The sequence below is a fragment of the Callospermophilus lateralis genome, chromosome 6, assembly GCF_048772815.1.
Source record: "Callospermophilus lateralis isolate mCalLat2 chromosome 6, mCalLat2.hap1, whole genome shotgun sequence".
Classification (NCBI taxonomy): Eukaryota; Metazoa; Chordata; class Mammalia; order Rodentia; family Sciuridae; genus Callospermophilus; species Callospermophilus lateralis.
The window spans coordinates 273,035-343,359 of NC_135310.1; the positions used below are offsets into that span (position 1 = coordinate 273,035).

A 70,325-nucleotide genomic window follows, 5' to 3' on the forward strand; every position below is an offset into this window, starting at 1 on the left:
ATTATTGGATTGGCATCAGGGACAAGGACAGAGCTTTTGGTTACAAAAGGAGACAGGAAGCCTAGGACTTCACTTCATTTTGGGTGAAGTCCTCTGATTCCCCCAGCTTCAAACAACTTTGTCTTTGCATTATTATTCATTAGCTGGTTGCAAGGTTCAGCTATGTGTCTCTTCTGCATTCCAACTTTATTGGGGATCCCAGAGAATTTTCAAGAAAGGTCCACCCAGGTCCCCCTCTTGACTTCAGACTTTCAAATCTCCACTGTCATGACAACTCTAGGTTACTTTGGTTTATGCTGAGCAGTTCTAATTTTGGGGGGGACAGGGGGATACTGGATATTGAACTCAGGGGCACTGGACCACTTAGCCACATCCCCAATCCAATTTTGTACTTTTTTTAATATTTATTTTTTAGTTTTGGGTGGACACAATATCTTTGTTTATGTGGTGCTGAGGATCGAACCCAGTGCCTCCCGCATGCTAGGTGACTCTACCTCTGAGCCACAACCACAGCCCCCCAGTTTTGTACTTTATTTAGAGACAGGGTCTCACTGAGTTAGCGCCTTGCTGTTGCTGAGGCTGGCTTTGAACTCATGATCCTCCTGCCTCAGCCTCTGGAGCAGCTGGGATTACAGGGTTGTGCCACCACACCCAGCTAGTGACCAGTTCTAATTTGACCCATGCTGACTGGTTCCGAACCATAAATACTTACAGATTTTCTGGTTTGGAGGAATTATCCTTATATCCCTGAGTTTCAGGATTTGGTTTGTGATATGATCACAAAATTCTCCCCCTTCATGGTAACTTGAATTTCTCTTATCAGTGTTATTCAGAGCCTGCATTGCTGCTGCAGATAACAGGTAGTTTATTGAGGAATGTGACATATCCTGTCCACTTAGGCCAGGTGGGGGTTGCAGGTGATTTGCTTCTTGGAAAAGAAGGCACATGGGGGTTAGCACATTGGGCCCAGTTTATGGAATTATACCCTGAACCTCATGTTCCCACCACTCACATTTGTCTGTCCCTATATCCATGAGAGGAAACCAAAGCTTTATTGACAGAGAATATCTGCCAGGCTGCCCTTCTGCAAGGTGCAGTAGCCTGCTGAAAAAACTTCTTATATAGTCATGTAAGATGAAGTAGCTATAAAATAACCCATCTGGTCCTCTGATTGTAACTTGGTGTCTTTGTTGTGGTTTCAGTAGTTAGAAACTCAATGAGGCTGATTAATGAGGTCATGCCTGGGTGGCTTCTGTCTCCCAAAAATACTGTCTGAATCCCGTAAGAATTCAAGGGGAACTCAGGCAGCAGGATACGCCCTATTCCCAGCAGGAATAATCTTAAACCCAGATCCTCCCTGGTCCTTGAGCAAGGTCACCTTACATGCAATGTCACTGCAAAATGTCTAATGCAAGTCCTATTTCCATGAGTCCTTCCACTAAGCAACATGGGGTACGCTGGCAAGGAAATTATCATACCTACTTGGCTAATAGCTCCCAGCATCTCCCCCCTTCTGAATAATTAAACAACAAGTAATGTGGCTTAAGGACCGTGCCTGGTAGGTTGTCCAATTCAACATATGGTTCTTACCCGTCATCGGAAAACTGACCTTTAGGCATCAGCCTCCTGTCTTAGGTTGATACCACTGCAATTGGATCATACCTGTCACTGACTACCGGTCCAGCATACAGCCATACTTGTGGATAGGTCTAAGCACCAGTGGGGGGGTGAGGTTCTTTGCCTCACCTCTGTTGGCCCCCAAATTTGGCCTTGGTGCCAGTGGGGGAGTGAGGTTAATGTGGCTTAAGGACCATCACTAGCAGAAGGGAGGAGGATACAGAAATGCCACGACACCAAGCCAAATGACGGCTCCTTTGGAAAAATTACATCACTGGTGACACCATCAGCAAAGATATGCCAGCACTACCACAATTAACATGGGGTGCGCTGGCAAGGAAATTGTCATACCTACTTGGCTAATGGCTCCCAGCAAATGAACACCCCCAGAGCAGACAGAGAGCTGCTAATTAATGCCCCCTGGGCTGTTACCTGCCTGGATCACTCCATTTGGCCCTTCCCCCTGCTTCTCACCTTTTGGCCACCACACAGGTATCTCCTAAGCAAGAAGGAGAGAGATAAGAGGGAAGAAGACAGGAGAACAAAGAAAACCTAAGATGTATAAAAGGGGTAAGGTGCTCCCAGTTCTTGGGATACCAGGACAACAGCTATGGCCTGTTTCTCTCTCCTGGGAGAAGTCTGTGTCACTGTTTTTTAAATAAAATTTGCTTTCTACCCTTGCCTCTGCATGCTTCTCTTATGTTCAAATTTAAACATTTGAGGAAGCAGAACTTGGTGACTGGTGGTATCAGGAATACGAGATTAAGAGAATAATTCTATAAAATGAGCCCACTATACCAACCCCCACAGGCTTTCTTTGCCAAAAAGCAATTTGCCTGCATCCCTGACTGGCCTAAGTGGCAGGCTATGTCACATTTTTCAGCAAACAACCTGTTATCTACAAGGAAATACAGGACAGGAAACATTAAGAGGACTCCAAGTTACTTTGAATGGAGAGACCATTTGAATGGAGAGACCCTTTTAATTTGTGAGAGTGTATGGTTAAGAATCCAATTAGAATAATTCAGCATGGGCCAAGGTGACCTACAGTTGTCATGGCAATGGAGACAAGTACGAGGTCACCCTGTTATCAATCAAAAGTGGATCTGGGTGGAACTGTCTAGGAATTTCCCTGGGATCTTCAATAAAACTATGGACTGCAGGAGAGGCAGCTGTTCCTCTCCTCTCTGAAAGGACCCACTTTTTCCCTTGAGAGTGTCCCCTTTTCTATCCCTTCAATAAACTCATTTCCATTACTCTGAGCGACACATCTGAAATCTTTCTGACTTGATGGCAAGAATCAAGAGTTTGAATAGGGGGTGGGAGGGAAAGGGAGGGGGCTGTTAGACCAGGACGCAAGAAAAGACCACTGACTCCTGTTAGGTCAGTGGTGGTGACTTAGAACAAAGCAGCCTGCACCAGAAAAGAACATCAATCAGATGCAGGCGGAAATGCCTGTCAATCAGCAGGACCCCCTCACCAATCCTGGAGTTCAGCCAACTCCCCTGACCAACTCCAAGAGGGCAAGAGACCCTAGGAACACCTTTTCCTGTCCTGAGCCCTTCCCTTCCTGCTGTAAGCCCCATAAAAGTCCAGTCCAGTCCAGCTTCCACAGGGTTTCTCCTCAGACCCTTCTCCTGTCCTCTCTGTGGGTCTGATCGTGTTCCGGGGAGTGATATCTCAATAAAGCCTGTTCAGCGCCCTTTTAAATCTGCCTCCTTTGGTCGCTGCCCGCCCTGCTTGATCTGACAACTCCAATTAAAATCGAGTTGCCTCTGTTTCTCAGATCCCAGTTCTGAAAGACTATGAACCTGATGCTTTAAAAACATTGTGCTGCTGAAGTGCATCATGTAAGAATTAAGAGCAACATAAATTTTAAACAAAATCACCTAATTTGGATTGTCCATGCCTTCCTCCGCTGAAAATATTTATTATATACGGTATTCCAGGGCTTTTCAGGGAACTGGCTAGATCCTTCTGCGAGTGGATGAGTTTCCACGTGGTTACCTAACCTACTTCCTCCACGAAGGGATTAGCCGCTGAGTGCCCGGGCTTATTAATACTACTCCTTGAAGGCCTCGCCCCACCACCGGGCATGGCTGTAGGGCCCACTGGGTGACCAAAAAGTCCTGCTGCATCACAGCTGAACTCATGAAAAAGCACCCCTCTGTACTCAGGTACACTTTGGTACCCCAACGTGACTAGCGCCTTCCGGAGGGAGGTCGACCTTCGCTTCCGGTCCTGCCGCACTTCCGCCTTGCGAGCGGTGCCAGACTTCCGGCTTCCGGTCTGGGCGAGTTCCGCTTCCGGCCCAGCGGCCCTCACTCGCCCCAATGGCGGCAGCCCCGGCTCAGCGGGTGGAGCTGGGCTTCGCGGAGCCGGCGCCGGCGTGGCGACTGCGCAGCGAGCAGTTCCCCAGCAAGGTGGGCGGGCGCCCGGCGTGGCTGGGCGAGGCCGCGCTGCCCGGGCCTGCGGCGCTGGGCTGCGCGCGCTGCGGCCGGCCGCTCGCCTTCCTGCTGCAGGTGTACGCGCCGCTGCCGGGCCGCGCCGACGCCTTCCACCGCTGCCTCTTCCTCTTCTGCTGCCGCGAGCCGCCTTGTTGCGCCGGCCTACGAGGTGCGGCGGGGCCCACGCGCGAGTGGCGATCGCGGTCCGTGCTGGCTTCACTCAGCTCCGCTGACTGTACCCGACGAAATGCCGTCTCGAGTTTTAAATGCTCGTTCGTTTTCATTTTTGATTTCTCTCTAGGAAATAATCTCCCTAAGAGCAGAAACTTAATTCTCCAGCTATAAATGAATGCCTTTGTATAAATAAGTAAATCATTTTACAAGGCATATGGCATAGAGACTCGTTGTTTGGATTGCTGTTTGTGTCGCTGGACGTTTTTATACCTTTTCTCTTTATTCTTAGTTTTTAGGAATCAGCTACCCAGGAAAAATGAGTTTTACTCCTATGAGCCACCATCTGAGAACCCTTCCCCAGAAACAGAATCTGTGTGTCTCCAACTTAAGTCGGGCGCTCATCTCTGCAGGGTTTGTGGCTGTTTAGGCCCTAAAACGTGTTCCAGATGCCACCAAGCACACTATTGCAGTAAGGAGCATCAGACGCTAGACTGGAGGTTGGGGCACAGGCAGGCTTGTACCCAAGGTAAGTCCTTTTTTTTCTTTTTTAATCTCAGCTGTTTCTTAGTTTCATCCAACACTAATATTTTATTTCCAGGTTAAATTGGAAAACAGAGTACAGTTCAGAAACTTCATTGCTGGTAATAGGAATGTTTTCATAAGGGTGACAGTAAAGTCTTCATCAGTGTTGTGTGACCAGCCTTGCTCTAATCACAATCTGTGATCCTAATCTAAAATACCAGCACTACATATATCAAAATTTAGTAGGGAAAACTGTTACTATGCAAAACATAATATAGTCACACATTATTTCAGTTAACAACAGGCAACCTGCAACAGTGATCCCTTAAGTCTACAGGAGCTTAAAACTTTGCTTAGTGGTCAACACAAGACTCCTGTGTTTGGAGTGATGCTGGTGTAAATATGCCTACTGTGCTTCCAGCTTGCAGTGATTATGTACAGTACAGACTGCTTGACAACCAGTAACTTGTTTATGAGTTTACTTCTTATTGTCTTACAGCACACTCCTATTTAAAAAAGCAACTTACCATATAAAACAGTATGCTGAGTTAGGCCAGCAGTAGCCTCATGTTCTTATGTTGTCATGACTTTTGACTGCGTGATGAGGCTGTCAGCCGACTGACCTGCCCACCCAGGTTTGTGAGCACATCCTGTCCTGGCTTAACAATGAAATCACTCAAGGACATGAGGCGGTACTTTAGAAATGGAAAATTTATAGATTGTCTTCAAAACCACCAAATGGTTACTTATGATTTTGTTAATATTATTTGTCTTAGATCATTTGGACCATACAGTTCCAGACCACAACTTCCTTTTTCCTGAATTCGAAATTGTCATAGAAACAGAGGAGGAGATTGTGCCTGAAGTTGTGGAAAAGGAAGAAGACTTTGAGATCACAGGAAGCATGGGTAAGGAGTCGGCATCGGCACTCATGATAAAATATGGTAGAAAGGGCTTAGTACGTCAAGAAAAGTGGTCCTGAGAGGAATGAACTCTATTTGGAGACCATAAGCTGTCCAGTGAAAATACCCTTCCTGTACCTCCCTGGCGTGTGTCAGGTACATTCTGCTTCCTAAAAATCCTGGGAAGTGAGTCAGGTACCACAACAAAACCCTGGAATCCTAACTGCTTGGAAGGCTGAGGCAGGAAGACTGCAAGTTCAAGGATAGGCTCAGCAACTTAATGAAACCCTGTCTCAAAAAATAAAAAGGGCTGGGGATGTAGCTCAGTGGTAGAGCACCCCTGGGTTTAATCCCCGATACTACAAAAAAAAAAAAAAAAAAAAAAACCAAGATGCTGGGTGCTGGAAATTTGGAGGGTTATCTTGGGTCCCAGATCTGTCCACCAGATGGAGATAGTAAGAGTACGTGGTGGTGTTTGGTTTCTCTTTCATCTTGCCAGCTTTACATGCATGCTCGTATCAGCTTCTCTGGAGTTCATTCTCTGGGTAGTGTCTGTGCTGATGAGTACCCAGCACTTACTCAGCTGAGGGGCCATCTGTACACATTCTCAATGACCTCCTGAAGCTGTCCCACATTGCTAGTGAGGAAGTTGAGGTTCTGAGTATAACATACTCTGGTCAAAATAACTGATAGGTGTTATCATTCAAGCTGGAGCCTAGTTATTGCCAACTCTAAAACCTGAACTCTTATCCACTTCAACAGGATTACAGAAACTAAGAATGTCAGCTTTCTGGTTTACAGTTCAGTCAGCTCATACAGTCCAGAACACTTATTGAGAGTCCTGCTTTGTGCTTTGCTTCTGCTGTTGAATCCAGTGGGAAGCAGCAACCTCCAGTTTTGGGTTGTCTTGTGGAGGAGCCCAGATACTGCTTAGGGAGGTCAGGTTCCCTGTGACAACCAAAGCAAGTTTAGTTGCTGTGATGATGGTATAGAAAAATGCGGGGGTGGGGGTGCGTGTATTTGTATGTGTAAGTAGTCACTAATCAAAAATAAATGAATTAGTCTCATAACCACTCTAAAACTATTCTAAATTACTTAGAAACATAGTGGGGTTTTTGTTGTTGTTGTTTTGGTACCGTTGAGCCGAGAGCCTCACGTGTGCTAGTCAAGTGCTTTATCACTGTGTTACATTCCTGGGAAACAGTGACTCAGCAGTACCTCCCTGATAGGGTCTGCCTCAATAGAGAAAAGACAGTTTTGGTGTTACTGTTACTTTGAGATGTTGTGTATTAGGGAATAAAGCAGATGAGTCACCATGTTGGTCTGTTGGGCATGGAAGAAATTTTCCATGTAAAAAAATGTAAGATTAAATGAACACCCTGTAGGTCTGAGTTTATACTGAAAGCAGGGTTGTGAATTTCTGATTTATCTAATCTGCTACAAAGGCTTAGAAATAAAAACAATCAACTCAGTAGCAGTGGGAAGTCTTTTTTTTTTTTTTTAAATATGTTTTTAGTTGTTGGTGAACCTTTATTTATTTATACGTGGTGCTGAGAATCAAACCCAGTGCCTCATACATGCTAGGCAAACACTCTACCACTGAGCTATGACCCCAGCCCAGCAATAGGCATTCTTGATGCATTTCTCTTTAAAACAAACACTAGTTTCTTTGGACAAGTGGTTGGTTCCAGAATAGGGGAAAAAAGCACAAGATGCTAGGTTCGAACAGTGTTGGAACAGTCTTCCAGAGATCAAGGAAGCAAAGACTAATAGGGCCATGTCAGAACTCAAGAACTAATGTGAAAAGGCTCCAAGTGGCACAGAATAATCTGAACATCCATAAGAATACTAACCAGTATTAAAACACTTTGCATGGCTCTAGGATGATACTTTAAAAAATAATCATCTGAGTTGAAATTTGTAAATAAAGGAAAATTTGTGTCTTTCAAGGGGGTGTGTAGCTGAAATATTCATAGTGAGATGTCTGGGGTTCACTTCAGGATAACTGAGTTGGGGCCTTGAAATTTTAGTTGGCACTGATTCACTATAGTATTTCTAATTTTACACATGTTCAACATTTTCCATAACAAAATGCAAAAAAAAAGAAAAAAAAAAAGTGTCCCATGGGGGGGATGTCGTCCTGAACCTAGGTTTGGAGTTCCTTAGTGGAAGAGGTTGGCAGGAAGTCAGAGGGAACATCAAAATGTCATATAAGGTCACACTGGATGTAGGCTGCTCTGGTTCCTCCTTCCATCTTAGCTGTGCCAGTGAGTACCACTAATGAGTGCTCTTGTGATTTTACTAGTGGTGAAGTGTTACTTCAGCCTATGTAACTCAGTATTGATCAGAGTGTTTTGATACATTACAGACAAAAGGTTGCCTTGGCAGCCACCAGTCTCAGGGTGGCTGGAATCCCAAGAATGAATGTGCAACAGAAAATGGGTGTTGGGTGACTGAGTGTGTGTGCAAGGGGACTTGAGAGTAGCCATAAGGAGGGTGCATGTTGGTTAGGTGTCCTGTGTGTTGGGCAGGGTGCTTGGCTTGGGTCTGTAATTTGGGAGCGGGCATAGTAATGATGTACTACTACATGAAGCACCTAGAAATGAGCACCAGTTTTAATATGTGAGTTAACAGGGAAAGCTGTTGGTTAGAACTGGGTTCCCTTCACATGTGTGAGTTGTTGCCATGTGGGATGGCAGGAAGTTTCTGTAAAGTCACTGTGTTACTTTTCCAGATGAAGCTCTTGAGGAAGAACTGGATTCCATGGCAAAGCATGAATCCAGGGAAGATAACATTTTCCAGAAGTTCAAAGCTCAGATAGCCCTTGAACCAGAGCAGGTAAAAGAGAATTTATACCTCTTCACTTTATTTTTCCGTTTTGTTTGGTGAGTGTGGTCCCTGAGAAGTGACTCCTAAGCTAGTCTCTTCCTTCAAAGTCCACAGACATCTTGCTACTGTGATATTTGCCCAGATGGGACACATAGAAAGGTGCTTTTGCACTTATTCTCCACTTCACATTCCTGAACTCCTAAAGGTATACTGTTTATCACACAGGATTCATTTTCTAAAGAAAGCATCAGCCATGAGATGCAGTATTGCCTAAGATACATGACATTTAGGCACCACTGGCTGTGCACGCACGCGCGCACACACACACACACACACACAGCCAGTTCTCCAACAGATAAACACACTTTCCTCTATAACTTCCTTCACCACAAATACATACCTAAGATAACTCAGCTATATTCCTAAAAACCAGTCACGGAATCAATTTATAGGAAGGATTCGACCTTGACCTATGTTCCAAACGCCAAGAAGATGGTTTTTAGCAATGATTCTGCTTTTAATAAGACAGCCACTTGATTGTTTTGGGAAGCTGATTTCAAATGAATTTATTATAGGCACCGTGTTTCACTAGGTATTTGTCCTTTTGGAAATGCTTCAAGTTCCTTACATGTGTTTGAAGGTAAGTACCAACTCAGGCAGCATTTTGTATAGGAAGGGGAGTCACAAGCTTTAGTCCCTTCACAATGTACTTCCTAGATGAGGATTCTGATGGGCTAGGAAGAGAAGGCACCATGTAGGAAAGTAGCTGAAGTAGTGGCTTTGAGCCAGGTGAGGCAGCATTACGTGCACACCGTGAACTGCCTTTCAGGTCAGAGCCACATCACACGCTGTGGAGCCTGTGCAGCCCCCTAGATGATAAATCAGAAATTTCTACCACTGAAGACCATGGGTGAGGTGTTCCTGTTTGAATGTGGTCCTTGCTGATTTTAGATTCTCAGATACGGCAGGGGTACTGAGCCCATCTGGATTTCTGGTGAAAACATCCCTCAAGAGGAGGATATTCCCAACTGTCCCTGTGGTGCCAAGAGAATATTTGAATTCCAGGTATGGCCTTAAGTTAGGACTATTTTAGTGTATAATCACCCTGCTTTGTTTTTGAACATTTAGAAACTTTACCAAAATACGTGCCCATGGGACAGCAGTAATACAGAAAGTGCCCTGTGGTGATGGGAGCAGATGGTGTTCTGTGCCACGAGGCATCTTACTCACCCCCATGTCACTCTCCTCAGGTCATGCCACAGCTCCTGAACCACCTCAAGGCAGACAGACTGGGCAAGAGTGTTGACTGGGGCATCCTGGCTGTCTTCACCTGCGCCGAGAACTGTAGCTTGGGCACTGGCTACACAGAGGAATTTGTATGGAAGCAGGATGTAACAGAGACATCTTAAAGACATCTTCAAGCCCTAAAAAAGGTTACTAACATCTTACAGCCTTGCAATTCCATCTCTGATTTTATCCCTAAGAAAGTAACTGTACCAGAGATGGAGGAACAAAGATGTGGCTTGGGGCCTTGTTCAGTGTTAAATATTTCTAAAACAATGTCCAGTAATGGAATTATGTGAATTTGGGTACATCCAAGTGAAAGGTTATTAATGATACACACTTAACACGGATACCAAATGAGCGGGAGGTCTAAATTAACACCAAGAGACCATTATATCATGGTATGTGTTTCTGTAAAAATATTTATACATGTATATGTACAAAAATATAAATTTGAATATAAATATAAAGCTGCACACCGACTAAGAACTGGTTTACCTATGAACAGCGGGACTAAGTGAAATAGTCTTTTTACTGTGTACTATTCTTGTATAATAAAATGGGTTTTGTGCCTTTTTAAGTCAAACCATCTCACTCCGAGCACTTTTCCACCTGTAATTTGCAAAGGCAAAGAGAGAGGTAAAATTCTAATGGACTATTGTTTGAGGACAGAACACATTGAGATACCCAGGAACTAAAGCAGCAACAGAGCCTGAGAGGAAAGTGGCACCATCCAGGACTGACCTTTGTCAGCTAGGGGCCCTGCCTACAGAGAAGACAGACTCCATAGTCTGCCTTCATCAAGGAACTGGACAGAGTGAGTGCCTGCCAGGGAGCAGCCTGAAGGTGAGCAAAGGTTGGCTTCAAGTGGGCCACGTTCTTTCTGGTCCATCTGTAGACAAGTAGCCAAGGCTGGTTTCATGCTCACATTCCTTTTAGCCCAGAGTGGCTTCAGAGGGACAGGGTGGTGGTGGCTTTGAAGCTGGGTGCTCAATAGGCAACAGCCACCACATGCTGCTAGAGGTTATTGTCATCAGCTAGTGGCAAAAATTGGTCACAGCACTTGGTGGGAAAGGCAATGGTTTGGGTCTTTGTGTCCCAAAAGAAATAATTACTTAGAATGTGTTAGGGTCTAAATGGTAAGAGCTGCTATTTAGGGACATTAAAAATTAATAATACCACATAAAAATTTTGAATATGTTAAGCGGGCTGGGGATGTGGCTCAAGCGGTAGCGCGCTCGCCTGGCATGCGTGCGGCCCGAGTTCGATCCTCAGCACCACATACAAAAAAAAAAAAAAAAAAAGATGTTGTGTCCGCCGAGAACTAAAAAATAAATATTAAAATTCTCTTTTAAAAAAAAATTGAATATGTTAAGCAACTTCATTGCCACTCACAACGTCGAGCATTTGAAAACACCATAAAATAAGCACATCACCACATTGCCATGCTCCTACAGGTGTCAATCACTGCCATCTAACATACTGCTCATGTTCAAGTGCCCTGCCTGGCTCGCACACTGCCTACTCACTCTAGAGAGCAACGTGCTCCACTCTGCCTTTTTATCTCAGATATCTTAGTGCTGGTGTAACAATCCTTTGACAGTTTCAGAGATGTTTTGGGGAGTCACACAGGCTGTGTGTGTAAATGTGGGTGAAGTAAATGAGCAATTGCAAGATACTGGACATAACAGCATAGACTCATCAGGCTGAGGCAGGAGGAACACAAGTTCAAAGCCAGTCTCGGCAACATCAAGGTGCTAAGCAACTCTCTATGTACAAGATAGAGCTGGGGATGTGGCTCAGTGATTGAGTGCCCAAATTTAATCCAACTCCCCCAAATTCTAGCTAATAAATGAGAGATTAAAATCCCATCATTTTGCAACCCACTAATGAATTATAGCCCTAGGAATTACACAGGTGTATCTGTAGTAAATATATGCTAAACTAGAGCATGAGTCTACAGCTGGCAAAACCCAGACAAGCTCTACAAGCCTCAAAATACACTAGAAGAGGTAGAACGTAAAAACAGCTACTTTAAATGGACATCTAGCCAGTGTTAGTGTCTAGGAGTTTCTGTGGACTCTGGATAGACAAGTGTGAGGAGTGCCTCTGAGCCACTTTGCACCTTATGCTGAGCATTCATACAAGATTTTAAATCTCAAAGAGTCCTCGGCCTCTGAGATAAGCACTGAAAAAATAAAATTATTATTTAAAGACCACTGCATGTCTAGAACCTGTGGTGCAACCAACTACAGAATCAACAACACTACTAAGTTTAGTAATATGACTACTACTTTTTAAACTTTTCATGAAAAAATTTCACTAAGAACTCAACAGAAACCATAATGTATTTAGGAATTGAGGAATTGTGAAATGTTGAAGCCACCTATGAAAAAATCATGGAACTTTTGCTCAAGAAAGAACAGAGAGGATCTACTTATAGGGAGAGGCATTGCTTTCTTGGACAGATAATCTTTCCAAATGTGCCATGTGACAGAAATACAAGCAAAGGGTATTCTATACACTGCTGCCTTTGGGCTGTAACCTGGTATGACCTATCAACACCAAGAATGTATAAATGACCTTCAACATGGCAGTTCTCATCTGAGAGTTTTGTCCAAAACAGGGGCACTCCCTGAAGCCCTGTGTATAGCAGTGAGCTCTGGACACAACAGGATTGTCCATGGTGCAACTAATGCAGGTCGGAGATGTGTTCGATAGACTGTAAAGGCACAAAACCAAACACATACCTTAATATATTTCTCCAAAAGTGGTATCATAGCACCCTCAAAGGACAGACTTGCAGAGGGCAAGGCTTGGAATATAGCCAGTAATCTGGTGGTTACCCCGGAGAAACAGGCAGAGGGGCAAGGAAGGACAGACGTCTCTGATTACATTCCTTGAGCTGTGTGTGATGTATTTTTTACTATACAAACTCTGGTTTACAAAAGGAAAAAAAAAAAAATACGGAATGAAACCCAAGAACTTATGTCCATCTGAAAAGAACAAATAAAAGCCTTCACTAGCTGGACGTGGTGTCACCCCACTGGCTCAGGAGGCTGCAGCAGGAATATCACAAGTTCAAGGTCAGCCTTAGCAACCTAGCAAGACCCTATCTCAAAATGAAAACTAAAAAGCCCCCAATAGAAACGACGCACCAAGCACCAGCCCCAGGCCTGGAGGATGAGGCCTCCTGCCCTCAGCAGCTTTGTGAGCTGAGGCGGGTCCTGCAGGAGGCAGCCCATCTCTAGAGAAGGAACAGGCCTGAAGAACTGTGGGTTTCGGGCCCTGTGCACAGGAATGCACTGCCAAGTGCGGACAGAGGCAGATGCCAAAGCTGTCTCAGACACTGTGTCTAAAGTAGGTGTTTTAAACAGTGAGACCACGTGACTCTTGGAAGGTATCATTCATAACAACAATTAACACTCTTATAAACTGCATTTATTATACAGAGTACTCTGAAGAAAGAAAAATATGTACAGCCATTTGTTTTCATTAATACATCTGTTCTGTCCTGCAATACTGGAAAGGCGGAATGTGTCTGGCACAAAAAATAACCCCTAAAGTTACAAATTAGAAAAACAACACTTTTAAAAAAGATTTTTTACTTTTCTGGTAGAAATATAAAAACTGTGGTTTATGGGGGCAGGGGAATTAAACAAATAAGAAGTCCAATTGTACAGGTGGCTTTAACACTTCTGTCCCTTACACCAACCAACTTGCCAACAGCAGTGTTTGAAATCTAAATATAAATAAATGGGCAGCATCGCCCACATAGCAGCACAGGCGTGCAACTCTCAGCAGTGCTGCGGGAGTCCCAGAGCAGCAGCAGCCCCTCCCACATCCTGCAGAGGGCCACAGAAGATCGGCCTGGTATAGCAGGCTGCACCTGAAAGAGCCCAGGAACAGTACCAAGCTGACTGGCTGAAAAGCAAGTGGGTGGGGCAAGTTTGGTGGTGGCAGCCACTACGTAGTCTTCCTGAATCCTTTCAGAATGGGGTAGATGTTCTCAAACGCTTCATAAATTTCTGCTCTGACTTTAGCACCTACAAAGGACATATTGGAGCACAGAGTGTGAAATGGCATCTCTCAGCAGTGTGAGACAGAAAAATCACTTCCTTAAAACTCCAAGTACCATCCTCTCCAAACCCAGTTAATTAACAGATGCAGACATCGAAACACTCCTGGCAGGGCCCCTTGCCGCAGTCCTAAGTTTATTTCTAAAACAATATGCACTGTTAGGCAATGCAGCTGGAGATGACGCCAGGCACAAGGCAGGCAGGGAGAACCACTGTCACCTCGATGGCGGCCTCCAGCCAAGCTCTTCTCAGTCTTCCTTTGCTGCCTCAAAATGGTATTGTTTACAAGCCTCAGTGTCATAAGTCACAGGGCTAACCCCAATGACAAAAGATAGGCATCCTGCCCCTTCCCTGCTGGAGGCTGCTGCGTTTCCCCTCCAAAGGGTCCATACGCTTCTTGGCAGCGTTAGGGTGGGAGAAAGAGGAATAGGGCAAAGGCAACTGCTAAGGACCACCAGAAAAGCCACCCTCGAAACTCACACTTGCAGACACTGCTCCCCAATGCACCTTACCTGTTAACACAACCTTCCCAGAAACAAAGATAAGGAGCACAATTCTGGGTTTGATCATTCTGTAGATTAATCCAGGAAATAGCTCTGGCTCATAACTAGAAGGAAAATGGCAGAAACAAGTTAGAAGTCGTGAGCTTCCTATTTCCAGATGGAATGAGGACTGAACAAGGGAAACATTGAATAGGTGTACAAACCAGGCCATAGAGCCTCCTCAGAGCAAGGCCACCATGTCCAACATGGAAGCCCAGATGGCCATCCTCCTGTGCCTGTCCCTTTCTACTGAATTGGATTTTCTGTGTAAGACAGGAGCTGTGTCTATATTCTGCTCCCTGATCTGTGTCCACATTCATCCTGGGCAAGCTATCTCCACTTACTACAGGCTCTACGTACTTCTAGGAGCTGAGAGTGACAACCGCCTTTGATGGTATCTCGCCTCCTTAAGCTGTCAGTACTGGCCAGGCAGCTTGAGAAGGAACCTACCCGTAGCAACGCTGGCTACCCAATGAACTTGGTCTCTCACATTTGCTGCTTCAGAGAATGAAAGTAGGATGTCACCCTGTGTCTGTGTGTTGAGTGGCATAGTGGGGAGTTCCCCAGGTGAAAAGTGAAACTGTACCAGGGATAAAAGTGGTATGTGCCCCTGGGGCACAAGGGGCGGAGCACGAGTGGTATGGTGGTCAATGGAGAAGAGAAGACGATAGCAGGGAGATGAGGCTGCATGATGGGCTGCCCCATGAGTCTGCAACAGTAAGCAGCAGGGACAACTAGAGGTGACTCTGCTCATAGGTCTGATGTAATGCTGATGAAAAGAAGAGCATCAAATTGCAGGAAAAGCAACACAAGGGACTGTAGCTCCAATCCATGTGTTTAAAATGTATTGACTGAGCAACAAAATGATAAGGACACACAAGTGGAATACAGTTCATTCCATTAAAGCGACTGAGTCATCTCAGTAACGTGGGAGGTTAAGAGGCAGATGCAGCAGCAGCAGTCCAGTAATACACCTGTGTTCACACACTACCTCAGCATGGACTTCGCCTGAACCAGGTTTAAGTGGCTTATGAATGAACCTGGCCGAAGGCTACCCAGCACACCTTAGACTTACCTGCTGAACTGCTGGTGAGTGAGCACGAGGCCTTCCAGCCTTATGGGGAACTTCACGTCACAGCTCCCCACCATGTTCTGGATCTTGAAATCTAAGAACTTCGCGGGGAAACCCAACTTCTGCACAACTCTGGCATACTTTCTTGCTGCTAGTCTGGACTGTTCTTCACTAGACAAAGGGGGAAAGCGAGTTATTTGTATTGAAGCCAGCTGCAATAATTATTTAGATGAGTAACACAAAAAGTCCAAATTAGCAAACTAACTAAACCTTTCACTCTCTTCCTAATAGGAGGGAAAGATCAACCCTCATTGACAACATCATCGAGTACTGCTGTGTGCTCACAAACGCAGGCCTACCAAGCAGTCTTTCCACCAGCCAGACTGCCAGAACTGCTGCATTCCTGCCCACAGATTTCTACCATCTGTCTCTCTTAACCCACAGTTCTTCATGATTTTGATATGCAGAAACTTTTTACATAGGGATTTTTTTCATCAGCAGTTTTGATGTTGCATTATCTTACCCCAAATGCAACTGAACTGCATGGATGAATAAGTGCTGCAACATGTGTCTAAACTCATGATAATGTTAACAAAAGGAAACCAATGCTATCTGAAGTGAGTAGAACCACATGCCAGGTTAACCATAATGTGGTGGCACTGGAAAGTAACCTGCTGAAGTGTGAGCTCAACAACAAAAAGCCACGAGACTGTGCGACAGGAGAGGAAACCCTCAGCTACCTCTTGGCTCCTGTGCACACCATTTTCCCAGAGCTGAAGATGAGTGCTGTGGTCCGCGGCTCCCGTATCCTCATGATTACGGCTGCAAATCGCTAAAAGGGTCAGAGAGAAGCATTAGTGGGATCATCCAAACTGTTGGGTTTTGCTGGAACTAGAAAGTGACAAAGAATATCACAACAAATAGGAAAGATCCAGCACATACGATTATCTGTTCTGAATTTCTGTATAGGTCAAGGCAACAGAACAGCCACCACGAGACCAGGACACACCAAGGTCTGCCATGTTCGTTCACACATGCATCCCACCACCAAAGCTAACAGTTACACAAATTGGCTCTGTGTATTCTGCTTTTGTTTTATTGTCTGTTGTTTTGCAGTGCTGGGGATGAAACCCAGGGCCTCGTGCATGCAAAGCAGGCACTGTGCCACCAGGCTACACTCTCAACCCAGTTCTTTATATTCTCAATAAACACCAGAAACTGTTTCTATCTTATATTTGCTGTTTATCATGACTAGCATCTGTAAATATAAATTTTCAGTCAAATAAACTAGTAAGCCTTTTCTACTTACTCAGAGGATTAATAAGCCAGATTATAAGTATATCAATATGTAATGAAGTATGATCCTATTTAGAGCTGGCCTTTAGAATACTAAAATATTAAACAATTATAAATGCAAAGTGAGAAAAAAAAGTTTTTTACTTTTCTGTTATTTATGTTTTAAACAGGTTGGCTCTTTTAAAACATTTTCTTGCTAACATTTTAATTCACAGGGAAAAATCTTTCAATGGTGGATTGAGTTAATGGCCTCAGTTACAAAAAACAAGGCAAAACTTTATTTTCAAAAAGCTTAAATTTTTAATATATGATATTTTCTCTTTTGGTACTAGAGATTGGGGATGGAATCCAGGGGCCTTCTATCACTAGTCCTTTGTATTTTTTATTTGAGACAGGGTCTCACTAAATTCCTCACGCTGGTCTTAAATTTGGCGATTCTCCTGCCTACACTTCCCAAGTAGCTGGAATTATAGGTGTGATCATCACACCATTGTATCAGCTGAAATATGATATTTAATTTAACTAATAATTTAATTAATAATTAAATAAGAAAAGATCCTTAATATTTCTAATCAAGATGACTCCACCCCCAGACTGAACCCAATGCCTCAGGCATGACAACACTCTACCATTGAGCTATGCTCCCAACCCCCAAGATAACTCACTGACAACTTAGATTGCTTTGACATTTTTAATTTATAACTATTGCATCTTCCCTCCTCCTTACCCACAAAAATGCTAGCAGTATGTTCTAGATCGCATGACTCCCAAGATAAGCCCAATTACTCAGAATCTCCTAAGTTTCCTCTATATTTTTAATTGGTCAAATAACTACCAGCACTTCCTTAGAGATTGAAAAATGATGCACTGAACTCAGACTGTGATGAGCCAAGACTCATCTCCAGGTGTTTAGTGTGATGCAGACTCAGACAGACAGGATAATGGTGGATGGTGCCTCAGCTTAGCTTCCTGAGAGCTTAAGACCAAGAACAAACATCTTCGGCTACTGGACAATTTAAGATAAAGACACAAATTCCTGTCACTGAATAGTTTTTATCTCTTTTTTATGTTATAACTAGCAGAAATGATTGAGACCATATGAGGTACAATAGTCAAGGAGATATTTTTGTTTTCTTATTAAGGAAACTATTAGTTTATTAATATTTGTTTTAATTCAACATAATATGTACATTTATATTTATATATTTACCTATTTTAAAGTCAAAGGTAAAACCCTCAAAAAAGACCAATAATTCTGATACTTTTTAAAAAAAAATTTTAAGTTGTAGATGGACACAATACCTTTATTTATTTTTATGTGGTGCTGACGATCGAACCCAGTGCCTCACACGTGAGAGGCAAGCTCTTGACCATTGAGCCACAATCCCAGCCCCGATATACCTTATTTTTTTTTTTAATTTTTTGCTCAATTCAAAATAAAATTGTTAGATCCCTTTTACACCTAAACAACTCTGTATTTTCCTAAATGGACACTTAGAAGACCCAAAGAGGTTAAAATAATTATAGGCATATTTAATGTATTCCATATTTAAAGTAGCCCAACTTACTAGTTAACTAAAACACCCCCAAATCTAAAAACTGTTTTCTTTCTTGACTGATTAGCACAGCGACTCTAGCCTCCACCTATGCCTGGTTTCTCACTGTACTAAAGGTCCAGGTCTCGTGATGCCTTGGGGATTTGGGATGCACCCAAGTCCAACAGGCTGTTCACCCACAGTGCATATCTGCCACAGCTGTCAACAACCCTCATCTGCCTCTTGTGCACAGATCATGTCCAACTCACCAAGGTGTGGCTCAGGATCGTCAGTGTTACAGTGTTGTGAAAGCAACACACATTCAGCATACACCACAGTTCATACACAGTACAATACTATCAAGCTGCTGGGTGACAGCAGCCGGCAGTGTCCCCAAGCCATGCCATGGTGAGGGAAACTGGCAGGGCAATCATCTGAGGGCAGGTGGTGGGCCCAGGAGGAGATGAAATGCCCTCACAAGCTAAGGAACATCTGCACTAGGAAGTACTACTCCTAGTAGTACTAAACCCACCTCCTTTATTTCCCTTCTGTTGCCTGAAAAGGGGTTGACCATCAAAATAAGCTCTTCTCATTCATAGACCTACAATTATCAAGATGCAACTTTGTTGATACAGTATAACTTCTGCATATGAAACACTGTTACTAACAGGTCTTCTAAGGTAGTCATCTTATTAGATGTTCACAAATAAATAGCTGCATTGATTGTAGATGAGCCTTTGCAGTATGTCATCATAAAAATAAAATGTTACCCCAATTAAAGTACTAAAAACCAAGGACTTGTTGGAGGAAACCAGACTCCTGAGCAGTCTCCAGAGAACACAAGCCTGCATTCGAACTCTCGCTCTCAGTTTTGCTGCCAAGGCATCAAAAAGATAATCTGTCTGCTACTCTTCCAGGTTTCAGGGGAGAAGCAGAAAGTCAGTCATCATCTTTGCTTCATATTTTATCTAAATATATTTTATATATATTTAGATAAATATATTTATTTTATATTTTATCTAAACATCTCAAAATGGCCAATCTCATTCAAAATCACCTTTGAATTTCACTTATACACGTGTAGAAAAACACAAGCCGCCACCACCACCGCAAAAAAAATAAACAAAACATAGTGAAAGAACTTGAACTTTAGAAGTCCAACAAATTATCAAAACTGACTGGCTAACAGAGGTCCAGGTAAGAGAACTTTCCCAACTTTTCACTGCCCATCACGAGAATCTGCATAGAAGTTTGTTCACCTTGTATTATTTCGATAAATACTTCAACTAACCAATTAAAAAAAAAAAAAAAGCTGGTTAGCTGAAAGTAACCAAGCTGATTTGTGGTGTTTATTCTCCTGGTTAGCTTTCAGCCAATTAGATGAAAAGTCTGTTCCACATGTTTACGATAGTTATGACTGCCCTGCCCTTTGCTACCTCCTAACAACCAGCTGCTTAGATGCTGCTACACAGCTACTGCTTCAAGACATCTGACCAAGGAAATCACAGGAGAAAGCACAATATCCAAGTTCAACCTGCACTGGGAGTTTGACCCAAAGGTGAGAGCTGAGGCACACCCTCAAGGTGTTCGCGAACTGGGCAAACTCAGGTGGGCAGTGACTCCAGCAGACACGCATAACTCAGGCAAACTCCCAGGGCTTCTTGAGATTCCAAGAGTAACTCAATGTGTCCTCTGCTGATCTGCCCAGCTGCACAGGACAGAACAGCTTGACTGGCCAGCATCTATCTAAGGATGAAAAACAGAGACCACATTTTAAAACAGTCCCAGTTTCTCCTTCTCCTCTCTCTTCTTTTCCTTACATAAAATTTGTTTTCTTTTGTTAGAGGCATTCGATTCAACACTGGTCTCCCAGGCACCTGATGCCTCTCTGGTGTACATGCTCCACTGCAGGGCCCTGTTTCGCAGGACGAGCTCCTCCACCTGGGCACTTCCTTCCAATGTCCACTCATTTCTTAATGCAAGGTTTACTATGTTAGAAAATACTTCCACTGGCACAGTAATCTCTCCTATAATCTCTTTACTACAAAAAAATGTAAAAGTGATAGAAAGGTAGAAGACCATATCACAATAAGCTGTCTTATCCTTATCAACTTCAACAACTACCAACTCTTGGCTTACCTTGCTTCATTCACACCCCTCCCACAGGATTAATGAAGGAAACACACCCTGCCATTCTTAATGGTTCATAATGTAATAAATGGGTTCAGATTCTGCTCTCCAGCTTCAAGTGGTCTGACAAGTATATATAAACTTGCTTCACCTTGCACAATGCTAAATCCCAAGGGACTCACATTTAGTAGCTACAAAGTAAAATGTGAATAAAATGAAGTTCTTCTATTCACTGAACCTCAAAGATTAAAATGATTTTTCCCCTAGAGCCTCATTTTGCTGCTATCAAGAACCTTAAGCACAACACAAACTTTCTGACCCAGAGACAACTATAAGGAAATTCAGTTTTACCAAACAGTTTGAAATACGTGAAAATGCTCTGACCTTGGGGTTATATTCAGCATTTCGGGCACGAAGTGCAATGGTCTTCAGGTCAAGTTTACAACCAAGATTTACTGTGGATACTATATTTCTGGAAGAAATTTGAAAAGAAAACATGATGATTTAGATTATTTAACTTTTACACAATGAAGTATTAAATGCTGATCTAGGAGCCTTGTTCTTTCACTAGGCTTTAAGGAACTGCTGACCCTGTTGAGTGTCTATCAAGGATCCCATGGCATGCTGAGCACCTCACACACTGGCCTCAGAACTCACAGCACACCAGCAGGCAGCAACTGCCAACACCACACATTCAGATAAAGAATGGAGGCTTCCAGGGAGCACCCTGTGATCCAAGTGTGGAGCCAGAACCTGAGCCTGTTTCCACCCCTGCCCTCCACTTACCCCTTCCTTGGCTTGCTCCCAGAGAGCCAGCACCAGCCCATCCTAAATCACTATCTGTAATGAAAACAGGCAGGCAAGGACTTCCTCAGTCCTTTACAAGTAAGTTATCTTTTGGAAGGACAAGAATTCAGTTTCTTTAGCAAAGCAAAGGGGCCTGATTTCTCTTCTGATTAGCCTCAGTAAATCAAGATAACCTTCTGGGACTGAGGAACCCTTTTCATTTTTTAGCATTCTTGAATTGTTTCATGAATAACTCACAAAAGAATAAAGACAAAATCAACTTCATTAGAAACTTAAATAAAAAGGGAAACATGGCAAACTCAGAATTTTTGTTCCATATTTTCCTGGATTTGAAAGCATATAGACTTGAAACGACCAACACCAAGGACCTAGATCTTTACCACCTAAGAATTCTGATTCCAGAGTTCAGGAAGGAGAGATCCTACCTTCACTGCTGAAGTGAAAAAGCATCACTGTCAGAAAGCAGTTCTCATGAAACTGGATGGCTCATAATTTACTAAGAGGAGGACAATAGTCTTTTCTGATACACACTCCTAAAGCCAGTTAGGCTGTGTTTTCATTTCTACATCAGATCTTCCTTCCTGTCACTCTGCGTACAGACCTGCCTTCAACATGAATCCATCTACAAACTGTGTCAAATAAACTTTGGTGCATCTATCACAAATTCAGTCATATCTTTGGTTAATGCATTCTTATATGTTTTCATTAAATATTTACCTCAACGCTTTACAAACCTACAACATTTAGATCAATAGGGCTCTCAATAGACGGTGAAAACTAAGTAACTTAGCTGACTGAATGTCCAGGGAATGTCAGAAACCACTGCCCACCCCCAGCAGGTGTCATTTATGACTTCAGCCACAGAGCAATCCTGAATGCCCATGGAAGTCAACAGCATTCAGGGCTATGGGAGCAACAAAAAGCAGAGTGAGCTAGCAGAGCTTATCACTCCAAAGCCACAAAAATAAACATGATTTTGTTTTTAAAACTCTGTGGGGTCAAAAAGATAGAGAACCCAGACTTAGGACTTTGGGTAACAGGAAGGATCTATGATCACACACTACTTAGTTCCAAAATGATCAGCAATGGCTTATAAATGACAGTCATGCAAGAAACAAAATGACTAAGCACAGAAAGACCATCAGCTCTGAACAGCACAGGGAGGGGGCAGCCATACAAGAGCGTCTGCAGCTTATAGCTCATTAGCTTCCTAAGGGTAAAATCACATGCTTCTCATGGACAACTACCTGGAAATATCTGCCTGGTTTTCAGAAGAGGAAATTTTTCCTGCCTCCCTATCCTGTTACATATAGGACCCACTACAAGTTAGAAAAACTCACTTAGGACAAGGATAGTCATTCTCGCCTTATGGGAAGACCACAGATTTGTATGCAATCCTCATAATAAAATGGAAACTGGGACCACCAGGACCTTGCTGAACTGTGCCTAACCCACAGTGCAAAAGCTGAGGTGACGTCTACAACAGCGACCACACCCAGCTCCAGTGTGAGGCCCACATGCAGGACAAGGGCAGTTTCTGAGGATGCTAGGAAAGCCCTCCATGGCGGGTGGAGGGTGCTGACTCAGGCCACTTCGGCTCTCTTTGGGGAGCACAGCACCACTGTGCAACTACTGGAGACACAGACATAGCACAGTCAAAGGCTCCTCCACCTTAGGGCAACACAACACAGATTACTCACTGCAGCTGCGGCACAATCCCAGAGCTCTCCGAGGCTGGTGTGGCAGGAGTGATAGGAGTCATGGGGGTCATCGGGGAGGGATACAGGGGCGTGGTGCCCGGCAAGGGTGCGGTGGTAAGAGTCTGTGAGTGGAACAGCTGTGGGGTCTGGCCGGAGGCCCCCTGTGCCGGCTGCTGGGGTGCTGACTGCTGCGCTGCTGCGGCCACCACCTGTTGCTGCTGCTGCTGCTGCTGCTGCTGCTGTTGTTGTTGCTGTTGCTGCTGCTGCTGCTGTCTCTGCTGTTCTTCCAAAATAGATAGGCTGTTGGTGTTCTGAATAGGCTGGGGTGTCAGGCCCGTGCCATAAGGCATCATGGGACTAAAAATGGGGATCCCAGGCGTCATGGCACCCTGAAGAGAACAAAGGTGGGGAGAGTCAGGCTGCTATTGCTGAGCATCTGTGAGCCTTCCTGGTGGAGCTGCAGGAGACCATGAAGCAAGAGGCTCTAGAAGAGTGAATTGCCAAGTATCACAGGGACGGTACTTGCTATTCTCAGAAATGTGCTTTCTTCCTTAATCCTGGACATAGCAGACCAGAGCTCAGGACTTGGAAACCACTTACCACAAGAGAACCTGAGAGAGTGGCTTAACCTTTGTAGCATGACCAGGGAATAATAATGGTCTCAATTATTAGACAGATGTACCCTTATTTAAAATGCCACTCCAGCACCTGGGGAGCATCTGTTCCCCTATGCAGGATCAATTATAGTCATTTTAGAGGCATCCACATGACAGGCACACACACCAGAGACACTGAAGTATTACTAAGCAACCACAGAGAGGATTACTAGAACACTACTCAAAGGTTGCTCATTTGCCCTCCCCAAAATGTGAATCAGTACAATCTATCAAATACTATCAGTCTGCTTTTCTACAATGCTGCCAAACTTTTCCAGATACTGTTACATTTATTAATTTCTCCGTCTTTCAACAACCCTTTGAGAAAGGGAGAGGAAAGCAGATGAGAACAGAGAAGGTGAGCGACTCACCCAGGTCTAAGCCTCAAAGGCAGATGAGCCACAACTATCACTTATTTCTATAAAAATGCTGACTTGAAAAAAACCCAGGCTACAGACCTTTAAAACACTGAGACCCAACCCAGCGCTTTCCCCTCACCAAGATCCATAGAGCCTACAAAGCTGGGAACAGCTTTCCAAACCTCAACATCATGTGCAACCCTTTGTTTTTCTGTGGAGAGGGTCCACAGAAAAACAAATACATGTGAGACCCCAAAAGAGCAATGATTCTTTCTCATTTCCACCACTTATTTGCCAAAAAGCATAAGATAAATTGTTTTAGCAATATAATGGCAAGAAAAGAATACCAGAAGAGGGCAAGATCTATACTGTGGCCTTAACAGTACAAGTGTAATTCTACTGCAACTATCACTTATTTCTATAAAAATGCTGACTTGAAAAAAACCCAGGCTATAGACCTTTAAAACATTGAGACTAACTAAGGCTTAGAAGGTCTGCCTTACTTTTAGTCACATGTAAAAGTTAACATGAAACAAACACAGACATACTTGTAAGGCTAAATCTGCAAGTAGAAAATCTTATGACTTCGGTAAACAAAGTTTTCTTGGGACACAAACGTGATAACAACAAAGAAAAATTGGTAAATTGTACTTCAGAAAGAATGGAAGACATACAGAATACATTGAGTTCTTACAGCTCAATAAAAGATAACAAAAAACTCATAAAAAAAAAATAGTCAACAAGGTGGAGCAATGGTGCAGCCTATAATCCCAGCCTCTTGGGAGGCTGAGGCAGGAAGATCCCAAGTTCAAAGCCTGCTTCAGCAACTTAGTTAGAAGTGTCTCAAAATAAAAAAATTAAAAGGATTGGGGATGTAGCTCAGTGGTAGGCTGGGCAACAGACATTCTATAAATAAAGGTATATAACTGGCCAATGAATACTTGACATGATGCTCAAGATTATTCGTCTTCAGGAAAATACATTAAAAACACAATTCTTCCCACAGCTGGGGGTCTGCAGGACAGTGCTTCAGCACACATCTGGCAGCCTCTGAGTAAAAGTGGACACCCGCATACTTGGCCACACGATGCCACTCTGAGTATCTACCCAAGATAGATAAAAAGTGTACACAAACGTTTATGGCACCTTAACACCCCAAGCTGGAAACAACCAGACGGCAGCAACTAGCAAACAGACAAGGGCACTGCTTGGCAATAAAAAGGGATCATTCTCCAATACACAAAACATACACCGGGCAAAGACACACCGGGCAAAGAAAAGAGACCAACCAAAGAGACATACTGTGTGACTTCACTTATGTGAGATTTTAGAGCATCTGGGCTTTGGTGCCCCTGGACTGGGCAACAAGTACGACGGACGTTTTATAAATAAAGATCTGTAACTGTCCAGTGAATTTTTGACATGATGCTCAAGATTATTAGTCATCAGGAAAACACATTAAAACCCAATGAAATCAGTGCAGAACTGATCTTCAGCACTGATGTGTAGACTGAGCAGCAACCAGGGCTGGGGAGCAGGAACAAGGGGGCAAAGAGGCAGAGTTTAGGATCAACAAAGTGTTCTAACTTACAGAACTGACTACAAAACACACATTTAAAATGGGTAGGGGTTTTTGTATGTGAACTGTACCTCAAGGAGGTATTAAAACTAGGAAATAATTCAGGGCTGGGGTTGATCCTCATTAAAAATAAATAAAGTTATTTAAAAAAAAAACTAGGAAATAATTTGGTGAGGGTGAACCTATAATCATTTGTAATATCCTCAGTGTTCATCAAAAGACAAAGTGTTTATACACAAACATGTAATTCGGCTTCCAAACAGACTCCCAAGTAAAACACTCCTCTGCCCATTCAAAGCCTAACAGAACTTTTCATAATCCAAAGGAAGTTGCCAACAAAACACAAGCTCATTTTCAGCAACAGTGGTTAAATGGCCCTGGGACTGTGCTGTCCCTTGTGGGCACATGCGCCCCACCCCCTACCTGCTGCATTACCTGGGGGGAGGCCAAGCCCTGGGCATATGGTGGTAGGCTGCTGTTCTGATCCATGATGCGCACTTTCTTCAGCACCCGATCTGTTTCTGGAGCATTCCCAGCACACTCTTCTTGGCAACTTCTCAATGCTCTGGGTTACTCTCACACACGGAAAAACAGCGATGCTCCTTGGAAAAGTTTCAAGCTTAATGTTAAGAGCACAAGTAACCTGTCTTGTCATATAACCACAGTTCTGTGGTTACCCAAACACAAATAAGAAGACCAACACAAGCCTACAGCCTTTTGTTCTATTACATGATTAATTTAAATAGTCTGACAGTACTCAAAATTAAGGCGTCATAACCAACATTGAAAACTAATGAGGAAAAACACCTCAAAAAAAAATTGCTAAGCAAACTGTCCAATCAGAGCAGAACATTTATTAAGCATTAACATTATTAAGCCAAGTTCAAGTTCAGGTTTTTAAATATTTTACCCAATTTTATATCCTCCACAATGTCTTGGGCATAAGATCCAATAAATATTGAATTAAACCCAATATTTTTTAGGGTCTTTTTTTTGAGCTCCTACTTGCATTTATTATCATCTAATAAGATATTCTTGCACAGAACTTATAGGTCTCAAAGCTGTATGTCCAAAGACCCCTGTAATGGTCCATTTGAATTGTCAAATTGATTGGCTTAAGAGATGCCAAGTATCGAGAGGACTATGGGTGAGTCAGTGAGGGTATGTCTAGGAATGACTGGCATGTGAGACAGCCAACTGAAATGGACATCTTCCCTAAGCATGGGCACCACCAACCAATAGGATGATGGCTTAGATGGAATAAAAGTTGGAAGAACAAGGAATCACCAAGATATGCAAGCTTGATTCTTGAATGGATTTTTGATTGCTGCTGTGTTCTGCTAGTGATTACCCAGAAGCTTTCATTCTTGAGGTAAAGTGTTCATTCCTCTTGTTCTGGGGCTTCAGCCTCTTGGACTGTGCGGCTACTGGTTCTTCCAGCTCTCCAGCATTGTGGACTAGTCAGCTTCTGATTGTGAGAACCAACCTAATAATCCCCTTTTTATAATTATACTTCCTGTTGATTCTGTTCCTCTAGAGAACCCTAATACAACCCACATTCACTTAAAGTATGTGCTGGTACAGAGTAGGCACCAAGATATTTGCTAAAGCAATGAAAAATTGGACCCCAAAGACTACTTATCCTACAAACTCATCATTGAAAAATCAAACCAAAGAAAGCAAGCAAGAGCTCTACTTCTGAAAATGAATACATCAGAGGTATAAGAAAATTATGTTTTCTGAACTTGTTACTTTATCACAATAAAAGTGCTGCATAAAAGATATGAAGATGGAGGGGACATAGGCCCTGGCATCAAATAGTTCAACATGAAGAGATGCAAATAAGTACTATAAAAACTTGGTAAGCCCAGCAGAGAGTATGCCCCAAGTAAGCTAAGATTCTTGAGAGCAGAAACCAGCACATTATGTCTTTGAAATCTCTACACCTATCTCTGTGCCTGGCATATGGTACGTAACTGTGAATGAATGCACATCCTCTGTGGAAGAGAAGACAACATAGGCTAAAATCAAGTACTCTGAAGAGAGGTCATTGTTTTCACAAAGCAGGGATCATCTAACTGTGTCAAGCAAGGCAAGTAGAACTTTTCAGTCAAAACAAATGAAGCACACAGACAAAGATAGAAAAGCATGCAGGGTGGGAGTGACAAGGTTAGCATTAGGCTGTATGGAACGTCACTGCAGGAGATGAGACAGCAGTCATAGGAGGTCACGCTACCAGAGTTTAGATGTTATTACATACATAGGCAGTAAGAACAGTTACAGGATTTCAAAGAGCAGCATAAATCAGATCTACTTTGCAAGTGTGGATAAATCTGAGAAGAAAAAACTGAAGACTGAAAATTCACTTCAAGGAGTCAGTGCTATGGTTGAGTAGAGAGGTAATGAAAGCAGAATTTAAAGCCCTACATATGATGCACTTATCTGGAACCTCTGCTGTCTCCAGACCACTTTTTGCGCACTAAAAGTCTCCAGAAGGAACGGTTTGGTTACTGAAGGTTAGGGACCTGAGCAAACTATTCAGAGCTCACCTCTCAACAATGGCACAGACCATTTTTCCTCACCTGTACCATACAATCGCACGTTGAGTACTGCACTTATCCTTGGAAAGGAATGTTTGCAACGTCATCTTCTCATGGAAACCGGAGTATTAAATTAGGTATTTCTGGGAAGTGATCAAATTAATTCTGCACAGCCTTTTAGCTATGTCTGGATAACTCAGACATAAATCTCTTCCCAAACAAGCCTACCCCATGTTTTCAGAACCCATGCTGGCTTGAGGGAGACCTTGTGAAGAAAGTGGCGTGTTTCTTTCTCAAGCTCCTCCGCGCTCAAGTCGCGGGCTTCTGACCAGGTGTTTAGGTCTGGAGCATGACTTCGCGACAAACCCACCCTGTGGCAGCAAAGCGGGCGGGCTCCGGCAGGTGAATCTGCCCTCCGGCCAGCGGCAGCGGAGGGCAGGCAGACCTGCGTCCTCGATGCTCCCTGCACCCCGCGCTCGGCCCACGGATAGCAGCAGAGCCGGTACTGGGCTGCAGCCGCGGCCGAGCGGCCGGTACAGGCGGGAGGGGCGGCAGCACGAGCGGAGCAACGGCCCCGCGGGCCTGCGCGCCCGCCCGGCGAGACGCCTGTCGCGGCCCTCGGGCCTCGCTGTCGGGGTTGCCTTCGCCCAAGCCCTCGGGAAGGAGGGAAAGCTGAGCGGGCTGTTACCTGAGTCACTGCAGAGACAACGACGCACCTCCGGAGACGAAGTTCAGCCGCAGGTGGCCCTGGCGCCCGCCACGGCGACCCTGGCCGACCCCACTGAACTCCCGGCGCGCGTTGATAATGTCACTTCCGCCAGTCTCTTCTTCGGCTTCAGCGGGTTGCGCGCGCAGCGTCAACGGGAGGCGTGAGAGTCGGTCACTTCCGTCGGTTCTCCAGGCGTTTGACGAAAGGGAAACGCCGGACGGAGCTCTTTGGTAGTTCCGGGACAGGGCGGGGCGAGGCGGGGTCGTCTTGCCAGAGTCTTTTCTAATTGGTCCTTATCGGACGCGGGAAGAATACTGGTTTTAGAATACAACAGTTACTATTATGGTATTATGTAAAAATGTGGATGTGTAACCGATGTGATTCTGCAATCTTTGTAATGTTTTGAATAACCAATAAAAAAAAAAAAAAAAAGAATACTGGTTTTTAAATGTTGGATTTCTTTCTTTCTTTTCTTTTTTTAACCAACCAGTGGTGTACCCTTTCGAAGGTAACAACTCCAACTCGGTGTCTTCTGCAAAGTTGGATGATCATAATCATAGAACCTGCCCGTTAGAGTTGTGAGTTTGCGTGAATCACGAGCAGTGCGTGGCGTATGGCACTCACGTATTCCTTTCCAGGTTCGCAAATGCGAGCTTGCAGAAGGAGGAGAAACAGAAGCAGATGGCGTGTACTCACACATTCATTTATATTTTAATTCTACTACTACCACCTCGTGCGCTCCTCACTCTTTGTGGTTGTCACAAGATATGATCTATTGCTGCTTCCTGATACTAGGCATATTCATATATTATGTTGTTTGCTTATCTGCTTCCTTTGTATTTCTAATTATCAGTAAGGTTGTGTGTTCTTTAAGAGTGAGAAATTGTACTTAAAATAAGTACCCAGGACAGAACCTGGCACCTTGTTAACCTGTGGAGGACTGGAATAAGCACAATGGTGATCTTCTCGGGCCACGACCATTAAGGAAAATCCTGTGTTTTATTATATGGTAAAACATGAGAAAAGGTTTTAAACAAGTACTTTTAAAAAAAAATCTTTGGGTAGGGCGCCGTGGTGTACGCCTGTTATCACAGCGGCTCGGGAGGCTGAGACAGAATCGCGGGTTCAAAGCCAGCCTCGGCAAAAGCGAGGCACTAAGCAACTGAGACCCTGTCTCTAAATAAAATACAAAATAGGGTTGGGGATGTGGCTCAGTGGTCGAGTGCCCCCCCCCCCCCCAGTTCAATCCCCGGACCTGCCTGGTCCCAAAAAGAAATCTTTCTGGTTCCAGAATTGCATGTGCTTATTAGGTAGTCCATCCTACATTAGTTCATTACTTGCTGGTGGGGTTGTATGTAGGATGGAAAATATAATTTGTATAAGTAAGTGCATAAGAACGAGTGCAGTTTAACACAGCAGAATACTACTGGCATGCAACACCCTCCCACACGCCGGCCAAAGGGCCCACCTACTCTGCACGCCAGTGGTGTTGCCCGTATTGTTAGGGTTACGGGGCGCAGGTGTGTCTTTCCTGTGTTTCCCAACTAGCCGAAGTCGCCTCGTTTATTTGGGGTGACAGATCTCTTTTTATGGTAGCTCCTCAGTCACTCCGCTTTTCATGGCCTTCAGCTGGTGCGGTCTGAGGCCATTCAGAAAGCTGCGGCCTGACTACGTGTGCATCTGGGGCCGGGTTCTCTACCGCCCAGGGGGCCTTCAAGTTGCCACTGCTCCATAGTTTGGCCAAATTTTTGGTGTGGCCAGACTCTCGATTTGGCCCGCCAAGAGTGAACTCGAATGTTTTCTTTTTCTGAAGGAAAAAAATTTTAGCCTCATCAGCCCTGCAAGACAGGCGGCGCGGACCTCCAGGAGCAAAGAGATGCGCCGGGTAGAGGCGCCCGCGGAAGCCGGAAGCGGCGCGACTTCCGGCCGGGCCGCCATCTCGTCGTGAGACAGCACTCGCAGTGCCGCGCGATGTCGTCCGCAGTCTCGCCCTGGGGTTGCGGCGGGCAGCCGGAGATGGAGGCGCTGGGCGCCGCGGGTCCCCGGCGGCTGCGCTTCTCGCCCTACGCCTTCAACGGAGGGTAACGCCTGGCGGCGGCGGGAGCGGTGGGCCTGAGGGCGCGCGGCGGAGCTCTGACTGGGCCCGGGATCGGGGAAAGCTAGTGTGCTCTGGGGCCGCGCTCGGGGCCTGGTGCTGTCGGAATGCCGGCTGGGTCTTAAGCAGTCCTTTCCCTGGTGGGCGTGGGTCTCTTGACGGCCCGTCGCTGTAAATTGCTGCCGCCTTGAGTGTCTCAGCCGTTTCGCACTGACGACGGTTCTTGGTTGGTTTGCCGCTGGGCACTGGACCCAGGAGCGCTGCCGCTGAGCCACACCCCCAGCCCCGTTTATTTTTTGGTATGATCTGCTAAGTTGCCCAGGCTGGCCTCCAACTTTGGATCCTCCTGCCCTAGTCTCCGTAGTCGCTGGGATGACAGGCGTGCAGATGGTTCTTTAGAAAAAAACAAAACACCAATCAGGTCCTTAATTAACTTGAAATATTGAATGTGAGAGTGTGTTAAGACCGTGAAGAATCAGTTTTAGTTTTGGTTATGCTACTGAAGAGCAATGTGGTCTTTGGGTACCTCTTCGTTTCTTTTTTTTTTTTTTTTTTTTTTCTTTTGGTGGGGGGCGCTGCCAGGGATTGAACTCGGGATGGGCGGGGTGCTCGACCACAGAGCCACATCCCCACCCTATTTTGTATTTTATTTAGAGAGGGTCTCCCTGAGTTTGCTTAGCGCCTCCCTGGTTGCTGAAGCTGACTTTGAACTTGGGGTCCTCATGCCTCAGCATCCTGAGCCACTGGGATTATAGGTGCCTGGCTACCTTTTCATTTCTTGAACTTAAATTTATTTTTGTTCCTTAGCTACTTAGTATTTCTGGGGAGAATCAAAGACATTTTGTGACGGGCCAGCAATGATCATATTCAGTTCTCAGGATCAGTAAATATTAGATGATATTTAGCCCGGTGAGGCTCTTGGAAGTTAAAGAACTTGTGTGAATTGAGTCAGGACTTTGTGTGTTTGAATTGAGTTACAGACCTTGTGTGAATTGAGTCAGGACTTGAATTCAGAATTCTGTCATCACTGGGTTTGTTTGCTTTTCCATTGCACTCATTAACATGTCATGTGATGATTCATATTATAAAGTGGATTGTCAGACCCATTTCATAAAACTGTTATAATTCTTTTTTTTTTTTTTTGTACTCTACACACCAGCCTTCCCCCCCCCCCTCCCATTTAGAGACAGGCTCTTGCCAAGTTGCTTAGCCTTGCTAAATTGCTGAGGCTGGACTTGAACTTGGGGATCCTTCTGCCTCAACCTCCTGAGCCGCTGGGATTACAGGCATGTGCCACTGCTCCCTACATAAATTCTTTTTTTTTTTTTTAAAGAATTTTCAATATTTATTTTTTAGTTTTTGGCGGACACAACATCTTTGTTTGTATGTGGTGCTGAGGATCGAACCCGGGCAGCACGCATGCCAGGCGAGCGCGCTACCGCTTGAGCCACATCCCCAGCCCCCCCACGTAAATTCTTAATAGAATTTCAGTTCTCATTCACTTTTTTACCCCTTGTCATCCAGTTTAACTTGTAATCCAGTTAAAGCTATTACTCTTCTAAGATTCATAATCTCTTGATTATTACATTGTCACCCATTCTCAATCTTTAGCATGTATTTCGGCTGGCTTTCAGGCAGCCTCTGCTTCTACAAAATGAGGTTTATTTCTATTAATTTTTAGCCTCCACGTCTGTCCTTAGCAGTCACATGTCCCATAACTGGGAGTATAATTCCCAAGACTTTTTCTCCAGTTCTACTTCTCATAAGTTCCTCAATTCTGTTTGTTTGTTGTTGTTGTTTTTTTCCTGTAAAACATTTATGCCTTGATTTTTCTATTCTCACCATCTGAGGAGAGTAAGCAAAACAAGCTAATTATTCTTTTTAACCACATCACCTCCTTTAGATATGCGGCATAGTTATGTCATTATTCTGCTTCTGTAAAATCATGGATGTCATAATGGGTTTTCCCAGCTCTGCATTTCAGTCCATTTGTGTGTGTGTGTGTGTGTGTGTTGTTTGGGGTGCATCCCCTTTTCTCCTCTTTACCCTGCTTCCCTCCCATTGCATTACTTGTTCTGGAGCATGTTTCTGTCCGGTTTTACATTGTGGTGTTGTCAGAGTAGTCATCAAACCCTTTTGTGCAAATTGAACTTGTTTCATTCTTGCTCAGATAATCTTTTTTTTTTTTTTTTTTTATAAATCTTTAGCTTGACATTTGGGCCCTTCCACAGCAGGATCCCTGTCCATCATGCAGGAATATGTCCCTCCACTCTCTTGCACTAAAATGGCCACTTGAATGGTTGTTTTCATGTACTATGTAACTATTAGCTGTTTCCCTTTGCTTGCTAATCCCTGGAATGCATCCTTTTCTACTTTGAAACTTTGGTGAAAACCTTACTCAGTAAAATAGGACCTCAAGTTTTCCGAGTACTATATTCTGGAAGGCACTATGGTAGGTGCTGTGACTTTTTATTTTTATTTTTTGGCAGTACTGGGTCTTGCACATGCTCACAAGCACTCTACCACTGAGCTACATCCTCAACCCTAGGTGTTCAGTGTGGATTTTTGTCATTTAATTCTCAAAGATACCCTGTAACACAGGCACTGCTATTGTCATTAACTTGAACCTGGAGAATTTGTTTAAGGTCACAGAAGTGTTAGGTGACAAGTGAAGGTCTCTGCCTCCAGTAATTCCAGAACCCAGGTGCTTAGTCATCTTACTCTCATTCAAGCATATGCCACTGCAGTCATAGCTCACATCGAGTAGAAGAGCAGTGCTGCATAGTCACTATTATAAGGACTTTACAACTCACTTAACCCTTGCCAATACCCAACAAGACTATGACTTATAGCTCTGCTGTGAAAATGGAAATTGGGGCCTTGAGAAACTAAATAACATACCCAGCAGCCTTGTATCTGCTAAGTTGGAGAGCCAGAATTAGGACCCAGGTCTGCTTTTGGAGTTTGTGCTGTAAGCATCTTAGGGGAAATTTGCTCTCTGTCCACTGGTCAGCAAGTACCCAAGTGTCTGCTGTGTGCAAGACTATTCTTGGCACATGAAGATGCACTGCTCCCTTCTGCTGAACTGAAGTTGTATTGTTGTGCCACTATCTATACCTGGTCCTCATTTCATCATTTTATAATGTCAGGGTTTTTAATCTACAACCTTGCATTAGTAAGGTTTCTAATTTGATGATGATGATATTTCAGTGGCTTTCTCATTTATTCCTGTCAGGGAGCCTTTGCTTGAATTTGGGATGATTGGGTTTTTTTCAAGACATTTACAGCCAGTCTTTCCTCTTCCATTGGAATCCTGTTCTTGTTCACATCCAAATATGTCCTGTGGACATTCTTCCATTAGGAAAGGTAGGGTTACCAACCTGAAGCATTAATTTTCTCTTTGTTTCCTCAGTACTGTATTGGCAATCGCTGGTGAAGACTTTTCCATTGTTGCTTCTGACACTCGGCTCAGTGAAGGCTTTTCTATTCACACTCGGGACAGCCCCAAATGTTACAAGTTGTAAGTAAATGTTTCTAAGGACATATTTCATAATGTCTTTGTGATGACATGATGCTGCAAAAGATTCCACTGGTTAAGCAGTTTGTTTAGTGAGTTTTCACGCTGCCTTGGGAGCTTATCTTGTATTTTCTCTAAAGAACAATTTTCTAAGCATTTTTTAAATTCATTGCAGAGTTTTTGATGCTTGCTGTATCTGGGTACCCACACTGCTTTTGGTAACCTGTGGGTTTTTTATCCTAGCATCTTACTATTAAAAATTCAAGCACTTTTATTCAACAAAGGAATTTCATAATGAACACCAATATGCCATCCCCAGGATCTTACCTTGAGCATTTTGTTAACATTTCTTTCTATGCCTCTATTCATTTGTGTAAGTCCACTTATGCGAATAGAAATGTTTTGGCTCATAGTACTGGGAATTCCAGCCTTGGAGGAACAGCATCTGGCCAGGGTCTCTGTACTGTGTCATAACATGGCAGAAGGACAGAGAGAAAGGGGTGCACAGCATTAGTCTGTTCATGAGGGCTCTACCCGAAACATGCCATCACAGTGGCAGTTAAACCTCAGCACGTTTTGGAAGGGACAAACATCTAAGCCATAGCACCATATCTGCTAAGTGTTCTTAAATTTTCCTAGTTTTTTTTTCCTTGAATAACTTAAAGTTTTAATGGGCTGAATAATTCTCTTCCTAAAATGTATGAAATGAAGCCATATATACCAAAATAGAACTGTCTGTAAAAATCACAGAAGTGCGTCTTGCTGATTAGTTGCGGTATGTATTTGACCATTTGGGAAATGCTGTGAATCCTTGTTAATCCCAAGTTGAGTCACAGCTTACTAAGCATGAATTGGAGTGGGAATGAGACAGATAAGGTGTGGGTCCTTCTGGGCCCTTTGTACAGGCCCTTGTGGTGCTGTGGGGAGCAGGTGAGGAAGATGACAGCGCCTTCTTGTTTCCTGGTTTGAGCATGGCCCACATCTTAACCTAAGAAGCATTGTCCCAGTCCCTTCTGCCCTTGGATGCTGCTTTCTTTTCTGCCAGTGCTTTCCCCTTCTAAGATGTACCTTTCAGAGTTTGAGAGTAGTAAATGTTGAAAAGAAAGCTTTAAACTTGGCTTTATAGACACCATCCAGTGTGAGTTTTGTCACCTGGGTAGCATCTGTTGTGATGAGTGTGCTGCTGAAGTGAGCACCCTTTTCTCCTTTGTCTTAATAAAACACATAAGATATGGAGATAGAGAATGATATAACACCATCAGATTTTAACCATCCTTGCTGAAATGTGCTTTTTACAGAACAGACAAAACAGTCATTGGATGTAGCGGTTTTCATGGAGACTGCCTTACCTTGACAAAGATTATTGAAGCAAGACTGAAGGTAGGTGCTTTTGTACTTGTCTACACCATTAGATTCTTAGGCCTGCAATATGACTGTTGCTTAGAACAGCTGGAGAAGCATGAATTTAACAGGCAAAACATTGTATCCTAGAAGTGAAGTGATCCTGCTGACCAGGTTTGTTGAGGTCTCATTGTGAACCAGCAGCTCCTTCACATGCTGATATCTCTGTACCATGAGAAGTTCTTTGTCCAGGTAGCCTTAGAGGGGCTCGTAGGAAACTTTTCCCTCTAAAACAAAACAAATTAGTCTGGGGCAGGAGGTGCCCCAGAATGTGTTAGCAGGCACTTGGTTTGAAGCACTGTCAGCTGAAAGGCTTTCTCCCTTTGTACTGTTGACCTTAGTGTACAGACACAGGAGCAGGAAGAGGAAGGAATGGACCAAGAGTGAGGGTGGGAGCTGTAGCCCATCACCTGACAGGCTTCAGTGGTGGCCACCAGGGTAGGGGGTGGTATGACAGGAAAGTGCCAACAAGGTGGTCACGTGGCTTTGCTTGTTGAGACCATTAGTTGAGGCTGATTGCACCCCAGTTGTGACACCATCACTAGTCAGGTGTATATTGGCTTCACTGGCACTGACTTGGGCTGGATAGAAATGATTTCACTGTTCATCAGTTGTTTGTGCTTTTTAGGACCTTATGTTAACAGGTATCTACAGTGATTGTTAATGTGTATTTTACATAGCTTTTCATTTTTCTATATTTTGAAAGTCATGGTTTGGGTTTATTGTGTTGGGTTTCTCTTTAGTGATGCTATATGATTGACAAAAATTAAGTCAACCTAAACCCATTTTATATTTGTGAGTTTTGCAGAATTTCTGTTGAGTTATTCTGGATTCCCAAGAGTCTGACAAACCTAGGATTATGAAAACACTATATTGTTATCCTAGGAGCCTGTTTTTTACTTGTGTTCTCCACTGGGGATGCTTCGAGGAGCGAGACCACTCTGTGTACCAGAATCTTGCAGACTAAGGATCTGCCCTTTGTCTCCTTTCTCACAGGTGTTTGCAGAGATGAGGGCCACATCTGGCTCTGATGTGGGTCAGCAGACTGATCTGTGGCAGGCCAGATGACGAGCGTTTTCAGCCTCATGGGCTATTTGGCCTCTGTCACAGCTGCCCCACTCTGCTGTTGTCCTGAAAAGACAGCTGGAGATAGTGTGTGATGAGTGAGTGTGGCTGTGTTCCACCATAGGTATATTCACAGAGACGGGCCGTGGGCTGAAATTTGGCCTGTGCTAGGTTTTGATGGCCCCTGGTCTAGGTTCACAGTGAAGGGGAGGTGTGGATTTGGAAGGCTTTCCTAGGTTACCTCATGTGCCCTCTTACAGGGCCAGAGAGTGGAAGGCAAGCTTAGCATTTGTTCCCTTGAGATTTTAAGGATCTAATAGAGTACCACTTTACGTAGGTATTGTTGTGTTTGATGTGAAAGAGACTTGCAGGCTCCACCTTCACATGCCTTCTGTTTTCACCAAATCCTGCAGATGTACAAGCACTCCAATAACAAGGCCATGACAACAGGAGCAATTGCTGCGATGCTGTCTACCATCCTGTACTCAAGGCGCTTCTTCCCATACTATGTCTACAACATCATCGGTGGACTTGATGAAGAAGGTAGAGCTTTGTTTTCTGGCAAGGGAGGGCGCGTGGTTCCCGGATATGTCCCTTTCTGCTTGGAGTGGAAAGGAGCCGTAAAATCCCTCTAACCCAGCAATTCATGTTCTGGTCATTTGAAGGATCTCAAGCTAAGAGGGATCAATGACATCAGAAGGCACATAGCAAGTACTGCATGTGGTGCACATTAGCAGTCAGTTATTTTGCTCTTTCCTGGGAGTCTTGCATATCGTAAAGTTAGTAATTTTGCATTTTTATTTCTTAGAGAAAAATATGGCCTATGGGATCTTGACCTACATGTGATCCTAAGTGATCACAAGGAATTATTGACATATTTAGTAGTTGACTCAAAAAGTTTTTGTAAAGTGATGTCTTCAAAGTCATTTGGGGTACTTAATGTCTATACTTTCTCAGTGTTCTGAGAACCTTTCTGAAACACCTCTTTGGTTTTCTATCAGAAGAAGACACAATGTCTGAGAAAGTGTTTCACCTGACATTTCCATCTGTCTTTGATCCACAGCTGCTTTACCCCACATGGTGCTGCTATTTTCTACCAGTTACGATTTTGATATCATTTGCTTCCAAAAACACAGTCTCCCAGGACAGATGCATGCCACCAATTAGAGGCTGGATCCCGGGCTTTCCTCTTGGTTTATTTCCTTATTTGGGTGGCATGCATCTCCCAGATATTTCTAGAAAAAAAATCAGAGTGGCCTTTTTTTTGAGATTTTGCTTTCAGAATCTGATATTTTAGGGTGATGATCCTTGTCTCCTTCACGTGCTCTTTCTCTACCTCCTGTCTCTCCTATCCCTTCTCTCTGTCTGCTATTGTTCCTTATTTTCTCTACAAGCATGAGGATTTTTATCCCATATTTTCTTATTTTTGCCCTATATATTGTCCATCTCTTTGTTTTTATTCTAATTTTTAGTTTTTCTCAAATTTATTTATTGTTTTTTTTTTTTTTGCAGTGCTGAGAAGGAAACCAGGGTCTCACACATGCTAAGCAAGTACACTACCACTGAGCTGTATGGCCAGCATACAACTTTAGTTTTTCACTCTATTACTTTTGTTTCTGGTGTCTTCAATTTCTAAGTGCTTTTCCCTGTTTAATGGCCTTTTTTTTTCAATCCTTCTATTATTTATTTTGTACTTAATTTAAAATTTTCTTGTATTGTTTGCATTTCATTAGATTGTTTTTGTGTGGTTTTATTTTCCTTGCCTGTCTCTGTAGCAGAGCCTTCCTTCAGATTTTTTTTTTATTTCTGGGTGACCATTTGTGTTTCAGAGTGGTATACCAGAAGGTCTTGGTGTCGCTCACCAGCTGGCTTCAGCTGGGTACTTAGGTGACCTGTACCCCTTTGGATGAAGGTTTCTTAATGCTGGGTGCCTACCTTCAAGGCCTCAGAGGGGAAGAAAGCTAGAGGTCTGCTCTTTTCTGTCAGCTTTCTATTTGTTGCTTCTATTTTCATTCCTTCCTGAACCCTTTCTGCTCTGAGCCTGGTGCCCTGAGTCCAGAGCCTTCCTGCCTTCTGAGAGGCGACCTGGAGGCAGTGCTTCCTGTTGACGAAGTGAGCAGCTGCCCTTCTGCATCTGCTTTACCTGAGTCTGTGCCTTTAGTCTCTTTGTTCCTGCCACGCTTTCTAAACATTTTCCCCAGAAAGGAACCTTAGTTTTTCTGTAGTGAGAACAATAAATACATGCTTATACACTCATGTAGTTGCGCATGAGTAAGACAGTAGTATAGGTTGAGAATCTCTACTCTGAAGCCTCAAATGCTCTGTTCTACCATGCGGCCAGCGCAATGGTTTCATTAATGAGGTTCTTGGCATAAAAGTTAGCTAGTGAGATCGAAATAAACACACAGACTCAGTTACCTTTTTCTATGACCAGGTCCGAGACGGCTCCCCTCTCTGGTTCCCTCCTCTAACCGCCCGGCAGGGCAGCTAGGATTACTCAGGGCTAGCAGGAGAGAGAGAGAGCGAGCACGCCAGGGAGTAGCCTTTTATTGGGGAGCAAGAAATTCAGGGGATAATTCCATCCAATGAAGGTTGAAGGGGGAGCCGCACTCCAAGGTCAGGGTCAGTGATTGGGCCTCCGGGGTCAGTGGTCAGTTACACCCCCACATGGACAGGTTCTCTCAACAGGAGAGGGCCGGGAAAGCTCCGACACAGCCAGAGCGCCTCAGACCCTAACCGGGAGTCACCCAGTCACGTGTGAGAATGGCTCCCGACACTCTGTAATTCAAAACTTGACTAGCACCATAGGTGGGAAAATCCACACCGCAAAACTGTTCCGTGAATGAAATTATCTAAAATACTTTATGAAATTACCTTTTGGCTATGTGTATGAAACGTAAGTGATTTTCACATTAAGATTTGGGTTCCAATCCCAAGATACCTTATATTGTATATATAAATATTCCAAAATTTAAAAATCTGAAATTCTTCTGGTCCTAAGCATTTTGGATGAGGGATGTCCAACCTGTATTTTCCTGTAACCATGCATTGGATATATTGTGTATTTTTAAGCTGGTGACTCCAAATATGCCTAAGGGCTCTTAGCATCTGATTCCGTGCTATGAGGCTACTTTGGTGTGCCTCACTGTCCTCCACAGGCATTCAGGTTGTTCAGCTTTCCTTCCTGTAAACAACATGAGAAACATCCTTGTAAAAAATATACCTCTGTGTATTTCTCTAATTGTGCTTTTCTCCTCCAGAAAAAATTCCTCATTGTTGAATTACCAGATCAGGGGATTCTTCTTTTTCATTTTGTTTTCATTACTGCCCAGTCCTCTAGAAAGGACGTACAGTTCACTTCTACCAGCAGGGAACGTGAGAGCTTGATTTTATGTACGTTCTTAGTTAACTGTCAGTCTTAAGCATTTCCTGCCTGGTTAGGAAAGCCAAAACTTATCTGTATCTCTCAAGGACTTACTTATCTAGCTTTATTTTAATTAATTTATTTATTTGAAAATCATAGAGCTTTTTGAATTTTGTTGAGGGAAAGTGCTTCACAGTCAAGCTTTTATGCCCCTGCACAGATGGTGCCAGTGTCTCTTGCTTTCTCTAGGGGCCTCTTGAAGTCTGTTTGTGGCAGATCTCACCCTTTCTAGTTTTCTGAACTTAGTTCCACCCTCAGGGAAAGCTTTTGTGTCTCATTTTGCTTGTGGCCACTCAGCTTGTACGAGATATGGTTGTCTTTTGCCTTTATGCCTCTTTTCCATTCCTTCTTGGTAGGCTGAGGTTAGTGGACCTTTGCTTCCTCAAAGACACTTCCCTGGGTTCTCTTGGGGGACTTCATGTTGCCTTGTCCAGCATGAAATTCAGTCTTCATATTTCTGCAACAGAAAAAGTACACAAAGATAACAGTGGCATTTGTGCACACATGGTAAGAAGATTTTCCCTACCCCACATCTCCCGGGTGAAGCTGGAGTGCTCTAGTTCCAGTCAGTTACATGCAGTTTTAGGCATGCCTTCTGAATGATCCATGATATCTCATATCCATAATTTTTTTAAAAAAAGAGCTTTTTCAAAAATTGCCGAGTGACGTGTTCTTTATTTAAAAACTCAAACAATAGAGAAGCATTTTTGTTGTTTACCTTCAATCCCACACTCAAAAGATAATCAAATACAGTTTTCTATTTATTCTTCCAGCTTTTGTATACCTATAAAATTTCTCATTGTTGAATTACCAGATCAGGGGATTCTTCTTTTTCGTTTTGTCCTAAGCATTTTGGATGAAGGATGTCCAACCTGTATTTTCTTGTAACCATACATTGGATGTATTGTATAGTTTTAAGCTGATGACTCCAGATATGCATAAGTTTTCTTATGTCTTAAAGAACAGGATTGTCAGGGCTGGGGATGTGGCTTAAGCAGTAGCGCGCTCGCCTGGCATGCGTGCGGCCCGGGTTCGATCCTCAGCACCACATACAAACAAAGATGTTGTGTCTGCCGAAAAAAACTAAAAACTAAATATCAAAAAAAAAAAAAAAAAGAGAGAACAGGATTGTCTTGTACGTGTTACCCAGCTCAATTCATTCTGTATTGTCCCGTTACATACATGTAAGTCTTCTTCCAGGGCTGCTGAGTAGTAGTAACAAGGTGCACACTGAACATGTGTGCACTGGAAACTACCTAAGTATTTTGAGTGTATTGACCTCATAACCTCTCTGGGGTGATAGCAGATATTAATGTTTCTGATCACTGAAACATGGCCTGAGCAGGCCATATTGGGATACTGAGGGGCGGGGCTGGCTCCAGGGTTTGCTCTTTCTGCTGACAAGTTTTGTGCTCTTGGGTGATGTAGAGGTGTCTTTCTTGTTTACAAGGAGTCATGACTGAGTCGTCGTGTGTGTGCTTTCACACCAGGAGGTTCTTAGGCCAGAGAGGGCATCATTTACATCTGCTTCAGTGGAGTCTGCCAGGCGCATCCTCATTGTCCCACAAGTCTCTGTCATGTTGCGAGGAAGTGGATTCAGATTCTGTTTTTCTTAGCTTCTCGCTTTCTGTTGGGGGAGCAACCAGGAATTAAACCCAGAGGCACTTAACCAATGAGCCACGTCCCCAGGCCTTCTCTCTACCCGACCCCACTCCCTTTTTATTTTTATTTTTTCATTTTTTGAGATAGTATCTCACTAAGTTTCTTAGGACCTTGCTAAATTACTGAGGCTGGCTTTGAGCTAGTGATCTGCCTTGCCTGCTGAGCTGCTGGGATTGCAGGCACGTGCCACTGTGCCCAGCAAAGAAGCTGTTCTTTTAATTTTTTTAAAATATTTTTTTTAAATTTTTTTTGTGGTTTTTTTTTAGTTGTACAGGAACATAATGCTTTTATTTTATTTATTTATTTTTATGTGATGCTGAGGATTGAACCCAGTGCCTTGTACATGCTAAGCAAGTGCTCTGCCACTGAGCTACAACCCCAGCCAAAGAAGCTGTTTTTTATCATTCTAGTAATTCAAGTTGTTATAGTTTGGGCAAACCTAATATTTTACATGTGTCATTTATGTTTTTCTGAAATTCCTCCTTTATGAAGGATTGGTTTTATGCTTCAAACACAGCAAGTATTCCTTATGATCACTCATGCATTTACCACTGGAAAAATTTTCAACTGTCAGGTCTATGCCAGAACTATACTAGTTAGAAATATTATAAAAACTATACTATTTAGAAATATTAGGGATTTGGTCAGAAATTAGAGCAGACCCTGTAACCTGTTAGCCGATGCATCTGCATCCCACTGCATGTTGGGCCACAGGTTGATACCAGCAGCGTGACCTTGCAGATCATGTCAAGTGTCTAGTAAGTAGGTTGCCTGCAGTGTCTGGGCTAGGGTTGGTCTCTTGCTCTGACCATGCTTTCTGCTGGTGTCACCGGCACAGCAGTGAATGTGTTCTGGTCATTGGCTCAAGTTAGCCGAGTTGGTGGTGCATTTCACATCATGTTTTGACTGGATTTATTTTCATTTTTATCGTGGTCTGGGTGGTGATTGGGTGCCGTCCTTATGGAGACTGTTTTCTTCTTTAAGGAAAGGGAGCTGTGTACAGCTTTGACCCAGTAGGCTCCTACCAGAGAGACTCCTTCAAGGCTGGAGGCTCAGCAAGTGCTATGCTGCAGCCCCTGCTCGACAACCAGGTAAGGAGCCTGTGTCTGGCTGTGGCCAGATGCAGCACCTCCCTCTTAGTGCTCTTCCTTTTCCTAAGGAGCTGCTGAGTTCATCTGGTTGGTTGCCCTGCCCAAACCATGCCGTGTCTGTTCTGCCAGCTCTCTGGGGTCTGACCTCTGTAGCAGTGGGTCTTTGCCCTCCTGAGGTCATGAAAATGCTTTTTTACCCCTTCACTTTTCTGGTTCTAACTTCCAGGGATGTTTTTCATTTGTCTCCACCATCATAGCTGCCAAGATTCAAACCTACATTTCTGAATTTACTTTCCAATCCCCCTTCTGCCTCCAGTGTTCCCTAGTTCACTTGTCAAGTATGATTTGTTTGGCCATACCTTTGGTTCTTACTTGTCTGCCTCATTTCCCACCACTGGACACTGCTTTTCCCTAAAACCACACACTCTTCCTGTGTACCTCCCCGACAGGAATGCCTGGTGCTCTCAGCCTTCAGTGTGTCCTTTAGCACTTGACTTCTTGGGTACTCTGCTGCTGCCTTCTTCCAGTGGACCTAGTTGGTGACTGTAGAAATTGGTCCTGGCCCATTTTCTTCTTAGTTATGACACTGTCTCTTCCTCTGCTTACCTGTCTCTACCTTGCTTGATTTAGCTTCTCAAGAATGGAAGCTTTGCCAGTGAGTTCATCCCAGGTTTCTGGTGTGTGTGATTCATCCAAGACTGGCAGTTCTTGGTCTGAAGGGCATTCTAGGGTGATGTTTTTATTATGAATCTACAGACCTGAGAGAGTACTGGAGGGAGGCAGGAACCTTCCTTTAGCCTTTACCATCACAGGACACTCATGCCAGCCTCTTGTCCTTCCAGGTTGGTTTCAAGAACATGCAGAACGTGGAGCATGTGCCATTGTCTTTGGACAGAGCCATGAGGCTGGTGAAAGATGTCTTCATTTCTGCAGCTGAGAGGGACGTATACACCGGGGATGCCCTCAGGATCTGCATTGTGACCAAAGAGGGAATCCGGGAGGAGACTGTTCCCCTGCGGAAGGACTGATGATGGGCTGTCCCTGGGGGCTGTTGGGCAAGGTCTTTTTATTGTGAAAGAACCCTAAAGTACCTGTTCTGTTAAAATGTGCTTTATCTAAGGAGACAGATTTAAAAAGTAGAATTTCTTCTTTCATTTTCTTCATTCTCCCCACAATTGCCTGTCATCCAGAGGTGTTGCTGAATTTTCCCTCATATTTATCAGCAAGGAATTTGGAGAAATCTATCTTATTGGCTAGCTCATCTAAGGAACTGGGCTCTTGGTGTTTATTTAGTTCACCCACTCACCTGAAGGAACTTTTAAGACACTTTGTTGTTTTTTTTTTTTTTTTTTTTTTCAGTGCTGGGGATTGACCCCAAGTCCTCAGGCATGCAAGGCAAGCACTTTACCTCTAGGCTACATCCCCAGCCCCTGTAGGGATCTTTAAACTGCCCAGAAGGGATGTTGTTTATCAGGGTTTTATTAAAACTTCAATGTATATAAGTGATAAAGCTTAAAATTTTCATGCCTGGGACTATCAATCTGAAAAGGCTGTGCTATAAAAAAAAAAAAAATCTTGAACCAGAATTTCTTAAAAATTGTAAAAGTGAGAAGCCTTTTACATGGGCTTTTAGCCAGAAATCTGGGATAATTTTTTTTTTTTTTTTACCTCAGATCTTATTAAATAACTATTTGGCTAATAATTACAAAAACTTTAAATAGTAATCCCAAGTAGTAGAAGGCAATTTTGGAATAGTCTCACAAGTGCTTTGGTAATGTTACAATAGAGAGAAGGCTCGGGTAGAGCTGAGTGGTGGAGTGCTTAGCATGCCACAGGCCCAAACCTAGAATCCCAGTATCACAAAGAGAGAGAGGACCCTAGGTTTTGTTAAAGCTAAAGACTTTTTTGTCTAAGAACTGTGAAGTGCATTTAACTTTGTTATTTGGTGGTTTGGTTTTTTTATTATTGTTTTGGTACTGAGGATTGAACCCATACATCCCCCAGCCCTTGATATTCTTTGAGACAGGGCTTCCTTAGTTGTAGAGGTTGGCCTTGAACCTGTAATCCTCCTGCCTCGGTCTCCCAAATTGCTGGGATTACAGGCTGCAACACTGCACCCACCCAGTTGTTGAACAGTTTTACTGTGCAGTTAACCCAGGTGCTGTGACAGCCTATGGTGTGATGGGGTTTTTACAATGTTGGTTGATATTAGGAACCAGTTTCATTTATTTTACCTTTTGCTAAATAGAATTTGATTCAGATTGCCAAAAACTCTTGGTAGATGCATATTATAAACATTCAACCTACAAACAGGTCTGGACTGGTCTGCACAAGTACTGGCATACAGCAGGAAGGTTTTGTTTGCATTTCTCTTCCATCATATTGTAGCTCTCCAGAGAGACAGAGCAGTGGGATGGATGTACATGGAGACTTACTAGGGGAACTGGCACTTGGTTACAGAGCCTGGGGAAGTCCACAATAGGCATTTTGCATGCTGGAGAAAGCTGGGGCGCCAAGCTCACCCAGTCCATCTGAAAGCCTGAGAGCTTGGGAGTCTGACGTTCCAGCCCCGGAGAGGCATATTTCCCCTTGCCGCCTTCTTGTTCCCTCAGGGCCCCATAGGATGGTGCGCCTGCATCCATGGTGGATCTTCCATACCCAGCCTACCACAGAACAGTGCTTTGCCAGCCCTGCAGATTCCCGTTAAACTTTCAGGTTGGTGCCTGATATCAGCATTCAAGATCACAGTTAAAAATGGTGGACTTACATGCAAAATACATAATTGTCATCTTTATATAAACTAGATCTATTTTATTCTTTGTCCAAAGTATTTCCCATTGTTCAGGATTCGGTTTTTCACTAACTTAAATTCCATTAATCTGTATGTCTATAATTTTCTGTAAGATCCTCACCTACCCATATTGCCAGGGGAGTTCTCTGAATTGAGTGGGATCAGTGGCGTATAATTGTGCTTGTTGATATCTTTTTTCTACCTTCCCAGGTCACACTTAGCTGTCTTGTAGCCTCTGGATGGCTGCCATGCTGCGGTTCATGGGTACTGGTAGAGGTTCCCAAGCCCAGATGATTTGGGTGACCTTTTTGGTGACTCAGCCTCATTCCCTACTTGAAAAGGGAGGCCTTGTAGCCTTGAGTGAAGATGAGAAGGGCAGTTCACCTGTAGCCAATGCTGTGGTCATTCAGAGGCTAGTCTGCCAACCAGAGGCAATGTGAGAACTGCTGAGGGATACTGTCCACCATGGGAGGTCTTAGCCTTGCTCCCTGCCCACTGCTCACTATGGGAGCAAGGCTCCCTTAGGTGTTACCCTTACTCTCTGCTCATTGTGGGAATTTGTAGTCATTACTCCTTGCTTCCAGGCTGACTTTGAATACATAGATGTATGTCTGATTATCAAGCAGGATAGAAATGTACTCTCTAGATCTTAAGATGAGCTAAGCCTATGATGCTCAGATGTGCTGCTCTTGAGTCTGGACATTTCTTACAACTGCAGGCCTTATCTGTGCAGGGGCCCACAGCTGAGCAGAATATGACAAGTCAGCAGGAAAATGGTCTTTTTAAATATATATATATATATATTAGTTTTAGGTGGACACGAAATCTTTATTTTATTTTTATGTGGTGTTGAGGATGGAACCCAGTGCTCCGCGCATCCCAGCTGAGCGCGCTACCGCTTGAGCAACATCCTCAGCCCCAGAAAATGATCTTTTTACCAAGGGTCTCAGTAATTACCCTGGTAGGTTTTCTTCCTGCTTTCCTTTACCTGTTACCCAGGTGAGACCTTCATGGCCCAGGAGTATATATATGTTAATGCACTTTGACTCTCAGTCTTCCTTCCCTAAATTCACACCAGTTACAAGGGAGCTTGCTCAGAACCAGGTCCTGGGCTATCCCTGCCATGGGGTTAGGGCATGAAAATCTGCATTTTTAAAATGAAATACTCAGGTGTAACGATTTGAATGAAAGCGCCCCCAAAAGTTCCTATTAATGCAGGCATATTCAGAGGCAAAATGATTGGATAATGATAGTTTTAACCCAATAGTCCTTCCTAATTTGAATGAACTAACTGGGTGGTAACTAGGCAGGTTGGACATGGCTGGAGGAGGTGGGTCACTGGGGATGTGCAGGGAAAATGCATTCTTTGAAAGAATTTGGACAAATCTATCTTGGCCAGCTTATCTTAGGAACAGAGCTCTTGGTATTTATTTTGCTCACCTGAAGGGACCTTTAAGGCAGTTTTTTTAGGGCCTCATGAGTACAAGGCAAGCATTGTACCTCTCGGCTATATCCCCAACCCCTGCAGGAACCTTTAAACTGCTCACAAGGGACCTTGGAAGAACGCATCTTCCCTGAAGCTCCTTCCCTTCCCTCTGCTTCCAGGCTGCGGTAAGCTAGGCAGCTTTCTTCCACCATACCCTTCTGCTATGATGTTCTACCTCACCTTGGGTCCAAAGCTATGGAGTCTGCCAACCAGAGACTAGAACTCTAAAACCAGAAAATCTCTGTGAGCCAAGATGAGCCTTTTTCTCCTCTTCATTCCTCTCATCAGGTATTATGATCCCAGCAATGAAAAACCACCTGATACACAAGTGCTCACTGTGGACACAGCTGGAGAAAGTCCACGACTTCAGCAGACAGACTCCACCAGAGAAGCAGCCTGGGAGACATAAGATGGGTCTCTTGTAGAATTTGATCTTACCAAATTAAGAGGGCCTGGGTTAATCTGTGAGGCCTTTGTTTTCTGTGTTTGGTATTAGAGCTGAAATCCACAGCATGGGCCATGGGATGGAGGTGGGGACACAAGGACAAATGGGACTAGATCCTGCCGCTACTGAGTTTCCTGAGTCAGTCTCACCTGTTCTGACCTCCCTCTAGTGAATAGATACCAGACTCCTGTGCTGTGGGCTAGACACAAAGGGCCTAGAAGCTGAGGGAACTGGGAGCCCAGGTGTGATCACACCATCAGGTAAGCCAAAAGGTAAAGAACACAAGGAGCTGTGACAGCCCATCATCCTGTGGTTTAGTCAGCTGTTTCCCTGATAGGACTCAGAGACCCAATCAGAACAATTATAGAAGAGAAAAGCTTATTTGAGAGCTCATGGTTTCAGAGGTCTTGGTCCATAGAAGGTAGGCTCCATTCCTTGGGGCACAAGGTGAGGCAGAACATCATAGCGCAAGAGCATGGCAGAGGGAAGCAGCTCACAGATGATCAGGAAGCACTCACCAGATATAAAATGCATACACCAAAGCCAGGCCTCCATTGCCTTACCTCCAACCACCACCCCCACCCCCACCCCGCCTGCAATTAACCACTCAAGTCAATCCCATTGGGTGATTAATTCACTGATTTGGTTAAGGCTTTCTCTGAACCTTCTTAACATTGTCGCACACATGAGCTTTTGCGGGGGACACCTCACATCCAAACGCTGTCCACCTGAACCTAAAAGATGGCTGGTGCCTGAACACTTTGCATGTGCAGCCCGTGTAGTTGCTCAGCACCCACCTATGGTTTTCATGCCACCTCACATTCATATCTAGCAGTTCTTCCACAAGTAAACCCTGCCTCCCTACCAAGCTTCCTTGAGTAGCTGGGCTGCTTTATCAAGTAGGTGTGACATCATTAGTTTTAACACTGACTAGTTTTATGTCTACTTGAACTCATCCCATTTGGAATCTAGGTAAAGTTTTATTGTCTCTACTGACACCTCCTCAACTCTTCAAGATTTCATGAATTGCTTCAGGGATTCTTTGAACCTGGACAATATGTTGCCATCAGGTGCTGCTGTCTGCTGCTAGTTGTGAAAAAGAGTGAGACCTGGTGTAGCTCAAACTCCTTCCCCACTCCCTGGGTTTCTAGCAGCAGGTGTGGACTCAACAGGAAGGAACTTCACTCTTGGGGAGGGTGGCAGCCATTTCCATGTATAGTCCGGAGTGTGTGGGGCCGAGGGCCATAGTCCAGCACAAGTCGGGGCACTCTGGCCTTATCAGGCATGGGTATGGGAATGTGGTCTCATAGGACTTCTGTGGGTTATTGCCACAACTCTGCATTCGAGTTCCTTTCGTAGTGGATGTGTGTGCATTTTGAGGTGGCAGATTTCATCATTGCCTCAGATGAAAGGAAAGGCCTGACCATTTGGCCTTGAGCACTCCAGGCCTGGGACTCTTACGCCCAGCGGGGGGCATCACATTGCCTCTGACCACTTGGGCATGAGTTCAGCAGCCACATTGTTCTGTCTCCTGATTGTGAATCATCCTGAAAAACGTTTCTTCCATGCTAGGAAATTTTTTTAAAATGTGGAATGTGGATTGGTGTCCATAAAGAAGGCTTAGGAACCATGGGTGATCTGAAGAGTGGGCTGCATCTTGGCCTGACTAGACAAGTGCAGGACTCTTCCCTGAGATTTGTGGAGACTTGGTGAGGTCCCAGAAAGCATGGGCAGTGAGACCCTCGCTCTTCAAGGAACGCCAGGGCTCCATGTCACTCTCCCAGCGGCCTCCAGATGGCAGTGTGGACTCATCTAACCTAGCCACTCACCTCAGGACTGCAGTCTGCTACCCACACTTCTCTAGAGCTCAATAGCTGAGTTTCTAGGAGGTGTCACTGGGCCAAACCAAAACTCTCCTTCATAACCTAAGTTGGGGACATTTTTGTGGACACCCTCATCAAAGTACAGAGGGCCGAAGATGAATCTAGCATAGCCTGCATTAGAGGAATCCTGGGTTAGGGTTAGGGTTGGGTTATAATAAAAATATTGTCTCCATCTATAATTTAAAATATTTTTAAAATGTTATTTCCAGCCAACTGACTAGTGGCAGAACAGAGATAAAGACTCGATATTTGTTTCATTCTCATTTTCTCTCTTGGTTTTGTTTTGTGCTACCATGTTCTTTTAATATCTAGAACTTCGATAAAATCCTGTCAGATGAATCCCTATGCTAAGATGATAGGAGGGCCCATGTCTATAAAAGTGCCCTGAGATTTCTCGGTTGAGCAGTTTGTCTGCGTGGTATACTAGAAAGCACTCACACCCTCAAGGAGCAGAGTCTGACCAGCCAGGATATATGTTCCAGGGGACAGGCTGGTGTCCTATGTGGCATGCAACTTCAGGAAAGTACAAGAAAGGTCTTTTTTTTCCTCATGTAGAACTTATGCCTTTGGCTTCCTGGGGTTGGGCAATGCTGCCCTGATCTGCCACTGCATACTTAAACAGTGACATGGACATCACCGGTGCTTTTGCTTTTGCTATTTTCTGCTCAGAGAAGTCAAGTACAAGGTGAATCTGCCATATATGGAGTAAAAGGGAAGTATAAGTAATCATAACTACTAAACCAGAGGCTGAATATGGGGTTGATCACATATGTGATACCATGTCCTAAGTAGAGGCCAAATGTGACTGTGTATGTGACACCATCTCCTGAACCAGAGTTTGGATGCATGGTCAACCACATGTGTGTGACACCATCTTCTGGACCAGAGTTGAGTTGTTGGCTGATCAAACATTTGAACCTAAGACTCTGAAACGCCAACCCTTGTGGTATATTTATTCAAGAGTCCTCATTTAATTTAGTTTTTATTTTAATATTATCATTATCTTAATAGCTATAGCTGAAGACTGTTTTCTTTTTCTGTCCTGACTCTTTTATTTTAGCAGCTTTTGTTAGCTTCTTAGATTTGACTGTGGAGCATCTCTGAGGCACCTGGAAAGGGAAGAGGCTACTACTTTGTCATATGGTTAGACGATTTTTCCTCTTTAAAGACATCAAGAGCAGAGGGAGGGAGATGAGGATGGAAAGTACATTCCTTGCCTGTATGGTTTTGTTAAAATGAATCCGGTTAAATGCTCTAATTTTTAAAAATGTGAAGAACACGCATCTACAAAACCTAAATGCTGTCCAGCTTCCACAGAAGTCATGCTGTGGGCTGCACCAGCCTGTTCCCAGCGTGGCCTGGAAGTGCTGCTTGCAGATTCTCTGGCCCTTCTCAGGCTTGGGGAATGAGACCTGCCAGCATCTCAGTCCGGTTTTGAAGCCTCAGGGAAGTTGCGCCACCCTTGTGAACCCTTCAGAGAAGAGTTCTTAAAAGCTGCCTGCAGAGCTCCTACAGGTCAGCGCCCCGAGGGGCCAGTGCAGAACAGAGGAAGGATCAGAGAAGGAGGCAACTGGAGTCAGAATCATGGGCTCACTCAGCCATTCCTGGAGGCTCTGAAAGACAGGACATGAAGCTGGCTGGCCTTGCTGTGCTAGGAGAACATTAGGTACTGAGATGTGCTTTTCCAGGAAACCAGAATGTGCTCATTTCTGATGTTCAGTTGGAAATAGGAGCAGGGTGTATTCAGACACTTCCCAAATTCTGGGGACACACCAGTAAGAGATTAAATCCTGATTTCTGGAGGTAGACAGCAGTCAAGCACACCAGAGTACCCCTGGGCCTGGGGAGAGTTGTGAGATGCATAGAGCAGGTATGTTTCCTCTGTGGGCCATCTCCATGGCTGCAAGACCCGAGTGGCCCCCCACAGCCAGAGTGTGGTCGCGGTCTTGGCCAGCTCTGTGTAGGGCAGCGGGAGATAGCAGCAGAGGAAGCAGATCCCTCCCACTTCACTCCAAGCTTGTGTCTCACTGCATGGGAATTCAGGTGAGCAGCAGGGTGAATGGTCAATGATGTAGGTTAGACGTGACAACCACCAGGGTGTGGGAAGTAGAGGGCCCCTGGGATGGCAAGGGTCTGGGGCACCTTCCTACAGGTGGGCAGCATTGGGGCCTGCACTGTCTGCCCATGACCATGCCAGTGCTGCTGTGGGTGCCTCCAAGCAGGAGGGAATCACTGCGCCTGCGCTGCCTCACAGGCCTGTCTCTGGCTCCTTGGTGCACAGGCTTGGGACACCACAGAGTCCTTGCTGCTGGGTGATATGAGTACATCTATAAAACAGATGCCTGTCACAGAGGAGTGTCTGCTAACATTCCCCAAGGACCAACAGTGGAAATGGTGGAGAGGTCTGTGAGCTAGCACTCCCGAAAGGCAGCTGGAACACCCACAGCAATGTGGCACGAGGGCAGGGTAGAACGAGGAGATCCACAGAAGGCCAGCCCTTCACAGGGATGCAGGTTTGGAAAGCGAATCTATAACGTGGTGTGGCCTGATATGGGTGGCTTTCCTTATTTTATAGGCCTCATGTGATGGAGTTTTATCATTTTTTAGATTTTAGGACAAAACCATAGATTTAGAATTCTACATTTAATAACTCAAACTTTTATATGATTCCAAAAGTATGAGCCAAATTTCATGAAATTTTCTTTTGATTGTGCCTGCAATCTAGCAATCAACGAAAAAATGTAACTGGTAGCTTGGTTGGAGTTGATATGAAGTCATTTAAAGGATCAGCTCCTTCCTTTTAGCCCCACGTCACCATCAGCACTTCATCTGATCATCTGACTGGTACTGACCTCCTGGCTGCTGCCAGAAGGCTGTGGACTTGCCTCTGAGCTGCACAGGGTGGGCACAGGCATGGTTTGGGGATGATGAGAGTGGTCTCTTGGTGCAGAAGACACCACAGCTGCGTGACTCACAAGGATAGCCCCAGGCTTCTCAGACAGACTTGATCGGTTGCCTGGAGAAAACCATAGAGAATTGACTTCTCAGATTTTGTGAAGCTGAAGAGGAGTTTTAACCTACAGCACACATTGCACAGCTCTAATAAAGCAGATGATACCCGTGGGCGTGGAACTCTGGCAGAAAACAGAGCTGGCCAAAAAAAAAAAAAACGCAAATGGAAAACAACTGATGCCTTCTTCACTCCACTGGAGACGGTGAGGCCATGTAGCCCCCCACAGAGGGGTGCTGGCTTCACAGCCTGAAGGGGTTGTCACCAACTCGTGTGTCACATGTTGGTGTGGGTTTGGGACAGACCTCCTTTCTTAAGTGTGCCTTGTCCCATGTCCCTCATCAATCTGGTGGAAAGTAGATCTGGAGTGTGAGTGGCTTCTTCAGTAGCTTGAGGTTCCAGTCCACCCACTTGTCTGTATGGGCAAGGGTCCGCCACGTGTCCTCCTAAGCAAGGGGACAAGAGGGCACCATCTCCCCTTCATGTAAGGTGCCCGATGTGCCTGACGGAGCACAAGCCACTGTCATCTTGAATTCCTCTATCACTCCATTCCTTCACTCTGGTGTTTCACCATGAAGCATGCTGCATGCACACAAACGAAGCTGAGAGGCCAGCACAAGGGCCCCTGTGTGCCCCTTGCCCTAACAGTAACTACCCACAGCCACCTTGCAGTGTTCCCCAATCTACTACCTCCCCACAGACTATTTTGAAGCAAATCTCCAAATTCTGTAATTCCATCTGCAAGTATTTTAGTGCCTCTAAAAGACACTGATTATGTTTTAATGAAATCACAGTATCATAATCCTAATTACTCACAGGAGTAACTCTTAACTCCTAAACATCAAATATCCAGTCCATGTTAAAATCTTGTCTCAACTATCCATGAACAGTGTGTTGACAGCTGGAGCAGTCTCTCCCTCTCTCATTGCTTGCCAAGTTCACTCGAAGTCCACTTGCTAAGGAAGCAAGATGACTTGTGAGTCCCCACACTGGATGTCACCAATGGTAGTCCTGTGGTCTCTTCTCCGTCTTCCCATAGGTCAGTAGATTTTGAGGCTTCAGTTTCTCATCAGCAGTACTTTATGTTCATATAAGTCTCACTGGTTAAGTGAGCAAATTAGAACTGTGTCTACTAGTTAGATAACAGTGTATGGAGACAGAAATCTTTTTGTGATGTGTTATCACTGAGTCTTGAGTTTGCCAATCTGACACAGACTCCATATTTTACAAAAAGCTGAAGCTGCACTTTAGATCATCCAATCAGATGCAGCGGGACTGGCTGTCCTCTCCAGGGCCCTTCCTGCCTGCAAGGTGGCACCTGCCTTCATGCAGACAGCTCAGGACAAGAATCCCCACACCTGCCGATGGGTCACAGTGGCTGGGCAGCTCCTCTCCCCATCTCGGCTTCTCCTCAAGGCTGTGTTTTCCACTCTGTGTTACCCCACTCTGCATCAGTATAAATATCACTGGCTTTCTCTAGCAACAGATCTCCCAGATTTTCTGGTCCATTAGTTAAGGACTGTTTCTCTCGTCCTTGTGGTTGCCCTTACAGCTCACGAAGCCCCTGTATCAGCACTATTTTCTATGCTCCTAACTGGCTGGCAGCCTGATTGACATGTCTTCTTCCAAGGGACAGCAGCAATGATGCACCCGTCTGTGTCCTTGCCCCTGTGGCCATCATCTTCATTATTGCTGCGCTGAGACTATTTCTGGTGGTGCATCCCAGCGACAGCTGTGGGCCACATTTAACCTGCAACTGAAGGCTCACATGGGACCCTTTGGGCTTCAGCCATGCAGACAGCTCTGCCTGACATAAGCGGCAGCAGCAGGGTAACTGTGACTCAGGAGTCTCTGGAGATTCAGGTGGTCCAGGTTTCCTTTTAGAAACTTCAGAGTCGAGCTATTCTTAGCGATGACTCCCAAGCTCCAGCTGCCTGGCCAGCTCCCGCCTGTGTCTCAGATCCCCAGTGGCCTTAAAAGGGAGAGGACTGGAGAAATGTCACCCTGAGTCAGAGCACGGCTGCACAGGCCAACAGTCAACTCCACTGTCTCCACAACCCAGAGCCCTGGAGATGAGCCCAGGGGGACTGGGGCTAGGTGTCCCCTTGCTTTGTCTTCTGACGGTCACGTTTCTTGCAGAACCAAGCTGCCTGGAATCCAGTGAGCTTGGTGGAAGCACCCCACATGCCACCTGTGTGGTGTTGCCCCAGAGCTGGGCATCCTGGAATGGGCCTTTGCCAGATAGACTCTGGAGGCTCTTGGTGGGTCAGGCATTCCTGCCAAGCCTGGAGTGCTGGCCCTGCCTCTGGGAAAACCACGTCCATGAGCCAGCTGCCTAGAAACTGCTCATCTTCAGACAGTAGCTCCTGGCACCTGTCTGTGCGGCACCTCGCACCCCTCCCTATGCCTCCTGCTCCTTTCCCGACCCTACCCCTACACATTCACTCTGTGCTCATATTCCCCAGAGGGCAACGGCCTCACTACCTCTATACACTAGCTCCACAGCTACCATTATTGCTTAATAATTACTTGTTATAAAATAATTGACTCAGTAGTCTTTTGTGACTAAAACTTTGGCTGGCTGTTATAAATGACTTTGATTCTTGAAGAATGTGTTGCTATACTAGATGCGGTTTTGCAAAATAAACTTTCCAAATGTGCAATAGGAGTGGGGTAGAAGAGATAAAAAGAGTTCTCGGGGTAGCTTGAGGGACTGCTGAGCTGGCTCCTCCTCCCCACCCAGTGGGAGCTTGGTCTCCATGGTAAGGGTTTCTTTTCTGAGCTTAGGAACCAGCAGCTGCCAGGGAGGACTGGGACAGCGCTGTGCAGCTGACCAGGGCCTTGCTATTGGCCTCAAGGCTTTGCCCATGTCTGGCTTGATGCCCTGTCAGCCGCCTTAGAGCTGGCTGCCAGCCCCTGGCTACTCCCCAAGGTCTGGGGGTCACTTTGTGACAAACAGCCCTGAGATTTGGGACTTGCTTTTTTCATCCTCTTCCTGTTTTGCAGTTTCCTATGTGCAAAATCTCCTATGAGCACCGGCCTCACTGCTCCTCCTCCTGGAGCCAAGCACCTGGCCTGGAATCACCACCTCTGGTGGAAGCAAAGCAGGGAGCAGCAGCTGCAGGTGGCCTGGCCTCTTAGAGAGGCAAGGAAAGAGGCCCAGCACTGAGGATGGCAGACGGGGACCATAAAGCAGGGGATAAGTGGCTCTGGCCAGTCTAAGAGCACTGTGATGAGGCAGCCATCCTGCCCAGCAGAGGCCAGCTCTGGGCATGGGCATCAGTGCCCCTGGTGGAGACCCCTTGTGGCAGAGGCCGGGTGGCCTATTGATACTGATGCTGGGTTTCTTTTCCTCTTCTCGCTCACCCTCCCTCACCTGGGGCAGGGACAGGATCACCTTTTGTCACCCCAGGCAGAGCTTATCTGTCCTGGAGCACACTCTCCACAGGAAGGAGATGTCACCAGAGGACTTAGGAAGTGAAACTCCCAAATTAACAAGTGAATTCAGGGCACACCTAGGACTTGGCAGAGCACAGCCTTCAAAGAGCTTCTTTAAAAGCCCTCTGCTCTCCCTTGTGGGCAGAACCACAGCTTCCAGGACAGGAGTCCCCTGTGCTTCTCCTTTGCTAGCAAAACAATAAACCTTCTTCCTTTTTCTCAAACTGTGTCCTCATTAAATTGGCATCACGAGCAGGGACCAAGCTGTAGATGACACCAGAAAAACTGGACACCCAAAGCAAGGAGCAGGTACAACCCTAGCTGCGACTTGCCAGGCTGGCCAGAAAGTAGGCAGGAGAGCTGGGCAGGTGAAGTGGGCAAGGATGGTGAGCAGGTGAGGTGAACAGGTGTGGTGGGCAAGTGTGGGCAGATGAGGTGGACAGGTGAAGTGGGCAAGTGAAGTGAACAGGTGTGGGCAGGTGAGGTGGACAAGTGTGGGCAGGTGTGGTGGGCAGGTGAGGGGAACCACTGAAGGTGGGGTTCCAGGCAATCTGCAGGTCTAAGTGTGGCACATGACCAACACTCAGAGTGTGTCTATCAGTGTTTCCTGTTGTTTTCCTTCTCCAAAGCCTTTGTGGTAAGAGAAGTCGCCCCAGGCTTCCAGGGCCCCTGCAGCTCTGGGGGAGCCACGCACCCTCTGCAGCACCGCAGCAGCCTCCTGTCCCTCGCTGGAAATACTCTAGCACTGCTGTGTGGCCAGGGTGTCAGCAGGGCCGTGGATCAGACCAGAGGAGCCAGCAGGAGGCTGCAGGGGACGAGTGGCGGGGGTGGGGGCTGTGAGCAGAGTGCTGTGCTGCTCTTAAGGACCAGGACACCAGGCGTCCAGAGACCTATGGACAGTGCACACCTGGCCTGAGGAGCCCTACCCTAGGACTGCTGGCCGAGGGAGTGATCCTGGGGACTTGCTGGGCTCCGCAGGTAGGTGGCCTGGTGTGCTGCAGGCTGCGAGTAAGCAGCAGCATGTCCAGGTACAGAGTGAGCATAGACAGCAGAGCTCAGTCCCTCTGAGCCTCCCAGCGGCCTCTGGTCTCACGGTGCCTGTCCAGTGGCTCCTCCCTCACTTCCTGGCCACTGGGGGCTGACCGTGGTCCTAATGTGATAGATGTCCATTTCATGGAGACACTGAAGAATGGCATGGTAACTGCAGTAGAATGCAGACCAGTGTGACTGCCCACGGTCACCGGGCACCTAACCTCACCCAGCCGGCACCGTGAATGCGTCCCCACGCATGCGCTGTTGGTGTCTGAGGCTGAGTGGGTCTCCCGGGCGCGGGGAAGGTGTGGGCTGGCTCCTTGGTGCCTCGTGGCTGGGCAGAGCTTCTCCAGGTCTCTGAGTGCAGCCCTCTGGGGTCAGGGTGGGATGGCCCTACTCACCCAGAGCCTCCTGTGCCCCCAGCGGTCATGAATTCCACTCAGCGTCACGGTCATCAGTTGAGCTGGCCCTTGGTTTCCTCTGGGCAGCTGTGAGGCTGAGGATGCTCTGGCCCAGGTGCTGTGTCCTGGCTCTGGATTGGAGCCAGGGAGCTGTGCAGAGGAGGCCCCAGGTCTGAGGAGCGCAGCGCTGTCCTCTGTTTTCCAGGGAGATAACAAGAAGGCAGGTGCACACGGGTGCTGAGCAGGAGGCCATAGGGAGCCAGGGGTCACTGTGCCCTTGGTTCCTGCCTTCTCTGCCCATGAGTTTTGGGGAATGCAGTCACTGCATTCAGACACACCACCAAGGACACGCTCAGAGCGGGGCTTTTTTCAAGCCTTAGCTAGAGTTGGTGGTCAGCAGCACAGCCCTGCCTGGAAGAGGGGCAGCAAGAGGTGTGTCTGAGGCTGCTGTCCTGATGGCCAGCTGGAGTCTCCCAAAGGGCCCACCTGTGCTGCTGCCAGCCTCCCTAGGCTTTCTGGGGGCACGAGGGTAGAGGAAGCCTCTCTGATACCTGCCGTCTTGGGCCTCAGGCCAGCAGTCACAGAGGGGTCAGCTGGGCCCCTGGGTCAGGACACGCAGGGGAGAGCTGTGGTCCCGTGTGGTCCCGTGCCCTGCCTGGCTGGCAGTTGCTGCCAGTGGATTCCGCGCCCCCCTAGTCCCCAGATACCCAGATATCCCTGACGTGGCTCACTCAGAGCTCAGAAAAGGCAGCGGGGGAGAGAGACCACAAACACAAGCTGCCACAGGCAAAAACACAAAGAAACGCAGGTCAAACACCTTCTCCCCACAGCTGTCAGAGAGTGGCACTACCCTCCCTAAGGCCCACCAGGCCCTGGTATTCATGCCCCACCCCAGAGGTCCAAAGCTTTTAACAGTCCCATCCAGGCCACAAAAGCACCTGCAGGGTGTTGCGAAATCACCACTTGTGTTTTCTGAATGAGGCAGCAGGAGCTTCCTGTTTCTGGAGGCCTGTTCAATGGATTTTGCTACACCTGGGGAGAAGACAAACTCACCAGGAATGAAGGGAAACTGACAGCTGGAAGGACGAGCCCTCCAGGGCACTAATGATTTCTCAGGAGGTCAGCATCTTTAGCTCTCTTTTGGGAGTAGGACACTGAGGATCAGAGAGGGTAAGTAATTTGTCCAAGGTCACACAGCTGGTGCCTGCTCATGCCCAGGCCCTGAGCTCCCTCAACTCCGCACCTTGAAGAGCCTGGAGGTTTTGGAGAATGTGGGGGTAATGAACCAATTTAACCAACTTGAGGAGGTAACAGAGCTTTAGAACTGAAGGTCCTCTGGGTCCATCAGCCCTTTTCAGTCCCTTCTTCTCACCCATCAAACTTGCTGACTGTACCAAGGACGGTGGTCTGGTGCCACGGGCTTCCCCATCCTGGGTCCGCTTGCCTGAGATCCTCCCTGAGGAGATGGCCTTCCTTCACACTGTATTGTCCAAGGTCGGGCATGAAGTCACTGGACATGCATGGCTCACGTTGCACAGGACACTAGCACAGTCAGGCAACGAGTGGGTTTCACGCTACTGGGAACAATCAGCAGAGCCCGGGGGAACCGCAGGAATGGGGCAACACCTCTGCCTGTGGGGATCCACTACACAGAGCCCCTACTGTGCACAGGGCTCTGGCCTTCCCTCTGTGGGATAGTGCTGAGCACAGGTGCTGCACACACTGCTGGTGGCCATCACCTGAAACACTGCCAGGTCCCTCCCGGCCTGTGTCACCACACAGGAGCACATGGCACAGATGCTTTCAGGGTGCACAGGGGACCTCTGGGCTCGCTGGAGGAACACCGGGTGGTCTTCATGTTCTCTTCCAACTCCAACAGTCTTGTCTGTGTTAAAACTTCTCCAGAGATAGTTTAAATTGATGTGAATGAATATAAGCTGCAGAGGACTTGGTGCAGAGATCAGGGTCGACCTCCAGAGTGATCTCACTGGCACACGCGGTCAGCCAGAGGTCAGCCAGCAGCCACTCCTGGGCCTCAAGGCAGAAGGTCCCAGTATTTGGCACAAGGGCAACAAGCAGAGCTGAAGAGCAGGAGTGTGTTATTCTCTTGGCCTCCACTGAGGCTTCCTGGGATCAGGGTAAATGGAGCCCTCCTTCTGGGTCAGGTTTGGGGGTCTTTCTACAGGCTAAGCAGCAGCTCAGGAGGGAGGGGAAGAGGAAGCACCTTCAGGTTCAAGGTTTCTATTCAAAACAATGTTCACAAGAAGAAAGAAGGGGCAACTGGATATCTCTGGGAACCTGTAATGAGATAGGGAAATTTTTAACCTGTGTAGACCACCTGTCTGAATCTGCCTCAGCAGGTATGGAGACGAAAGCCCCTTTCGCCTGACAGCTGCTTGGTCTAGCCTCTTTTTAATGCCCAGAGGGACAGGTGTGACAGGTTGAGCCCTCTCTCTTGGGTGGCACTTCTGTTGACAGAATCAGTCAAGGGGCCCAGGTCCAGTATGGCTATTCTAGTTAATGACTTACTAATTCATCCATTTTTTTTTTTCATAGGCTGTGTTACTAAGCAACTACTCTGAGCAAAGCACTGTGCTGGGCACCAAAAGGGACAGATAGAAGAACAAGGCTTCAGCAGGATGGAGCTCCAGGAGTGGCCTGAAGTCCTCAGTTGCAGATTTGCAAGAAGGCAGCAGGATGGAGTCAGATTCCAATACTGGGAATGGCCTGGAGCCCTCAGTGTACATTTGCAAGGCTGCAGCAGAATGGAGCTTTTTGTGTGCACATCCAATTGTGCCTATTTTGTAAACCTGCTGCACTTTCTCCTTCCTGAAGTGAAGCCCACTGCAGGCTCTGGAACCTAGACAGTTTCTTGACTCTGGTGTTTTCTGGATAATGCTAACATGTATATTTGTGTATATATTGTTGTGTCTATTTGAAGGAGTAGATTTATTGTAAGTTTCATCACCATATCTTGGACCACTAAGGAGGCATTGAGCAAAGATAAGGGATGAAGTGTCAGTCTGGCTTTATCAAGACTCCTGGGAAGTGGTGGCCCCGCTATGCAGTGGACAGTTGTTTTTTGTTTTGTTTTGTTTTTAATGTTTTTTAGTTGTAGATGGACACAACATCTTTATTTATTTTTATTTTTTTTAAAGAAAGAGTGAGAGAGAGTGAGAAAGAGGGAGAGAGAGAGAGAGAATTTTAATATTTATTTTTTAATATTTGGCGGACACAACATCTTTATCTGTATGTGGTGCTGAGGATCGAACCCGGGCCGCACGCACGCCAGGCAGGCGCGCTACCGCTTGAGCCACATCCCCAGCCCAATTTTTGTTTATTTTTTTATGTGGTGCCAAGGATTGAACCTAGTACCTCATGCTTGCAAGGCAAGCACTCTACCGCTGAGCTACATCCCCAGCCCTGCTGTGGACAGTTTTATGTGGGCAGATTCTCTAATAGAAATAGAGTTTCCCACTGACAACTCTCTCCCTGGTTCCTGGGTACAGACCAGTTGTTCAGATGATGCACAGACTGCAGGCCACTTGCTTCTGCCAGGGTGTTTTCTCCAGGCCTTGGGCAGCTCAGGCACCTGCAGCCCATTGTTCCCACAGCTGAGGGTGGGACAGAGACCTGCTCATCCGTCACCACCTCAAGAGCATCGGCCAAACTGAGCAGAACCACAAAGAGCTGAGGTGGAGGCTGCCAAGACAGCAGCCGAGGACGAGAAGTCGCTCCCCAGTCACCACCACACTCCCTGCGTGGTGCTCTGAGTGCCCAGCCAGCAGACCAGCACTTGGCACTGCCCTCTTGCCCCCATGGAGGGCATGGCAACTCACTCAGTGGCCCTTTTGCTTGCTCTTATTGAAGCGAAGATCATGCGGTGGAAAATTTCAGGAAACCCGTGTCTCAGGAAATCCCCATTGAGCCCCTCTGCCCTGGACCTCTCTTGCGCTGGTGCATCTGGGCCAGCCTCACCGCCCTCCCTGCCCAGCTGTCTTTGTCTTTCAAGTCCTGGCTCCCTCTGGTGAAGCGTGATGTCGGCCTGGGTGCTCTGGAGGGCCTGAGGGCTGCTGCAGGGAGGCTGGCGTGCAGAGCCAGCCAGGCCGGCTGGACCTGGATACTCAGACCACCCTCCCATGGGGAGGGAGAGGTAGCTTCACCCCACCATGCCAGCTACCCTCCTGGGGTGGGACCCAGCCCAGCCGGCCCTTGATCTCCAGCGCCCTGGAGGGCTGTTTGTGAGCAGGGGGCTCCACCTAACCCCTCAGTTCTCAGGGGTCGGGGCCTGGTCAGGGGATCACCGGCCTTCCCCAGAGAGGGCAGGCAGCCCCAGCTCTGGACTTCAGGGTCCCTAATTCTGTGGGCCAGGGTCAGCGAGGATGGGGGATGGCCCAGCCCGCCACCTCAGAGAGCCAGCAGGTGGAAAGTCTGCCAGGATGCGAGGCGCCTCCTCCACCCTCGCTGTCAGGTGGCTTTCTGCTGGCCACCGTCTGCCAAGTGCAGGGCTGTGGCACAGTGCGCCGTGGGGCACGTAGGCAGCTCTGAGGGCAAAGAAACGCCCTTGCTGCCTGGGCCTGGGAGACACAGAGCTGGCCTCTCGGGGGTCTGACGGTGAACACCCCTGGGCAGGTTCCTGGGCTCGCCCTGCCCTTAGATCCTTCCCAGGTCCCCAGGGCCTGCTTAGGGTCTTCCCAGGCCCCCTGCAGTATGCAGCCGCCTTTCCTGCAGAGTCCACACTGCTGAGCTTTGACCCCAGGAGCCAGACCTTATCCAGGAGGAGGCTGAGCCCTTCTCCCAGGCTGGCTGTGGGTAGGCAGGGCAATGCCAGAGAAGCCACGTCTGCTCTCCTCTGGCCACCCTCTCTGGTCAGGGCATTGGTCACTGTGAACTGATTTTGTCCTTCAGCCAGAGACAGCCTGTGGCCCAGGTGGCAGGGAGACGCACCATGTACCCTCCAGGACACAGGGCAAGGCCAATCTGTGCCTCCTGCCCAGCTCCCTGCCTTCTCTAGAAGGTCCTTGCTGGCAGTATCTGAGCTCATGATCTCCAGGACCAGGCCTCGACTTCCTTCTTCCTGTCTTGCCCCTGGTCCCCCCAACAACGTCCTCCCTCTGAGCAGCAGGGAGCCCCATCCACATGCCAACTCTGATTCTGGAGCCAGCTTCAGCCGTCGGCAGGAGAGAGGAGACTGTGCTGCCATGGGACACAAAGCCTCCTCAAGTGTCCACAGGAGCCGGTATGTTGAGCTGCCATCTCTCTGGACTGTGACAGGACCAGGTCTTCACTCCAACACTGTGTGGCACCAGATTGTTGCCCTTAGCAAGTGGCCCATAATCGCCTATTGACATTGCTCAGGCCTATTATCACTTTTTAATTTCATTTATTTATTTAATTAGCACGTGGAATACACTACAAGACGACCAGTACTTATCTGCATCCTGCACATTACACAAGCTGCTGCCTGTGGTAGAGCCATTGGAGGCTCAGGCATGGCCGAGGAGCAGAGTGGTCTCTGGGTGCCCAGAAATGGTTTTGCCAGTGGCATTCAGAGCCAAAACCAACCTAGTGGATACATTTGACCTCATCATTGGAAAAACATGAGTGCATGTCATACACATATGTGCAAGAGTATGGGACCTGCACACGTGTGCACACACCATGTGCATGTGTGGGTATGCACTTGCATATTGTGTATGTGCAACTTGTGCACATGCTGTGCACATATGTGCAGGCATTTATGGGTGGGTGTGCACATGCATGTGTACAAACATATATTTTATGTGCATGTTGCAAGAAGGGCCTGTGTAAGGGGGTAGGTCCCTGAGCAATATGACCCCGTGTGTGTGTGAATGTGCCTGTGTAAGGGCTGTGGGTGCCTGAGTAGCATGTCCCCGTGTGCCTATGCCTGTGCCTGTGCCTGTGTAAGGGGGTGGGTGCCTAAGTAGCATGTCCCCGAGTGCATGTGCCTGTGTAAGGGGGTGGGTGCCTGAGCAGCATGTCCCCGTATGCCTATGCCTGTGCCTGCGCAAGGGGGTGGGTACCTGAGCAGCATTTTCCTGTGTGCGTGTGCGTGTACCTGTGTGTATGTGTGTGTGTGTGGTGCAGGTGCCTGTGATGGTGCAGCAAGGCAGGAGCATCTCCTGCTAGGCAGCATGGGGCTTGGGCGGGCACTGCCATGCAGATTGAGAGCAGGACCTGAGAGCATGACCCTTCCTGTCCTTCACCTATGCCATGCATGGGCATTAGTGGCTCTGCAGGGTCCAAGGAGACCCAAGGGTCACTTCAAACTCCTTGTGAGTTTTGGTGTGTTTCTTTGTATTTTCTGGATTCTTTTTTTTTTTTAAGTAAAAATGTGGTGAGCCTCTTGGGGCACCTGGGATGTTCCCTCTTGGTCCCAGGGTGGTCACTGGTGTGGTCCTGTGAAACACTGCTTGCATGTTACACCATGACACATGGGTATTCAGGAATTACAACAGTTGAACTACCCAGGAAAATGAAGCCAGGGGTTACTTTATTTTAAAAGTAATGTCCCCCTATGGCGTCTGTCTGCCTCAGATCTGTTTCACTAATCCAGTCTAAATTCTCTTATGTCATTAAAAAACTTTGTTGCTTATTTTAAAAGCTGTCATTAAAATTCCCTGTGATATGTAAATATGCGCTAGTCTGGATTCTTATCTTTATGTCTGAGAGCTTTTCTACTGTCCAGAGGTCTGCACCCCCCTATCTGGGAGGTCCGTGTCTGCACCATGGGGCTATGTCTGCCTCTCCACCCTCTGGGCCTGCACCTGTGCCACCGGGGTGGACCACACTTGTCCTCACTGCTCCCCACCAGCCACGTTCATCTGCTGCAGCGTTTTCCAGGGGCCTTGAGCATCTCACAGGAGCTCATTGCTCTGGGTCTGCCCCTGGACACCACTTCCTGGGGCAGGAGACATCTGGTTTTCCTTTGGTTTCCCAGTGTGTGGCACAGAGACTGGTGGGCAGGCCTTCTCGGGGACCAACATGCGTGCAGCCCTTCTTTCTTAGTTCAGGCTTTTCCAGAGGTGAGTCACTTCCAGGGCAGGTCACCTTCCACTTGCTTCTAAAATGCCCCACCTCAGGAGCCCACCCACAATCCCTGAAGCTCCTTGGCCAAGACCTGGCCTGGGGACATGGGTTCTACAGACCCTACCCCTTGACCAGCAAGCCCCCAGTGGCCATGCTGACACCCAATCAGTAGAAACCTCCCGTGGCAGCTCCAGGCTTGGGGCTGGAGACCCTGGCGCTTGGCCCCTCCTCCCCCTGCTGCCCACCAGGCACTCCGGGGCCTCTCTGCCAGGGCTCTTTCCTGGAGTGGAGCCTGGGTGCCAGGTGGCTGTCATGCAGGAACCTCACTTTTTAAAATACCAGCTTTCCCTAGGTTTTCAGCTTTCGCCCAGGTCCACAGCCACACACGACCTCCATGCATCAAGAAAAGATACAGGCAGAGGGCTGGGGATGTGGCTCAAGCGGTAGCGCGCTCGCCTGGCATGCGTGCGGCCCGGGTTCGATCCTCAGCACCACATACAAAACAAAGATGTTGTGTCCGCTGAAAACTAAAAAATAAATATTAAAATTCTCTCTCTCTCTCCCTCTCTCACTCTCTCTTTTAAAAAAAAAAAGTTTTTTTTAAAAAAAAGATACAGGCAGAGAAAAGAAACCACGGGCAGCCATCAAGTTGAGTGAAGTTGATGGCTGAAGTGTCGAAGTCACAGAGGGATGTTGCAACTCTGCTCTTCTGAAGGGACCCCAAGGCCCTTGTCACATGTGCCTTTGTGGAGGACTGCCAGCCTCCAGGAGAGGCCCGGCTAAAAGCTGCCCTGGACCTTCTGCTCCAGGGGCCCTGACACCTGGGGACAATTCCCACATCCTTGTTAAATGCCACCAGTCACAAAGCCAGGCCTGCCCTGAACCTTCCTGGCTGTGATATAAAACCGAAGAGTTTGCACAGCAAGGACTTCCCCACAGCTAGCAGAGGGAAGCCCTGGGAGAAGTGAGAAGCTCAGCAGAATGGGGTAAACTGGTGCTGGTGGTGGAGGAGGGGCGAAGTCACCCCTGTCCCGGGGGAAGGGGACCCCGCTCCCAGGAGCCATCTGGAAGCTGGGCCAGATGACATGCAGGTGTGCAGCTAAAGTGTTAAATTTGAATTTCAGGTACGCAGCGGTACTTTTTAGGGCCAGCCTGTCCCTCACCCTGCATGGGAAGACCTGTGTTGAGGAAGCCTTTTCTCCATCGGAATCTCAGCTCAGCTAGTTCTTACGCTTCTGTGCTGCTGAGCCTCTGGCCACCCTGGGGCTGCCCTGGAACAGCGGTGTGGTGAGGGCCCTGGGTCGGCCCTCGTTCTGGGCTGCTTCTCATGGTACCCTGGTTCTTCAGCAGTGGGGATTTTGAAAGTTGGCCTCCAAAAGTCTCAGGACTTTGAGAAGATCCCTGGGCTCAGGTGCAGAGAGGGTGTGTTTGAATGTGCGAGCATGGCAGGCCTGGCCACAAGCTCCTGGGCGAGGTACCAGTGCACACAGGGAATGAGTGGGTGGGAGGGCAGCGGGGACTGCCACCGGGACTGAGTGCCACAGCACCCATCTGCATCCTTGGACTACGCTAGCAGGACAGTTCTGGGATGCCGCGCTGGTGCCTCTCCCTGGCTGTGTTTCAGAAGCATCCGAGGCAACGAGAGGTGGCAGCTATACTGAAAATAGGATGGAATGCCAGGGGTCTCAGCCCATGGAGCCCTGACCACACTCATTCCTCCTCACCTGGATGAACTGGCGCCTCGTGCTGTCCAGGGTTGAATGGCAAGTGCTGCTCCAAGCACACAGGGCTGCTCTCCAGAGAGTCTCCATCCACCCTGAGGCGTGTCCAGAACACCAGGACCAGAAGGCTGAGAGCTGCCTGTCAGGAAGGGGCAAACTCCCCCAATGTGGTCAGGGTCCTGGCAACATGGAACTCCTGGCCCAAGAGGCCAGGGTCCCCTGAGTCCCTGGATACCAGGAGATTCCAGCCAAGATGGGGTATGCATCTTTGTGGGGGTGGGGTCCCCAGGGCTCCTGCAGGAATCCGGGAGGTGCAATTGAGGGATCTTACGGTCCTGCCCCATCCTGTGAGTTTTAGCCATGGTGCCTGCCACTCTGCTTCTCACACCTGTTCAAGGTGACCTCCTGGGTCAGCATGTGCATTTTCCTGTCTTCCCAAGCAAAGCCACACATACTCCTGTTGAGGAGCATTGCTCTCCCCAGCTAACTCATTCTCCTGCCTCCACTCACTTTCCTGCCCTCTAGTGCTAGCCAGACAAAGGCCTCCACATCTTTAACTTGTCTCATGACTGTAACTGAACGTTGCCGACAGTAGAGTACGAGGGCTTTCAGTGCAGGCCTACGCCAGCAGCCAACCATGGGCTCCTGAGGTCCTGGTAGATCACAGGTACCTGGGTGGCCCATGTTGTGTTTTAACCCAGTCCTCCTGGTGGTTCTGACGCACAGAAAGCCAAGCCACCGAATCTCTGTGCTCCTACTACAGGTGCTTAGGAAGATGCCCCAAGGTGGGGTGGAACTGAAGCAGTGCAGGCATCACATGGCCCAATGTCGGTCCTGTACTGCCCTTTCCCAGCCAGGTCATCTGTGGCCAGCACACAGATGCCACCTGAAACACCCCCATCTGTGCTGCAGCTCCCCTTGGCCAGGCTTGTTCTAGGAGCTGCCTGCCTGGTGCCTCCAGGCACCTGCACCCTTGGGGTCTGGCTGGCTTCCTCCTTTACAAAGAGATGGAGGAGATGTTGTGGTCCTCCAAGGGCCCACCTGTGGCGGCAATGGCACTTGCTCTGAGGACTTGGGGCTGGTGGCCAGAGGTGAGGAGGGCACCCAATCTTCCTCCCATGCAAGCTGAGCTGGCCGGTGGCTGTGGGTGGCCATGGCCCTGCTCTCTGTCCCAGGAGAGGGCAGGGATGTTGCCTCCCCCAGGAAGCCCAGGGACCCCCAGGGGAAAGTTCATGGTGCCAAGGGTCTTCCAGAGAGTCCCTGCAAGCTTCAGCTCTGGGCTGAAGGGAGGTGGCCCAGCGCCTTCCTGGGAAACCCCCAAATTCACCCTTGCGACTGCTGCTCCATGGGGAAAGGCCACGTGGTGAACAGAAACCCACGTCTGGCCTGGCTCCGCAGCAGCGGTCGGGTGTAGACTGACACAGAGGCACACTCAGGCCGCGAGGCCAGTACAGGAGCACTGACGGGCGGTGCTGGGGTCCACTGGATCCACCAGTTGCACATCCCACCGTGGCAAGGAAGACCTGTGCTCTCGGCAGGTCTGTTAGGGCATCTGGGGTGCAGTGCTAAAGCCACCTTAGTGCCCGATGGGCCTGGAGGCCACTTTCCCTGTGTCACATCAGCACATCACAATACTCCTTAATGAAGCTCGTTTTGACACCAAAAAGATGGAGAGGGTGTGGTGTTGGCCTGGCTGTGGGAAGTGGGCTGGGTGCAGGTCTCTCTGCTGATGAAAGCCCCTGGGGGCCCTTCAGGCCCCTCCCACTTTGGGTCCCCTATCACACAGTGACATCTGGCTTTGGTTCCTCACTCTGAGTCACGACAGGGACCTGCTGAACCAGGGAGACCAGCATGCGGTGACCCCTGCACACCAGCCCTGGGGGGCATCTCTGGGTGCCACTGATCCACAGCACAGCCCCACTGGCACCCTTTCCTAGCCAAGCACACCAAGACTGAGAGTCAATACCTGGTGGAAGAGCAGAGCTGGGATCCAGCTCCAGACCACCCCAGCCCTGGGTCCCGTGGAGCCCCACTCTGGAGACCCTGCTCTTGGTGCCTGCCTAGCTCCTGAGCCCCTCATCCCTTCCCTGGTCTCGAGGCCTGATCTGAGGGAAGCTGGTGCCTACCTGCCCTTCGCTGGAGCCTTGGCTCAGAGAACCTGGGTGTGGGGGCAGGGACATGAACCCTGGGCTCAGCAGGGTGGGGACCTGGCAGGCTGACAAGGACTCTCCACTGGCAGCTGCTGTCCAATGTGGCCAGCCCTCACTGAGCCTCCTCTTCCATCTCCTCCACACAGTGTTCATACCATTGTGCAGCCAACTGTGGGTGTGCCCAAAGATAGGGAAGGTTCCCCGACCCTCCCCTGATGGCTTGGACCTCCTCCCTCTGCAGCATGGAGGCCTGTTCAGGGCTTCCTGGGGCCCAGCACTGCAGGCCCCGTGGGTGCTAGGCTGCCACAGGCTGTGGCTCACACCAGGCCAAGTGCCTGGCAGACTGTGGCTCCCTGGCCATTCCTTCCTGCTCCTTCCTGCTCCTCTTGGGCATGTCTCTCATCTCTGGAGTTTCCACAGCAACATCACGTTTCTCCAAGAGCTAGAGGCCTAAGCAGGTGGAGTTAGGCAGGAACAGATTCATTTCCCTCCTTTCTTTGACTTTTCCTGAAGTTTGCTTTTTTCCTACAATTACTATACAAGCTGGTAGCAAATTCAAGCCACCAAAGGGAGGGAGCAGACAGAGGTGTTCCCTGTCCCACCACTCACAGGCAGCTCCTTGGGCTGGTTCCATGGCCCCCTGCTCCAAAAGGCCCTCCCTTGACCTCTGCTCGATCCAGGCTGCGTGTCCTCACACATCACCCTGCAGGCACCGACCTCACTAGTCAGCGAGGGACCTTAGCTGTGTGAGAGGAGCTGTGTGGAGCACAGGCTGTGTGCAAGGCCATCAGAACCCATCAAGGTGGACTGGCCTTCTCTGGCTGTCCCTGTGGCTGACAGGATGTGGAGAAATGCTCCTGGGCCCTCACCTGGCACCAAGTGTAGAGCCGAGGCTCCTCTAAGTGAACTGGTGGGGCCCATGGAGTCCTGTCCACTCTACCAGCAGGCCCATGGCTGTGCAATGCTTGTTCTGACATGAGGTCACTGAGGGCGAGGGACAGCAGTCCAGGCTGGTCTGACTTTGAAGAGGTTGGAGGCAGGAGCCTCTCTGGAGAGGCAGCTCTGGGAAAGAGGGGCAGGGCCATGCTCCCGCCACTGATGGCGAGGGCCCTCCCCAGGAGGCGGGGAAGTGGCAGCACACTAAGGCAGCTCTGGATCCCTGCCGGTGGCTGCGTTGGTGAGCTCCCGAGCAGAGCTCCTCAGGAAGACTCCCAACCCCCACGGCTTCTGGCATCAGCTCGAGGTGCAGGTGCAGGCAGATGGGGCCCTGGTGCAGGAGGCCAAGGGAGGCCTTGAGAGGTGGGGCCTGATGTGCTGACTGTTTTATTCTAAAAAGCCACTTGCCAAGGCCACCCTGCCAGGTTTAAGTCACAGGACATGCTACATCCTCAGCAAACAACTTCTGTCTGCAGGGGAAAGAGACTCCGTCTCCTCCCTGCCATTCGACCTGGGTTACCCCGAGGGGGACTTTTGAGACCTTTACACAGACCAGATTCCAGAGCCCAAGGGGTCAGTGTCCTGGGAAGCAAGTGCCCAACCATAAAGTCTGTAAGAGCCAGTTCCAATTAAAGCTGGCCAGTATGGGCCAAAGTCCCTGGAGTCACCTTGGATCTTCAGTAGTCGTTGTGACAACAAGACACCCCCTTCCTGGGGTAGACCATGCTCTATGGTGACTCGGAAGTCTGATGTCACCCTGCCGTCAGCCAGAAGTTGAGAGGTGGCCCTAGGTGGGACCCACAATGAAACTGGAGGGCATGGGAGAGAAGGACAGGGGAGGCTTGGCCAGTGGGTGCCAAGTGACAATCGGCTGGAAGAAAGGGTCTCTTGTGCTTTACTGCACAGGAGGTATCTGGAGGACAAGGGTGTGCTGTTGGTACATATGTA

General features: G+C 47.0%; 3 protein-coding genes across 5 annotated transcripts; 2 read left to right on the plus strand and 1 right to left on the minus strand.

Moving 5' to 3' along the window:
- The first annotated feature begins 3,930 nt into the window (after window positions 1-3,930).
- Window positions 3,931-10,361, plus strand: Pdcd2 (programmed cell death 2). 3 transcript variants are annotated; one of them, XM_076857996.1, is made up of 6 exons: window positions 3,931-4,233; window positions 4,528-4,764; window positions 5,537-5,668; window positions 8,397-8,500; window positions 9,443-9,556; window positions 9,742-10,361. In XM_076857996.1, exons 1-6 carry the CDS (start codon window positions 3,951-3,953, stop codon window positions 9,898-9,900), a joined length of 1,029 nt encoding a protein of 342 aa, XP_076714111.1. In that variant the 5' UTR covers window positions 3,931-3,950; the 3' UTR covers window positions 9,901-10,361. The 3 variants fall into 3 exon arrangements, with proteins under 3 accessions (XP_076714111.1, XP_076714112.1, XP_076714113.1); XM_076857998.1 differs by lacking the exon at window positions 3,931-4,233 and adding an exon at window positions 4,265-4,336; XM_076857997.1 differs by lacking the exon at window positions 9,443-9,556.
- Window positions 10,362-13,194: 2,833 nt separating this feature from the next.
- Tbp (TATA-box binding protein) lies at window positions 13,195-28,856 on the minus strand. The gene is made up of 8 exons (XM_076857999.1): window positions 28,759-28,856; window positions 25,966-26,132; window positions 22,937-23,325; window positions 20,814-20,901; window positions 16,209-16,300; window positions 15,472-15,639; window positions 14,367-14,461; window positions 13,195-13,821 (listed from the first exon to the last, which is right to left on the minus strand). The coding sequence occupies exons 2-8, from the start codon at window positions 26,017-26,019 to the stop codon at window positions 13,742-13,744; spliced, it is 966 nt and encodes a 321-aa protein (XP_076714114.1). The 5' UTR covers window positions 26,020-26,132; window positions 28,759-28,856; the 3' UTR covers window positions 13,195-13,741.
- Window positions 28,857-30,695: 1,839 nt separating this feature from the next.
- Psmb1 (proteasome 20S subunit beta 1) lies at window positions 30,696-44,176 on the plus strand. Its single transcript, XM_076858000.2, has 6 exons — window positions 30,696-30,860; window positions 34,287-34,394; window positions 35,690-35,771; window positions 37,271-37,400; window positions 42,928-43,034; window positions 43,877-44,176. The coding sequence occupies exons 1-6, from the start codon at window positions 30,751-30,753 to the stop codon at window positions 44,060-44,062; spliced, it is 723 nt and encodes a 240-aa protein (XP_076714115.1). The 5' UTR covers window positions 30,696-30,750; the 3' UTR covers window positions 44,063-44,176.
- The last annotated feature ends 26,149 nt before the right edge of the window (window positions 44,177-70,325 follow it).

Coding starts and splice junctions, on each gene's coding strand:
- Pdcd2 (XM_076857996.1), top strand. CDS start 3,951: ATGGCGGCAGCCCCGGCTCAGCGGGTGGAGCTGGGCTTCGCGGAGCCG. Junction 8,501..9,442: donor TAGCCCTTGAACCAGAGCAG/GTAAAAGAGAAT, acceptor TGCTGATTTTAG/ATTCTCAGATACGGCAGGGG. Junction 9,557..9,741: donor AGAGAATATTTGAATTCCAG/GTATGGCCTTAA, acceptor CACTCTCCTCAG/GTCATGCCACAGCTCCTGAA.
- Tbp (XM_076857999.1), bottom strand. CDS start 26,019: ATGGATCAGAACAGCAGCCTACCACCATATGCCCAGGGCTTGGCCTCC. Junction 23,326..25,965: donor AGGGCTTGGCCTCCCCCCAG/GTAATGCAGCAG, acceptor TGTTCTCTTCAG/GGTGCCATGACGCCTGGGAT. Junction 14,462..15,471: donor ACTCACCAGCAGTTCAGCAG/GTAAGTCTAAGG, acceptor TTTTCCTTCTAG/TTATGAGCCAGAGCTATTTC.
- Psmb1 (XM_076858000.2), top strand. CDS start 30,751: ATGTCGTCCGCAGTCTCGCCCTGGGGTTGCGGCGGGCAGCCGGAGATG. Junction 37,401..42,927: donor CGGTGGACTTGATGAAGAAG/GTAGAGCTTTGT, acceptor TTCTTCTTTAAG/GAAAGGGAGCTGTGTACAGC. Junction 43,035..43,876: donor AGCCCCTGCTCGACAACCAG/GTAAGGAGCCTG, acceptor TTGTCCTTCCAG/GTTGGTTTCAAGAACATGCA.